Here is a 67,944-nt window from a genome sequence, read left to right on the forward strand (position 1 = left end):
AAGCTCTAGGCGGCCAGGACTGTGGCTCCCTCTAGCTCCCACACCCTGCTAGGCGCATAGTAGGTGCCCATTTCACACCTACTGTTGGAGATCAACGTCAGCAAGAGGGAGGAGGCTGAGGATCAGGTCGGGGCTTGCTGCGGGGCAGGGAGAGCCTGGTGATGTGCTCAGGGCTCCAGGGAAGGGGACAGAAGCATGGGTGGTTGGGCAGCCTTTATCTCACCCGCCTACTTCCCGCTCTGCACCTCCGAAGAGACAGGAATACGGTAAGTGCATAATCAACGTCTGTTCAATAGTGCAGGGGCTGATTTTCAATCTAGCCGTGTGGCTTGCTGCGTGGCTTAACCTGGCTGAGCCCGTTTCCTCACCTGTATATTAGCAATGCCAACACCTGCCACGTAGAGTTACAGAGAGGATTAAAGGGGAAGCAAACTGTCCATAATCATGTCAGCCCCAGGCCACCTTTGCTCCTCGGCGATTTTGCAAGGTGGGCGCTGTTACCCCGATTTTACAAGTGACGGGACGGAGGCTTGAGTGCTAGCACCTCGCCTTGAGTCCCAGGGAGGCCACTTCAGAGCTTCCCAACCCCTGTCCAACTTGGCCCAGTGGGGTGATGCTGGTACCACCTCTGGGAGATAGGGGACCAGAGGAGGAACAGCAGAGGGGGAGGGGGGACTCGCGAGTGGGGTTTTGGCCAGGTGAGGTCGAGGATCTGATCTCCTCTGCCCGAGAGTTGCCGCTGTGGCAGGGCCGCAGGTGGAGATGAGGCATGTCACCCAGTCCCAGGACTGGTGAAGTAAGGCTCTGGGAACAAGGCTGGGCTGAGTCTGGGACCACAGCGCTAGTAGGAGGTGGGCTCGCACCAAAGGGAGAAGATGTTAGAACCACCTGCCATGGTGAGGTGGGTCAGCAGCGAGCAGGGCCGGACTTCCGATGGGGGGGCGGGTGGGGCAGACCTGGACCCCAGGCAGGCCCCAAGGTCGGGGGCCTGAGGCTTGTCCTCCAGCCCCTGCTGCCCCCGGAGCCCACCTGTCTTCTCTGTCACACGCAGTCCAACCCTGACTCCCATGCAGGAGTCAGGCCCTCGGTTGCTATAACAACTGGATCCCAGCCGTAAAAATAGTAACTTGTTTTTTATTCAACTTCTATTGCTCTTGGAGGAAAAGAAAATCCATTTCTAGGCTTGTGTTTCCTTTCGGGGGTCTCCTCAGGGCCCTGCTGAGCCCATAGCCAAGAGCTGCTTGAAGGTCGACCGCAGGTGGGGGCCGGGAGGAAGCCAGTGGACCAGGACCTGGGGGAGGCCCAGGAACCTGGGGAGGCCCAGGAACCCAGGGGAGGCCCAGGAACCTGGGGAGGCCCAGGAACCCAGGGGAGGCCCAGGAGCTGGGGAGGCCCAGGAACCTGGGGAGGCCCAGGAACCCGGGGGAGGCCCAGGAGCTGGGGAGGCCCAGGAACCCGGGGGAGGCCCAGGAACCCGGGGGAGGCCCAGGAGCTGGGGGAGGCCCAGGCCACCTCTCTGTGTATCTCTGCTCGGCCTCTGGGGAGCTGTGGTTACCGGCGGACCCCCCGAGCCTGGCCTGGCCACCCCAGAAAGTGGGGGGCTCACACCTTTGAAAAGCCAGCAGGGCCCTTTTCCTGGAAGTTGGGGTTGAGGGCTTTGGAGGAGGTCTGGCTTGTGCCTGGGGACAGGTGTGTCCTGGTGCGGCTGACAGTGAGATTGGGGGCAGAGTTTGGGGGTCAGAGCAATGGCGATGGAGGTCAAGGTCAGGAAAGAAGCCATGATATGCAGGGCCCGGCCTTACCTGACTAAGTTTGACTTTGGGCTCCTGGAGATCTAAGAACTCATTAGAACAGGGGTTTTGTGGCGGGCAGTGAGCTCAGAGCCCGCAGAGCTGGGTTCTGGGGCAGGTCCTTCTCCTCAGGCTGTGCGACCTTGGGAGGGCGCCCTGGCCCCTCTCAGCCTCCCTTTCCCTCCTCTATATGAGGGGACAGGAGGTGCTATAGCCACCACAGCTGTGAGCCTCACCCTTCTTTTTTTTTTTTCCTCGTCCTTCTTTTTTTTTTTTTTTTTTGCGGTACGCGGGCCTCTCACTGCTGTGGCCTCTCCCATTGCGGAGCACAGGCTCCGGACGCGCAGGCTCAGCGGCCATGGCTCACAGGCCCAGCCGCTCCGTGGCATGTGGGATCTTCCCAGACCGGGGCACGAACCCGTGTCCCCTGCATCGGCAGGTGGACTCTCAACCACTGCGCCACCAGGGAAGCCCTCCTCGTCCTTCTTAACCATGACTCCTAGTAAGAAATAGATCTTCCATCGCAACCAGGACCCAGATGTATACAAACAGAAGTTTCTTGAACGTGACGTGTTCTCTTTGCATCTTTTCTACTTCACTTTGTTTTTAAATGCTGCTCACCATGCCCTAGGTTGACTCCACGATCTTCTGGTGTCGTGCTGTCCCGTGGAACTTTCCATGATGCTGGCAATGGTCTGATAAGGTAGCTCCTTGAAATACGGCTAGTAACCAGGCCACTGAATTTTCAATTTTATTTCGATTAACTCAACATAGACGTAAGTAGTTGCACGAGGCTGGTGGTTATTGTATTGGAAGTCACAGCCCTAGCAAGTCCAGAGAGCAATTCGAAACCCACGGCGCTAAGGGATCTTTCCAGCTTGACCCTCCCACCCCCTCCTCACCGGCTGGACTGGGACCCTGCCAGACCCTCTGGCCCACATGTCCATCCCTTGGCCTTCCACTCATGCCAACCTTGACCTCAAGCCCACCTGGCCAAAACCCGACTCATGATCTCCCCTACTCCTGTCACCACCCCCCTCCCTAGGTGGCACCAGTACCCACCCAGCATGGCCGGCCAGAAACCCAGGGGTCACTCCCCACTTCTAGTCCTCCATCAACAGGGTCCGGTGGATTTTTACCTCTTAAGCATCCCTGGATCGCTTCTCTTGACCATCCCACCCCCGGCCCTGCAGTGGCCTCTGAACGCATCTACCTGCAACCCTTCTGGTCCTCACCAATTCCAGGTGTGTGTGCCCACCGTGTGGGCATCTGGAGTGCAGAAATGAATTTGATGGAGTCCTTTTGTCTTTCTCCTTCATCTTGTTCTAGCTACCTTGGGGCAGAGGATGTGGGTGGGATTATTTTCTAACTGTGTAGTAGGATCTCAAATAAAGCTTGTTATAAAAAGTAGCAGGGAGCTGGGGCTTGGGAAGGGAAGGGAGGAGAGGGAAGGAGGGGGAGGTGTGTGCGTGGGAAGGAGGGACCTGACCTTCTACTTGGGGACCTGTCTTTCCACATCAAAGGCTGTCCTGCCTTCCAGCAGCCCCCAGGGTGTCACCTCTTCCAGTAGGTGGTTTCACATACCCCATAGCCCAGGCCAAGGTCCCCTAAAGGAGAAAGCTGAATTTTGTACAGATGCGGGGCAGCGTTTGGGGGCTGGGGTGGTGGTGGGCACATGCTGGGTAACTGGCGACCAAATGCCCAAATGCGTGTGCCCCTGTCTCAGGGTCGTGAGGGTCCCCAGAGTCACAGCCTCTGGGAATTAGGGGGTTCCCCAGAGACTGCGCCATCCTCTTGGGGCCGTCGCACCTCGCACGGACGCAAGGCGGGGGCGGAGGGGGGAGTGTGAGCTACAGGTAAGCTCTGGGGCCGGCCACGCGAGGGGCCGCAGGGCGGGCACGCGGACAGGGTCCGCCCCCCTTGGCGTCCCAGGCCCCGCCGCGGGGGACAGCGGGGCTCCGTCTAACAGGCAGTCTTCTCGCAGGAAAAACTACGGGACGAGGGGGCCCGGGGAGCAAGGAAGAAGGGGCTGCTTTCGGAAGCTCCCCTTAGGCCTCCACCCCTCCCCCAGGGTTCCCTTCCCGCAGCGAGGCTGGGAGGGGTCGGCCCCGCGCGGGGAGGGGGCCGGGGCTGCGGGGACTCAGGCGATTGGCCCGGAGCCCCCCCGCCCCGCCCGCCACCAGCTGCTGGGGATTTGGCGTTGGCGGCTCCGGGCTCCGCTCCAGCTCGGCTCCGCGCGCCCCCGGCCGCCCCCGCCCCGCGGCCGCTGACCTGCTGCTCCGGCGCCGCGGCCTCTTCAAGTTGCCGCGGTCGGAGCCCCGGGCTGGAGGCTGATGGAACCGCCGCGATGTTCGCTCCGCGGCTCCTGGATTTCCAGAAGACGAAGTACGCGAGGTGAGCGGGGGTGGGGAGCGCGGGCGGCGGGTCCGGCTTCCTGCGCCGCCAGCGCGCTCCCCCCGCCGCCCCGAGAATTCAGGGTGATAAATGGACCCTGTCCTCGGCCGGAAGAAGCCGGACACGAGACGTCGTGGTGTTTGTGAGTCTCCGCGCGCAGCTCTGCGCCCTGGACCCGGGAGGAGCGCGGTTTCCCCGCGCCTCCGACTTAGCGTGGTGCCCTGGGGCGAGTCGCTTCACCTCTCTGAACCTCAATTTCCAGGTCTCAAAGGCGGGGATAATGAGAGTCCCCACCCCTGGGGTCCCCGCGAGGATTAAGTGAGATGATCCCTTGAAAGCACTTTGCACGAGCTCAATCGCTATTCGGCGCTTTTGTTAATGATAAAAGGCGTTGGCCCGCACCACCCCAGCGAAACCCCGACCACCCCTGTCCCCCGTACCACCCCTGACCGCCCTCATAGCAAGCAGGAGGAATGGGTAAGGAAACTGAGGCACAGGACCAGGACCTATACATCTTGGCTTTTTCATAGTGGGAAGTCTGTGGTCCCACCTGAACCTCAGTTTCTTCTTCTAAAGTGATTTCAGATTGCCGAGTGGAAGCCAAGGTCTTGTCGCTTTGATTCCCAATTAAGGGGCTGGTGGGGAGGGGAGGGAATATTAAGTTCCTCTAAGATTTTGGCGGGGTGGGCTTGCCTGAAAGCTGGATGAAAACCCTTTTCTAGGATTGCTCCTTCGCCCCTAGGAGTCTTGCGGGAGGACCCACTGCTCTGGGTGTGCAGCCCTAGGCGTCGGCCTCCTGCCCCGGGGAGCCCGCCTTCACCTGCTCTTACCCTCCTGCCAGGCCTCCTGCCTCCGTGGGCGGAGTGGGCAGGTGGTGAGTTGAGCTGGGTTGGCATCCTTTTTGCTGTCACACCTACACAGTTCATTGTCTCCTGGCAATTGTTGAGGGTCCCTGGTCCCATTAAGTCTCCACAAGTTGCTGTCAGATGGAGCACAGCTTGACCCCAGAGGCCGGGCTGAGCTCGGCTTCAGGGCGGGAGAGTGGGGAGGCAGGACTGTGTCCTTTCCCTCTCAGTCTCATCTCTGTTTCCTCTGGTGGGGGGGGGCGTTGTGTCTCCTTCATGAAGTTGGGGAGTCCCGCTGGAGAGGGGTTGCTGGTGGGAAGGCCTGGAGGAACTCCTGTGGTGTTTCTCTTGGCGGGAAGGTGGGAGGGGCTGGCTGCACAAATCTGCAAGGTCTCCTCTGGTGTGGGAACTTGGGCTTTCAGAGGATTGTTCTCGAGGGTCCTGTGTGCTGGTGTGAGATGTAAGTTGGTGGAGTGTTCACTCGAAGGGAAGGGAGAAACCCGGGTCTGGAGACTTCAGATGCGGGGAAGGAGCTCTGTCCCACACCTGCTGTGTGACCTTGGGTAGGTGTCTCAACCTCTCTGGACCTCTACTGGTTAATCCGTTAGACAGGAGGGTTGGTCTAAATGATCTCTAGATTTTGACACTGGTGCTGCTCCCGCTGTAACTGGAATAGAGCTCTCCAGCTGGGCTGAGGGCTGGACCATGAACCATTTCTTTCATGCTTGGGCTGATGACGCTTCTACAGGTGATAAGCCCAGTGAGGAAATGGAATGCATTGATTAGAACTATTTCTGTTCCCTTCCTCCTTGTGCGGCCCTTACTACTGTTCAGTCCACATATTAGGTCCTTAATCAAGGCTTTGTGATTGAGTGAATTTAATAGTATGACCCAGACCTGTCCAATAGAAATAGCATACAAGCCACAGAGGTAGTTTTAAATTTTCTCATAGCCGTTCAGTTTAATGTGTGGCTAATTTCCCATCTCACTGTCATGAGACGGTGAAAAGAAACAGGTGAAATTAATTATGAGAATATATTTTAGTTAACACTTTATATCCAAAGGATATTCAATATGTAATCAATATAAAGAAATTATTCATAAGATATTTTACAGTTTATTTTCAACCACAAGTCTTCAAAATCTGGTGTGTTTTATACTTACAGCCCATCCCAATTTGAACTAGCTATATTTCAAGTGCTCAATAAACACATGTGGTCAGTGATTGTCATATTGAACAGGACAGGAATGTCCTCCAGGGTGAGAGATGGGTGTTTGTCTTAGTTCTTTCAGGCTGCCATAACAAAGTACCGTAGACTGGGTGCCTTATAAACAGCAGAAAAGTATTTCTCACAGTTCTAGAGGCTGGAGGTCTGAGATCAGGGTGCCAGCAAGGTTGGGTTCTGGTGAGGGCCCTCTTCCAGGTTACAGACTGCCGACTTCTTGTATCCTCATAGGTCAGAAAGAGACGGAGCTAGCTCTTTGGCTTCTTCGTATAAGGGCAGTAATTCCATTCATGAGGGCTTCACCCTTATGACCTAATTATGCCCAAGGGTTCTACCTCCAAATGTCATCACACTGAGGGTTAGATTTCAACATACGAATTTTTTTTGTGGAGGGGGGACACAAACATTCCGCTCTTAACACTGCTCCTGTGTGACGTTGCAAAAGATGCTTTCCGTCTCTGAGCCTCTGTTTCTCAGTGGGTGGTTGTACCAACTGATCTTTAAGGTTCTAATCTCGAGTCCTTGAATGGTTTATCTACATCCAGAAACATACTTATCATCAAGCTCTAGGAATTAAAGACTGTAGTGTTGGTTCAGGGCTAGGCAAATTGACCAATGGAACAGAACAGAGAGGCCAGAAACAGATTCATGTATATAAAGGCATTTGACTTTTGACAAAGGTTGCCTTGCTGATCAACCAAGTTAAGGATGGTCTATTGAATAAATGGTACTGAGACAATAATCTAGATGGAAACAATGAAACTAGAGTCCTACCTCACACCATACAGAAAAAGCATTTCTAGATGGATTAAAGATTTGCAAGTGAAATTTTAAAAAAAAATTGAAAACTTTTTGAAAATATGAAACAATATCTTTTGGCTATCATGCTAGGTAAAGATTTCTGAAGGCACAAAAAGTTCAAACTATAAAAGATTGATAAACTCAACTACATTAAAAATTATGAATATTTACCAAACAATGCCAGGAAGACAGGAGAAGACAAGCCACGAACTTGAAGGACATATTTGCATTTGCAACATATTTAACCAACAAGTAATTAATATCCAGAATCGGGAACTCCCTGGAGGTCCAGTGGTTAGGACTCAGCGCTTTGACTGCGGGGGGCACGGGTTCAGTCCCTAGTCGGGGGGCTAAGATCCCAAAAGCTGCACGGCACAGCCAAAAAAAAAATTAAGTAAATAATAATATCCAGAATCTATAAAGAACCACAGTAAGGAAAAGACAGCCCAATAGAAAATGTAAAAAGAGAGTCATTGCAGGAAGGGAGGACACAGATGAGCCATAAGCATGTGAACAGCTGCTCGCTGGCATTGGTGATCGAGGAAATGCGAAATAAGAGTCCATGGGACGCCATTCTTGTATTCAATATATAAGAAGTCTGACAATACTATTATAACTACTTCGGAAAACAGAAATTACCATGTAAACTTGGACACGGCCACTCTCTTCTGGGTGTCTGCGCTAGAGAAATTCTGCACATGTGTGCCGGGGAAGGTGGCCCAGGATCTTCTCAGCAGCACTGTTCAAGGTAAGCAAGAGCTGGAATCAGCCCAGAGGTCCACGTTGATGGAACAGTATGTATCCATGCAATGGAGCAGTAATGCTGCAAGGAAAACAAGTCCAGTCCCAGGCAACGTATGGATGAATCTCACAGACGTGTTTGAACAGTAGCAAAACACAGAAGAAAGCATGACTCCAATCATGTAACACTCAAATCCCAGGAAACTGTGTGGTTTAGGAATGCAGAGAAAAAGTACGTGAAAAGTGAGATGACGATGATTCCAAAATCAGGTTAGTGGCTACCTGTAAGGGAGGGAGGGAAAGATACACAGGGGGCTTGTGGGTCCTTGTAATTCTTAAGTTGAGAAGAAAAATAAACTGGGTTCTGCGTGTCCTAGAAGGCAGCGAGGTCTCACGTTTCCTGGTTGAGCCCCACATGGCGCCACCTCACTGCAAGGAAGCTGGGAAGTGTAGTCCACCTGTCTGTCTGTGCCCCCTGCTGCTTCCATGTCCAGAACGGCACCTGAGCAGTTACCAATCAAACTCCGTCGCGTGATGCTGGCTGTGTGACTTAGGGTGAGCGAATTAACCTCTGAAGACACAGGTACCCTCTTTCGCTTAATGCAATGTGACCTTAAACGTGGGCCACTGTAAAATAACATTATGGTTATAAATGTAACACATGCTCCTTGGAGAAAAGTTTTTAAATTATGGGAAGTAGGTATAAAGATGAAAGCAGCAGACCTTTGATCCCATGGTCTGGAGATCATCACTGTTAAATGTGTTGACTTTTCTTGCAGGCTTTTTCTGTAGATACTCTATAGCTAGCGTTGTATTCTAATTTTTGAAAGTTGACCTGCCGTAATCCCGTCTCCCTTTTCTTCCATAATTGCTTTGCAACCTCAGCTTAAGGGGGGCTTTTGCTTAATATTCCGTCTCGTCATCACACCCTGCTTTATTTTATTATTTCCCACTTTTGGACACTCAAGTTGCTTTCTGGATTCCGCTTCTGTGCACAACGCTGCAGGAGCACCTCTGCAGCACATACCTGATCCATTGTCAGTTCTGGGTGTTGGCCTGGTGCCGAGGCTCACCGACGGCCCAGACTATAATGACTTGGTTGGGGACCTGCCCACCCCACCCCGCCCCGCCCCGCCACACACAGCACAGTTCCTGCTATGGTGTTGGGAGTTGCTCCTAAGGCCAAAGATCAGGTCCCTTGGGTTTCTCTGGTGGCGCAAGTGGTTGAGAGTCCGCCTGCCGATGCAGGGGGCACGGGTTCGTGCCCCGGGCCGGGAGGATCCCACATGCCGCGGAGCGGCTGGGCCCGTGAGCCATGGCCGCTGAGCCTGCGCGTCCGGAGCCTGTGCTCCGCAACGGGAGGGGCCACAGCAGTGAGAGGCCCGCGTACCGCAAAAAAAAAAAAAGATCGGGTCCCACTCCTTCCGTGGCGGGGTCCTTGGGAAACATAGAAGGAGCCAGGAGCCTGTGCTGTGATTCCATCCTCCTCTTTGTCGTCTTCTCTTGTGCAGGGGACTTTTCCCCTGAGCCTTGCTTTCCTCCTTGTAAGTGAGGTTAACAGGTGGGGTGGTGGCAGTGGCCCTGGGAGGCCTTCTGTAGGTTTAGTCCCCGTCCTTCTATCTGAGGTCGCTTCACAGCCACTTAGGACCAGTCCTGCACCAGCCGGGACTCTGAAATTCTGAAGGTCGCGGGTTTTGTAAACGTTTGTGCTTCTCGAGGTGATTAAGATGAGGTATGTGAAGCATCTGGCGAGGTCCTTGGTCTACAGCTGGTGCTCCAGAGCGGTGGCTGTTTATGTCGTTGTTATTGTTATCCAGTCTGTCTCTTTCCAGAGAGGACTCGAGGCGGTTTGTAACAAGCAAGTTTCTCAAGATCCATGGGGCTGTCGGAGAAACCCTTCCGTCTTGGCAGAGCTTTCTCCGACGTCAGCAGGTGTCTGCATGGCTGGAGAAGGGGTGGGAGGCGCTTCTGCCTTGCTGGGCTACCTGGGGCACGGCCGGCCCAGGGCTTCATGGAGGAGGGGGAGATAGATGACCCACACTTCCTGTACATCATCTCCTCTGATCCTTGGCCGTCCTGGGAGTAGCTGCAGTTTCTAGTCCTGTTTGGTTCTCCCGAGGCCGTAGAGCAGTTGGTAGGATTCACACCTGGGTTTGTCTGGGCCCTGCTTGTCTGCATCCCCCCCCCCCCCCCCCCCCCCCCCCCCCCCCCCGCCCCCCCGCCCGCCCCCCCCCCCCCCCGGGGTTGCCCGGCCCCCCTTTCCCCCCCCCCCCCCCCCCCCCCCCGCCACGACCCTGGGGAATAATTATCGTCATCACCCGCAGCTGCAGGGTACGTGTCTCACACGCTGAGTCTCTACTCCCCACTGGACGCGGGGATTAGAATTCCGAGCCCTCCCTGCTGCCTGCACCCTTGCCGGGACTGGAAGGGCTCTGAGAACACATTGTGCGCCGGCCTCCTTTGTTCTTTCACTGACGGCCCCGCCCCAAACGCAGTCGGGCCAGAGCAATGTCCCCGCGGAAGCCCACCTGCCGTATGTCTGGTTATTTCAAGTAAGAAACCAAGCTAATGAGCTTCTCAACAAAATGGGTTCTGTCCTCCTTACGACAACGATACTTCTGTGGTGACAACATTGAGCCCTCTGTAAGACGGTGGCCGTCATCTGATTGAAGACTGGCTGGCATCAGAGACAGCTGAAGGGGCTTCCCTGGCGGTCCAGTGGTTAAGCCTCCACGCTTCTGCTGCGGGGGCCACGGGTTCGATTCCTGGTCGGGGAGCTAAGATCCCACATGCCGAGTGGCGAGGCCAGAAAAATAAATAAATAAATGGAAAGGTAGCTGTGAGTGTAGTTCATTTTTACACGCGTCTTTGGCATTCGTTGCTGGGCAACCTTGCTTGGATGAGTAATAAAGACATAGTTTATTAATTATTATGTATGTCATATGATTTATTTGATTGATTTCATTGCAGCAAAATCATTATTGATAGTCAAAATTTTCACTTATATTTGGGTTCTGTTAACAGTAATAATCTAAAGGTGTTCTGTCTGGGACTATAGCCCTTGCCACCTGTGACAATTTAAAAGTAAATCTTGGACCTTCCCTGGAGGTCCAGTGGTTAAGACTCCGTGCTCCCAATGCAGGGGGCATGGGTTTGATCCCTGGACGGGGAACTAAGGGCCCATATGCCATGCGGCCAAAAAAAAAAAGAAAAGGTAAATCTAAATTTATTAAAATAAAATTAAAAAGCTAGTTCCTCAGTCACACCAGCCACATTTCAAGTTCTCTATAGTCACATGTGGCCAGCGCTGCTGTATGGGACAACACAGGCATTTAACGTTTCCATCATTGCAGAAGTTTCTCTGGAAGAGCACTAGCCTAAAGGATTCAAATGAAAAATGTAATTAAAAAAACCCCACAAAGGTAAATTAAAGCAAATGTCAGAAACTGAAAAAAGTTAAATGATGTTTAATTCTAAAATATTCGAAACTTCTATTAAGTTGAAAAGGCAAAATACAAATTAAGATGAATAAGTAACATTTTAAAGTCAAACAGTATTTAAGTAAAGCTGGAATATTTGATTTTTTTTGAAAATGTGATTGAAACCTATCATATGGAAATGAAACTGCTCACATCTGGAGTTCAGTGTCCACCTCGTTGCCAACATAAAGAATAGGTAGGAAAAAAAAAAAAGAATAGGTAGAGAGCAGGCTTATGACTGCCAAGGGGTTGGGGGGAGGGAGAGGGGTGGGCTGAGAGTTCGGGGTTGGTAGATGCAAACTATCAACATTTAGAATGGGTGAACAGCAAGGTCCTACTGTATAGCACAGGGAGCTATATCCAGTGTCCTGGGCTAAACGATAATGGAAACGGATATTAAAAAAAGAATGTCTGTATGTGTAAAACTGAGTCACTTCGCTGTACAGCAGAGACTGGCACACGTTCTAAGTCAACTATACTGTACTTCAATTAAAAAGAAAAGAATAGGAGTTATGTCTAATGCAAGTTACCTCTAGTCCTGCACATATACAAGTTCAGGAGTGATATGAATTCATTAATGTTTCACATGTTTCTCAGCTGCCATGTGCCCGTACTGGGAATTCCAAGGCAATTCATGAGTGTCTTTGAAACCTGGAAATGAAACAGGAAGAGAAACAAATGGATGCTTGAGGTTTCTGGGCTGTGACTCTTTCTTGGGCATCAGCCTATGGCGTTCATGCTGTCTTCAGAGTAAGGCTTTCGCGGATGAATGGCAGTCGTCTCTCCGTACCCGCGGGGGCGGGGAGCGGGGATCAGGGAGCCGATTTAGTTCCAGGACTCCCGCGAATGCTGGCATGTCCGCGGATGCTCAGATCTCTTGCGGGTGTTCCTCCGTATTCGCGGGTTCTGCATCCGTGGATTCAACCATCCACGGATTCAATCAGCCGCGGATCACGTAGTAGTTTCCATCCCCGGCTGGTTGAATCTCTGGGATGTGTAACCCACGGATGGGGAGCGTGACTGTGGTTTGTCTTCTCTCTTACCCAAGCCTGCCTGCTGCTCACATCTTTCTGGCTGCCAATGCCAGCAGTGGCATCACCCACAAACCTTCACAGCATTTGGATGCAGTCAGTTTTTTAAAAATTATGGTAAAATATACCTAATGTAAAATTTACAATTTTGACCAGTTTTCAGTGTACACTTCGGCGGCATTAAGTACATTCACCTTGCTGTGCAGCCATCACCACCATCCATCTCCAGGAGTTTTTCATCTTCACAAACCGAGACTCTGTCCCCGTTAAACACTAACTCCCCCGTCCCCCTCCTCCAGCCCTTGACCCACACCCTTCTACTTTCTGTCCCTATGGATATGATTACTCTAGGGACCTCGTATGAGTGGAATCCTACAATACTTGTCCTTTTTACGTCTGGCTCCTTTCACTCAGCATAAGGTTCATCCATGTTGGAGCAAGTGTCAGAATTTTCTTCCTCTTTTAAAAAAAATTAATTTTATTGAAGTATTGTTGATTTACAATGTTGTGTTAATTTCTGCTGTACAGCAAAGTGATTCAGTTATACATATATATATATACATTCTTTTTCATATTCTTTTCCGTTATAGTTTATCACAGGACATTGAATATAGTTCCATGAGCTATACAGTAGGACCTTGTTGTTTATCCATTCTATATGTAATAGTTTGCATCTGCTAATCTCAAACTCCCAATCCATCCCTCCCCCACCCACTCTCCCCCTTGGCAACCACAAGTCTGTTCTTTATGTCTGTGAGTCTGCTTCTGTTTTGTAGATACGTTCACTTGTGTCATATTTTAGATTCCACATATGAGTGATATCATATGGTAAATGATAGGGTCTTTCTCTTTCTTTTCTCTTCACTTAGTATGATAATCTGTAGGTCCATCCATGTTGCTGCAAATGGCGTTATTTCATTCTTTTTAATGGCTGAGTAATATTCCATTGTATATATGTGCCATATCTTTATCCATTCATCTGTCGATGGACATTTATGTTGCTTCCATGTCTTGGCTATTGTAAATAGTGCTGCTGTGAACATAGGGGTGCGGGTATCTCTTTGAATTATAGTTTTGTCCAGATATGCCAAGGGGTGGGACTGCTGGATCACATGGTAACTGTATTTTTACTTTTTTTGAGGAACCTCCATACTGTTTTCCACAACTTAAATTCCCATCCACAGTGTAGGAGGGTTCTCTTTTTTCCGTGTCCTCTCCAGCGTCTGTTATTTGTAGACTTTTTAATGGTGGCCATTCTGACCGGTGTGAGGTGATACCTCATTGTAGTACCTTCCTTTTTAAGGCTGAATGATGTTCCATTGTATGGATTTGCACCCACCTTTTGTTCCAAGGACACAGGACAGGAGATGTGAAGCAGTACTTGCCTGGTCCTGCCCATGTTATTCACAAAGTGAACGTCCAGGGTGACAGCTCACCCTGCCAGCGATGAGTGCTGGATCCCCCGTGACCAAGGTGCTCAAAGTCTCCCTAAAAAATTAGTCTGAGATTGTGAGAGCAGGACCTCTAAACCCTGATCCACACATACTCCACAGATCCATAGCATTGGCATCAGCTAGCACTTGTTAGAAATGCAGAAACTTGGGCTCCACCCCAGACCTATGGAATCAGAATCTTTATTTTCATAAGATCCTTCAGTGATTCATGTGTGCATGAAAGTTGGAGAAGTAATGGATCTAAAGGGATAGGCTTAGGGACAGAGTCCCTCTTGTTTAAGGGTAGTACTGCCTGAACATTAATAGGATTATTAGGGTAGGATACATAGCACACCTACTGTCAGCCTTCCTTTGTACCCAGGGCAGACATCACTAATCGATCATGGGATTCAAAATCATTCTTCCCGTTGAGCAGAGGGAGCCTCTGATGCCTCAACCCGGGACTCCTGGCCAACAGAGAAGCAAATCAAGAACACGGCCAGGTAGGTGCAATAAGAAGTGTGGATCGAGATTTGGGCAGACTAATTCCCAGTGTCTCAGACTGCTTCTCTGCCACAATTTTTTCTTGTTAATTGCCACCACAATAATGACATCCACCATTTCCTGAGCATTTTGTATGTTCCAGGCTTTGCTCTAGATGCTGTGTGCATTGATTCTAATCCATTCTGTACCCTGCCAGGTAAGTGTTATTGGCCCCATGGTACAGATGAGGCTGACAGGGAGGCTGGTCTGATGGCAGGTGAGAGGGACAGCCAGCTCTAAACTCAGATCTGTCTGACCTCCAGTCTGAGTTTTTGCCGATTCCTCCCTGCAGGGAACCCAGCCCTCCCTGCAAGGATCCCCGTGCTGTCAGAGCTCCCAGGCTGAGGTCCAGACCTCTTCACACCCCTCCCTGGCAGCCCCGGGGATCCGTAGCCAGATGAGTGGAAGGGCCACTGGAGTTGACCACGGAGTGCTGGCTCAGCTCACAGAAAGTGTGAGTGTGGACAGTGCTCACCGTGACTAAGTGAAGTCGTTTCTTAAACAGCAGGGCACCTGAGCTTGTTACAGAGTTTAGTGCGTTTAGGGATCCAAGGGAGCCGGAGCCGGAGGCCAGGTGCCCCCATAGATGCCTCAGTGACTCTCTGGGTTTTTACCCCATTCTCCGTGTTCACCATCTCCTTTCCTCACCCTTGTCTCTGTTGGTTTTCTTTGCCTCCTAGTTTCTGCCTTCTCATAACCTCAGTTCCTTCACCTCTGTTGCTTGCTGTCTCCATCCTGCCCCACATTTGAATTGCTCCCTTGGCTGTCTCCCCACGAACCTGGGGCAGTGGAGAGAGCCGGTGTGTCCTCTCCACGTTACCTGGGAGTGGATGGCACATGGTAAATAAAGTAGGTCCCCTACAGAAGAATGAGTCCCGTCCCGAGAGTGTGTTTGTAAGTCCAATTTGTTCATAAGTCCAACAAAGTTAGCTTAGGTACCCAACTAACAATCGGCTACATAGTACCGTACTGTAATAGGTTTATAAGACTTTTCACACAAATAGTACATAAAAAATAAACACAAAAAATAAAGAAAACTTTTAAAAATATTTATTTATTTGGTTGTGCTGGGTCTTAGTTGCAGCAGGCGGGCTCCTTAGTTGTGGCATGGAGACTCTTAGTTGCGGCATGCGTGTGGGACCTAGTTTCCTGAGCAGGGATCGAACCCAGGCCTGCTGCATTGGGAGCACGGAGTCTTATCCACTGCGCCACCAGCAAAGTCCCAAGAGAACATTTTAAATCTTACAGTCCAGTACCTTGAAAATGACAATAGTACAGCACAACAGCTGGCATCCAGGGGCTGGCATCGAGTGAACAGGCAAGAAGAGTTACTGACTGGAGTGGGGAGAGGAGGTGGGAGATGGTAGAGCTGAAGGGTCATCAGCAGTAGGAGATGGAAGGCAAGCTGCAATGTCACTCTCGCCTGACGTTGATGACACAGGTTCTGGTTCCTTGCTGGATTCAATTCTATCTACCCCCTTGAAAAAACGATCCAGTGATGTCTGGGTAGTAGCACATTCGCATCTTTGGAAGTTCGCAACTTGAAGGTTCGTATGTAGGGGACTTATGTACTTGAGAACTGGAAAGTAGAATTTCACCACGGGTGACTTCTGTTGTCGGACCACCTGGGTCTGCCTCGGGGCCCCTCCCCTTAATGGCTGCATGATCTCGGGCATGTTACATGGCCTCTCTGTGCCTTGGCTTCCTCTTCTGAAAGACGGGAAATAATAGTAGTACTAATCTCACAGGGTTGATTGAGTCTCTGAGCTTCCGTTTCCTCATCTGTAAAAGGGACAAAATAATTAACCCTCATTAGAGAGTTGGAGAACTAAATGCCGAGCATGGCAAGTGCTTGGCCCAGAGCCCAGCATGGACTGAGTGTTCTGATGGTGTACCGTTCGTCTTGGTCCCATCGCTCACCCACTGGGCACCCTTGGGCTGGTCACTTAGCTTCCCTGGGACTCAGGTCCTCCATTGCTGCAGGAGGGGTGGCCCAGGTGCATACACGTGTCAGGGTGTGGGGTGTGTCCCTCTGGCCGCAGAATGGACAGTGAATAACTCTGAATGAAGCAGAGTCATTAGGGTTACACTAAGAGAAAGACTCGTCTTGGGACCAGGTCCCTGCACCTTCAGTCCTGCTTTTCAGGGAAGCAGGAGCTGCAAGATGGTGAAGGTCAGACCTGCGGGGTGTGGTCTGCCCTTGAGCTCCCATCTTCCACCCGATGATGAAGTTCCCCCTCCTCCCCAAATGTCCAGCTGAAGGAGTCACCAAGGGCACAAGGGCATCTGGGCTGGGGTTGTCTGGAAGTCGCCGCGACCCTGCCATGTGGGCGGATCTCACCAACCAGAAGGCGGAAGTACTGGAGGCCAAGAGGGGGCTTGAAGGGAGCAGGAGCCCTGGGGGTTGTGTGGCCCCGATTTTAATAATTACCGCTTGGGTGGAGGTCTGTAGTTGGAGGTGGGGCAGGAGAGGGAGGGGAGGGAGCTTGGGTCTGTAGTGTGGTGTTGGGCCACGGTGAGGCCATTCAGGAACAAGTTCCCCGCCCTTGCCGTGGACACCTGGCTGCACCGCATGGAAATCTGTTTCATTTGTTCGTTGATTAAGCAGTAATGGCCGCATGCTGTGGTGTGCTGGGCGCTGTCCCGGGTGCTGGGGATACAGGGCTGACCCTGTCCTCGTGGAGCTCACATTCTGGTGTGAGAAACAGGCAACAGACAGATAACTGTATGATAGAATTTCAGGTGGTGACGTGGCCAGGAGAGGGTGTGAGGGGCAGGGTCGGGTGACACGGGGATAATGATGCTTCCCTCATAGGATGGTTTGGAGGAAATGCATGTAAACTGGCACACAGTGGGTGCCGATTAAATGACAGATTGGTGCAGCGGGATTGGGGTGCTAGCAGCTGTGCTGGGCTCCCAGGGGAGCTGTCCTTTCAGCACCAGCAGCTCTCAGTTTATTGCCCTATGCCTGGACTGCAAACCTAAGCTGACAGATGTGCAGGGAGACTTAGGAAGTGACAATTGTCCAGAGACCCCACGCCAGCAGCAGTGCAGGCACGCACCTTCAGATTCATCCAGACACAGCGCACCCCTCCAGGTTTTTCCTAAGTCCCCGTCTCAAGCAGGGGAGAGTCTGGCAGGCCCCGTGTCATTGATCGCCCTTCCCCAGCCAGACTGCAAGCTGCTTGGAGCAGGCGTGGGCTGGGGGCTGTTCAGACACCCTGTGTCCCCTGAGGGGCCAGCGTGGTCTGGCATGTGGTGGGCATGCCTGACTTGTCCACTGGTTGGGCACCCACAGTTGGTTAGGTGGTTCACTGATTCATTCAGAAACCTTGGTGAGGGACTTCCCTGGTGGTGCAGTGGTTAAGAATCCACCTGCAAATACAGGGGAAACAGGTTCGAGTCCTGGTCCGGGAATATCCCACTTGCTGTGGAGCAACTAAGCCCGTGTGACACAACTACTGAGCCTGCGATCTAGAGCCCGCGAGCCACAGCTACTGAGCCCGCCTGCCACAACTACTGAAGCCCGCGTGCCTAGAGCCCGTGCTTTGCAACAAGAGAAGCCACCGCAATGAGAAGGCTGCACACTGCAACGAAGAGTAGCCCCTGCTCGCCGCAGCTAGAGAAGGCCCGTGTGCAGCAACGGAAGACCCAATGCAGCCAAAAATGAAGAAATAAATAAATTAATAAATTAAAAAACCAACAACAACCTTGTTGAGAGCCAGGGCTGGGGTACCAAAATGAGTCCTATGCAAAGCTTGCCCCCTCCCCTCCAGAAGTTCATAGTTTAGGGGAGGACTCGGTCTGCTAATAATATGTGAACAAGTGCATAATTGAGATATTGATAAATATGCTGGAAATGTCGGTATGGTTTCTGCTTGAATGCCTGGGTAAGAAAGGGTTTGAGGGTGACTTTGAGACTTTCAGTTATAAGTAACGAAGCCTCAGTTTGAACTGGCTTAAAGCAAAGAGAGAGAAGGAGAAAGAGGAGGAAGGGGCAGTGGGGGAGTGAAAAGAAGGGAAAAAAGGTCGGTACTCAGAAGTGAAAAGTATGTGGGTTCAGGTACAGCTGGATCCAGGGTCTCAAAGACGACCAGGCTGCCTCTCTCCACCTCTGGGCTCTGTTTCCTCTGGTGGCTCCATTCTCTGGACCGCCCACAGTGCTTACGAATGGAGAGTTTCCTGCGGAATCCTTCGGGATCACCATAGCCCTGGAGTTGAGTGTTCTTGTCCTGGTTTGGATCTCATGCCCATTCTCGGACCTGTTGCTGAGGTCGGGGGAAAGACTGTGCCAGATCTAGGTCACAACCTCTCTTTTGGAGCTTGGAGACGAGGAGTCAGGCATGACTTGGGGTCGAGGTGGGGTGCAGGTCCACCTGAGCCTGATGGAGTGAGAGTGGGGAAGGGACGGCCCCAGACGAAAGTGGGGCATTGACTGCGTGAGGGATAGATGCTAGATAGGCAGAAGCCACCCGTACCCTCCGTAGGGCAGGAGAGGCTGCAGAGAGGTTGGGGCATTTGGGTGGACCCTTCAGAATGAATAGGAGTTCTCCAGGGAAGCAGAGGAGGTGATGGAGGGGGAGGCCATTCCTGGAAGAGGGCAGAGCATGGAGGGGGAGGTTCAGGGACACCAGGGGAGAGTTGGTGAGGCTGGCCCTCAGGCCATGTGGTGGGGAGGTCGCCAGCTCTGGTCCCCAAGGGCCCTGGGGTGCGCCCAGCAGCTGGCCTTTCTCCAGCGGGCTCTGTGGCACCGTTGAGGCTGATTCATGCTGAGAGTATCATGACTTGGGTTCCAGAAGGGGAAGAATTCAAGGGAGGGAGGCTACTTCAGAGACTGCTGTGGCGATGAAAGTGGGGAGCTTCCTGGGATTCCCAAGGGACTGGGCTGCCGGAGCTTACTGGGGAGGGCTGCTCATCTCATTTCCTGGCTACGGGCGGGTTGCTCGCCCATATGCCCCTTTACCCCAAAGCCTTGAGTGCGTATTTCCTCAGTCCCAGGGTACTCTCTTATGGAATGAGGTTAAAAAATGAAATCTAACCTTAAAAAGGAAGGGCATTCTTTCCTTTTAACATTTATTTATTTATTTTATTTTTGGCTGCATTGGGTCTTTGTTGCTGCGCACGGGCTTTCTCTAGTGCTGAGCGGGGGCTACTCTTCGTTGCGGTGCGCGGGCTTCTCATTGCGGTGGCTTCTCTTGTTGCGGAGCACGGGCTCTAGGTGCACGGGCTTCAGTAGTTGTGGCACGTGGGCTCAGTAGTTGTGGCACGCCAGCTCAGTAACTGTGGCGCACGGGCTTAGTTGCTCCGCGGCATGTGGGATCTTCCCGGACCAGGGCTTGAACCCGTGTCCCCTGCATGGGCAGGCAGATTCTTAACCGCTGCGCCACCAGGGAGGTCCCAGGAAGGGCATTCTGATACAGGCTGTAACATGAATGAACCTTGAGGACATTATGCTAGTGAGCATAATAAACAAAATGCTATTACTGCCTTCTGCTAATAAGCTAACAAACAAAAAGACAAATCTCGTGTGATTCCATTTACATGAGGTCCCTGGAGTCAATTTCATGGAGACGGAAAGTAGAAGGCTGGGTGGCAGGGGCTGGGGGAGGGGGCTGGGGAGTCAGAGTTTAATGGGGACAGAGCCTCAGTTGGGGAAGATGGAAAGGTTCTGGAGATGGAACGTGGTGATGTTTGCATAGCAGTATGAATGTGCTTAATGCCACGAAAGGACACCCTTAAAAATGGTTAAAATGGTAAATTTTATGTTATGAGTATTTTACCACAATTAGAAAATTTATGAAAAATAAAAGCTAGTTGAAAATGGTGGACTTGGGACTTCCCTGGTGGCACAGTGGTTAAGAATCTGCCTGCCAATGCAGGAGACATGGGTTTGAGCCCTGGTCCGGGAAGATCCCACATGCCACAGAGCAACTAAGCCCGTGCGCCACAACTACTGAGCCTGCGCTCTAGAGCCTGCGAGCCACAACTACTGAGCCCACGTGCCACAACTACTGTAGCCCGTGCGCCTAGAGCCCGTGCTCTGCAACAAGAGAAGCCACAGCAATGAGAGGCCTGCGCACCGCAATAAAGAGTAGACCCTGCTCTCGGCAGCTAGAGAAAGCCCGCGCACAGCAGCGAAGACCCAAGCAGCCAGAAATAGATAAATAAATAAATAAATAAATTAAAAAAAAAAGAAAATGGTGACATAAGCAGGTCATTTATTAAGTGTAAGAGGAAACAAAAATATAAAGGAACATTAGCATTGATGCAGTCTTATTTAATAAGTGTCCTGCAGACTTTACCGGTTGTCGTATCACTGTTTCAGTGGCCGCTTGCCAGCAGCAGGATGACCGTCCTGTCACTGTGGTGTTTTAACCTTGACCCTTGGTTCAGTTGGTATCCACCACATTGCTCTCTGTAAAGTTACCATTCCTTTTGGTGATGAAAAGCATTGCAGGAAGGGAAGTGTTTTGAGATCATGCAAATATTGCATTCCTCCTATTATGAAAACTTCCATTCAAAAAGTAGAGAGACTAGTATAATGTAATAACCCCATAGCCTAACAATGACTAACAATTTCTAATTAACATTTATGACCGTTTTGCCACACTTGCTTCATCTCTTTGCTTTTTCTCTGCCGACAGTTGAAGACAAATCCCAGATGATGTGTCAGTCCACGTCTCTAACTGGTGAGGATTAATTCTTCCGTAACCACCAGACCCCATCACACCTGACGACATGGGCAAAACTTCCTAGCGCTGTCGAGCACTTGCTATGGGGCTGGCGTGGCTGAGGAGCTGAATTGTACATTTTATTTAGTTTTAGTGAGTTTCCATTGACTTAGCCGCATATGGCCGGTGACTGCCAGGGTACCCTGCACAGCTGCAGAGCCTTATCACACCCAGGATGACGAGCTTGGCAAGAGAGAGGCAAGAAACTTCGCACTGCATCTCCCCAGGAGGCAGGAGACATCTGACTGTCCCATTTCTGGTGATGCTGAGGTTGATCTTGGGGCCAAGAAAGCGATGCTGGGTTCCCCAGATTTGACCACCCTGTTGCTCAGCAGCCTCTCACCAGCCTTCTCCGCATCCGTTGGTTACCCTTGTCTGAATCAATCATTAGTGGTTACAGTTTTGTGATTTTCAGGAGCCGCTCTTAAGGAAAAAGATCGTCACCCCAAGCACCTCTGCACTTGGTGTACCAAAGTGGTGGGATCTTCATTATTATCTAAGACAAAACCAGGGGGTTCATTTCTTACAAAGACAGGCCTTGGGGTAAGAAATGGATCAGTCCCTGTTCGTAGTGGAGATATTCTTAGGATGTGCGGATGGTATTTCAGGGTTGTGTGCACAATGTATGTGCGTGTGGGTGCGTGTGAGTGCACCTGTGTGCATTTTGCTCCAGAAACGTGTGCGTCTCTGGGGGAATCTGTTTCTACCTGAAGGCAGCTGCCTTGCGGCCTGCTCACGGGAATCCTGGTCACGGGAGATGGAGTTGGGCTGGGAACCAGCTTTGGGGGATCCCAGGGCCCGCTGCTTTGGAATTGGGCTCAAACCTGCCCTGTGATGGCACCCTGGATGCTTGGCCACGGGCAGGGCTGGGCTGTGCCAGGCTGTGTGTGGCGCTGTGTCGGCGGGGATGGGACGTTCCACGAGCCCTCGAGCGGCCCCTCCTTTCACGGGGAATAGTACTGGCGTGGAGAGAATGATTTCCCGTGAGAGGATCCGCCATCCCAGAGTGCCCTGTCGTGCCGGCGGGCGGAGGGAACGGCTCATCTGTTGGCAGGTGGTCTCCCTTGTCTCTGGAGTTAGAGCTGCTTTGGGCTCCGTACAGCGAGCCAAGGGCTGAAGGTCCCTTGGGAGTGGTGGGGGTGGGTAGGGGGAGGTATTTGCTGAGTTTCTTAAAGTTCCTCCTGGTGGATTCGGGTTCGGGGCGTGTCTCCTAGAAGGCGTGTTCCGGGTGTGGCCCCTGCGGGATGAGGAAGGTGGTTGTAACCCCATCCTGGCCTCAGGGAGGGGAAAGCTGCAGATCCCCTAAATCCCCCTGGTTTAGGGGGTCGTGGGTGGACGGGGCAGTGGCCTGTCCCTTTCAGAGGCGGTGGAAGCCGGCAGGTGTGAGTGAGCCTTGCAAACTGTGAAGTGCTGTGCACATAAGCCTCCTGGGGTCAGCAGCGGCCTCAGCTGGGACTGGGATCGTTCAGAAGCAATATTGTTTCTTGCCCAGAGCACTTGTGGCTGGTACCTTCGGGGTTTTACTTTTAGCTGCCGAGAATCTGCCTTCGTGTGGGTTTCCCCAGAATCAGACCCGTGGACGAGGATGCAGGGACAAGGGGTGTATCTGGGAGCTGACCCCAAGATACGGCAATAGGGGAGTGCGGAAGCGAGCACAGGGCAGGGCACGCAGCCGCTAAAGGGTTTGTAAGAAGCGGGTTGCACTGTGGGCACTCGGAGCTTAATTAGTTCTGCTTGGGAGACGCAGGGGGACGTGGCTTGGAGTCGTCTCTGCTGAGGGCAGGGGAGCGGGGGCATCCGTCAGCTCCCCCCTGAGTCTCTGGTGGAGGCTGATGTCTCGGAGCGCTAGCTCCCAGGCTCCTGCAGCTGCAGCACAAATCCCCCGGTCAGAGCTCTCGGGCTTGGGGTCTGCATGCCGGGGAGGGGGATGGGCATTCACAGCATTGAGGCAGTGGGTCGACCACCAGGCTTGCATCAGCCCCTGGTTACAAGGACTGTGGAGATGGAGGCCCACCATGGGCTTCTGGTTCGGAAGGTCTGGGTTCCCATGGCATCTCCTCATCTTGTTATCTTCTGGGAGCTTCCGGTGAGGCAGGCAGGATGGGGTGGCCCCTGCTTCAGAGGCATGAACCCTCATTATGCCAGAGGGGAAGAGATTCCCCAGGGAGCCCTGGGGAGGGTGCAGGGCTAGGGGTGTCTGGCCCCAGCTGTGTTGGGTCAGTACTACCAGGCACGCACCCCCAGGGGGCGCCATTCACGTGGAATGCCACGGGTTCTCTGCTCCTGACCTGCCAGAGACCCTGGCCCTTTCCCCCCCTTCCTCGGCTTCCCCTCCTGTCTCCCCACTGGGATTTTGATCTCACCACAATTCTGAGCTGGCCCCAGCCCATGGACTGTTTCTCCCCGACTCTGTTTCCCAAAGATGGAGCCAAGATGCTGTCTGCCGTCCAGGAGGAGCTGTGAATTCATGAATGGACACAAAGAAGTAGCCCGGGACAAAGCTGGAGAAAGGGAGAGGCTCAGAGGGCCCGGGGCCAGCTCTGCCCTGGGCTGCCCTTGCTTCTGTGGGACGGACAGACCCCTGCTTTGTCTCCTGGACAAATCTCTTTAGTCCTCTGTCCTGGGGATTCAGGGCTGCCACTACCAGGCACTGGCCCAGCCCGGAAGGGGCGGCCGCAGCGGTTTTCCTGAGCCTGGGCTCATTTGGGAGAGCGGGCCTGCTTCTCTCTGGGGGCTGTGCACCCCAGCCTGGCCCAGGCCAGAAGGGGAGGGAGAAATTGCAGAAGCTCTGAGCCTGGGCCTGACTGCTCCAGACTGCAAGCCGGGGAGCAGGACGGCAGGGGAGCATCTGGGGTGCGCTCGGCTTGGAGGGAGGCCCAGGTGGTGGGGACAGGGCAGGTGGTCAGCAAGCTTAGGCCCTGCCCGGGGCTGCCCATAGAGGCCCCAGGGGGTGATGTAGGAAGCACACCTTTTACAGACCCCTCCCAGACCTGGCTGGTAGGGGCCTGGGGCCACTGCATCTTTTAACCTTTTATCGGAGTGTAATTACAGGAAAGTGTGTGCCTTTCCATTACAGCTGGAAAACTGAACACGCCCCTGGCACCAGCACCCACAGTAAATCACTCAGTGTCGCAAGTTGCCAGGAACCCCGTCACACCCCCTGGTCACTGCCTCCCCGCTTCCAAGGGTAGCCGCTGTCCTGGCTCTTATCCTCAAAGACTCCTGGTGCCGGTTCTTGAAGTTTATATAAATGGAGTCAGAGAGCCTGTCCTGTTTGGCACCATGACTGCGATGCACCCTTGTCTCTGAGTGCAGGGCGTTCGCTGCTTCTCTCTGCAGTCTGGTTCCATGTGGGACCCTCTGCAGTGTGTTTCCATCCTGCCCTGGACGGGCAGTTGGGTGGTTACCGGAACTCCCTTCGGGAACAGCCTCTTCCCTCTCGCAACTCGAATGCTGTAGGTTGGCAAACGTTTGGTCTTGAATATTGATTTCAGACATAGACCTGCATGTTTAAAACATTTTGTTTTATTAGATTTTAACAAAATTATTGAAGTAGTAAATGAACATTGTAGCCAATCAAGCAGCATAGAAATAGAAAGAAAAGAAATAATATTTCCCCCCTTCTCCCCAGGCTCCCCAGTGGGGTTTCCATTCATTCCTCCTGCTTTTCTAAAGCAGCAAACTGGCCCTGCCCCTGGAATCGTGTGACCTTGAGTGGCCAAGGTCCTGGCTGGATTAACCCATGTCTCTGGAGTCTGTCTATTCCAAAAATTCTGAAGGTTTGAAAAGACTGGAACTGTTCCCAACTTGTTACCTCGAGTCTAAACAACTTAGTAAATGCTCGGAGATGATTGATTATAAGGTTGTTTGCCGGGCATCACCTGTTGTGTGCAGGCTCTGCATTGGGTCCAGGAAGATGAAGCGGAATCAGGGCCAGTCCCCTGGTTTTCAGTGTCGGGGCCGAGGCAGACCCAGAGCACCCAAATATGTATAATTGTGCTACAGTAGGGGTTGCACAGGCAGCTGTGGGAGTCCAAAGGGGAGAGCCACTCTCTCTGCCTAGGAATGCTCCAGGAAGAGAAAAGAGGGAAGGAGATTCCAAACAGGCAACTTAAGCAGTGGCGTTGAGGTGAGAGAAAGCAGTTTACAACCCAGTCTGGATGGGGTGTGAAGGTAGGGATCAAGGAAGAATTTTCAGGGGAAGGGCCTTTTGACCTGGACTCTGAAGGCTGAATAGGAGTTTACCACGTGGAGAAGAGGGAAAGGGGCTTTTAAGTAGAAGGAACAATGTGTAGAAGGCCCAGAGGCATGATGACTGTGGGCCACAGGGAGAGCTTTCCTGGGGTGAGGAGAAACTGAGGGAGTGAGTCAGGGATAGGAAACAAAGGAAGCAGATCCCCCTGGAACACAGGGTCTTTTAGCCCATGCAGAAGCTGCCTGGCATTTCTGTTCTTGGCCTTGGCACAGGCGTTTATGCTCTGGGTCTGCCAGGGCTTTGCCTTGGTCATTGGGATCTGGAAGGCTTGGTGTGGACTGTCCAGCATGGGAGGGATTGACAAAGCCAGGGTTCAGGGGGACTGGGGTCACGGATAACTTGTGGCCAGGGCTGCTCTGACCACTGGCCAATGAGGTGTGGGTTTCAGGAGCTGGGAAAGGGCTCTGTCCCTTCTCTTCCTTCGCCTCCAGCTCCACAGCCAGTCCCCAATCTTGGAGAGGATGGTCAGATACTTTACACTGTAACGTGAAAGACTGATGGCAGAACCTTTCCTATCAGAACCATGGACAGGGCTGAAAGGGGAGGTGAGTGGACGGTCTCAACAAGGAGTCAGAAGGTCTGGGTTGCCATCTTAGCTGCACCACTTCTAACTTGTGGCTTCACTTCTCTGAATCCCTGTATAAAATGACAAGCATCATCTCGGCTCTGCTCAGTTTACAGCGTCCTTGTGAGGCTCCGAGAGGAGGAGGGAGTCAAAGCATTTGGGTAACTCTTACACCAGGGATGGCTGCCTCTCGCCTGCCTGGTACCCGTGGCAGACATTGCTAATTCATCATCTAGATTCGTTCGCAGAATCCTTTTAGCACAGCACTCCAGGCAGCCTCTTATCAGTGGACCAGAATTGCCATGTGAGTTGAAGCCCGTTTGCTGCCCTTGCTGAGCCCGGTGTTCATTTTGTGGTCCTGGGGTCCAGGAACATTCCCGTTGTGTAGCACCTGGCACCATCTGGGGAGGCCCATCATCCCCTCCCTGCTGGGCTCTTCCCCACAGCCCACTGCTTCTCAGGCTTGCCTGTTCACTGGAATCACGTGGGAAATTTAAAAAATACCAATTCCTGGACACCACTCCCCACACCGTGATTCTGTTTTAATTGTCAGGGATGTGGCCTGGGCATTGGGATTTTTCAGATCTCCCTGGTGATTCTTTTAAATTTTATAAATTTATTTATTTATTCATTTTTGGCTGCATTGGGTCTTCGTTGCTGCATGCGGGTTTTCTCTAGTTGCAGTGCGCGGGGGCTACTCTTCGCTGCAGTGCACGGGCTTCTCATTGTGGTGGCTCCTCTTGTCGTGGAGCACGGGCGCTAGGTGCACTGGCTTCAGTAGTTGTGGCTCGTGGGCTCTAGAGCTCAGGCTCCTTAGCTGTGGCGCATGGGCTTAGTTTCTCCGCGGCATGTGAGATCTTCCCCAACCAGGGCTCGAACCCGTGTCCCCCGCATTGGCAGGCGGATTGTTAACCACTGCGCCACCAGGGAAGTCCCTCCCCGGTGATTATGTGCAGTAACGTTTGCTCTGGCCCCTTTCTCCACCCTGCTAGGTGCTGATGTCGCTGTTGTCCTGGGCAGTGCAGGATTCTGGGGCGGGCGTAACGATGGCACAACCTGAGACTCAGCTCGTGTCACTTTTTGCTGACATGTTAACAGAGGGTCTTCGTGTGCACATAGCTTTGCCTGTGGCCTGAATTTTTCTTTTTCTTTTTTTGTAAACTCTTTGAACCGTTTTTAAGTGTACAAAGCAGTGGGATTAAGCACATTCACATTGTTGTGTGACCATCACCACTATCATCTCCAGAACTTTTTCTTTTTCCCAAACTAAAGCTCTGTCCCCATCAAACACTAACACCCCTCCCCCTCCCCCAGCCCCTGGCAGCTGCCCTGCTACTTCCTGTCTCTATGAATCTGACTCCTCCAAGGACCTCGTACAAGTGGAATCCTACAGTGTTTGTCTTTCTGTGACTGGCTTATTTCACTCAGCATCATGTCCTCAAGGTTCATCCATGTCATAGTATGTGTCAGAACTGCATTTCTTTTTAAGGCTGAGTCATATTCCATTGTGTGGACGAACCACATTGTGTTTATCTGCTCAGCTGTCAACGGACACTTGGGTGACTTCCACCTTTTGGCTGCTGCTCTGAAAATGGGTGTGCAAGTATCTCTTCAAATCTCTGCTTTCAGTTCTTCTTCTTTTTTTTTTTTTTTGTGGTACGTGGGCCTCTCACTGCTGTGGCCTCTCCCGTTGCGGAGCACAGGCTCCGGACGCGCAGGCTCAGCGGCCATGGCTCACGGGCCCAGCCTCTCCGCAGCACGTGGGATCCTCCCGGACCGGGGCACGATCCTGCGTCCCCTGCATCGGCAGGTGGACTCTCAACCACTGCGCCACCAGGGAAGCCCTGTTTGTTTCTTTTTAAATAATAGCCACCCTAATGGGTGTGAAGTGATGAGGCCTGATTTTTAAAGCAAAGCTTCTTCTTTCCTTACTTAGACACGTCATAGCATCTTTTCCAGAGGTGATGGAGGAGGCAGAGAATGATCAACATGTACAAGTGCCTACTGTGCGTGGGGCACTTGGCACATCATGTCTTCTTCTTTGCGAGGCAGGTGTTATTACCTCCCTGGAGCCCAGGTCTCAAGCTTGGACAATCCTGGGCTGAAATCCTGGCTCCATCCTTTCCTAGCTGTCATGTGTTAGGCAGGTGATTTGGTTTTTCAGGACCTCAGTTTTTTCAGCTGTCAAATGGGTTCAATAATAAGATGGAGGATTTATAGTAACAGAATCATCAATTTCGGTCATGTATCAACATGTGCTGAGCGCTGTGCACAGATTAACCCATTTCATCCTTTTAGAATCCCCCTGGGTGGAGGCTGATAACATCCCCATTGCTCAGATAAGAAAACTGAGGCTCGAAAAGCTTGAGTAACTTGTCCCTGGACACGCGGCTGGTAAGGAGTGGAGCTGGGATTGAAGGAGTGTAGACTGGGAGGGTCTTGAAGTTCGTGCCAGAAAAAGCCGAGAAGGGACTTTTAAAGGTGATTCTGGTGTGGACTCAGCCAAAGAGGAGAGTGGTAGAGAAAGCTTTCACCTTCTTGGAGAATTCGTAACAATCGGTAACAGAATGTTAGCAGAAATATGGACCCTAAAGGCCAGTGTGGTGTGATCTCACGTGGAAGTGAGGAGCATGTTACTGGACAATGGAGAGAATATCCTTGGTATAGAGCAGCCGAGAACTTGCCCGAGTTGTGTTCATGTTCCGGGGAAGGTAAGACTTGCACGTGGTGGGATTGGATGATGCGCTGAGAAGGTTGCCTAAGCCCGGTGTTGATGCAGCGGCTTGGTCCTCCCGGCTGCTTATAGTGAGATGCGGGAGGAGAGAAATGAATCGAAGAAGGAATTATTAAGCAAAAAGGAACCGGAATGTAAAGATTTGGAGAATTCTCAGCCTATCTATAGTGTAAAAACGAGCACGTGTTCAGAAGGGAGCATCACGGGTGAGGCCCACAGACCATTCATAAGGAGATTAGCGCTGATGTGGACCATGGGCCGAGTCAGCCTCCCTCTGAAGCCGGGACCAAAGGGATGGAGGAGGGCTGCACACATGTGCTGTTTCCCTGGAAAAGGGAAGGATGATGACGAATGCAGTTTCTAGATCTCAGGGCGGGGCTGGCTGCTCCTGGTTCAAAGGGTGGGGCCCTGCCCAGTGTCTCAGAGGTGGGGTGACCTGCCGAGCTGTGGAGGTTATGCTGTCACCCCAGGGGGCCTGGAGGGCAGGGCATCGGATCAAAGAGGACTATTCTTGAGCCTTAAGATCTCAAGGAGCTTGCCTTGCTACGTTTTGGACTTCATTGGGACCCATCACCCCTTCTGTCTTTTTGGTATATTTTCTTTTTTTTTTTTTTTGGAATGGGAATGTCTGTATGTTTGTCCTGTGCCTGTCCCACCATTGTATTTTGGAAGCACATAATTTATTTGGTTTCCCAGGCTCACAGCTGGAGAGGAATTTTGCCTCAGAATAAATTGTACCTTGAGTCTCACGCATGTCTGATTTAGATGATGTTTAGATGGGACTTTGAATTTTGGACTTTAGAGGTAATACTGGGTTGAGCTGAGACTTTGGGGCTTGTTGGGATGGAATGAATGCATTTTACATTCAAGAAGTACATAAGTTTGAGGGACCAGTGGTGGCGTGCTATGGACAGAATGTTTGTGTTTCCCTAAAATCCGTATGTTGAAGTCCCAACCCCCAATGTGGTGGTATTTGGAAGTGGGGCCTTTGGGAAGTAATTAGGGTTAGATCAGGTCATGAGGGTGGGACCCTCATGATGGGATTATTGCCCTTACAGGAAGAGGAAGAGACATCAGAGCTATCTTTCCACTTTGTGAGGACACAGCAACAAGGCTGCCGTCTGCACCAGACACTGAATCTGCTGGCACCTTGATCTTGGACTTCTGAGCCTCCAGAACTCTTAGAAATAAATGTATCTTATTTAAGCCACCCAATCTATGGCATTTTGTTATAGCACCCCAAATGACTGACACCTCCACTCATCTCGCCAATCTTCCATCCTCCACCCATCCTTCCATCCACCGCAACGTCCCCCACCCCGATCCATCCATCCATCCATCCATCCATCCATCCTTCCTTCCTTGCTTCCTTCTATCCATCCATCCAGACATCCAGACATCTATCCAACTATCCACTTATTTGTCTAGAAAGCTATTTGCCTGCCTTCTCTCTACTTACCTACCCCACCTACCCATCCATCTAGTGGCACCATCAATAAATTGGAAGCATATTGGAAAGTATGGCTGTTGTCCTGTGGCCAATGGGAGAGCCGATGAAAAAGCTTAATTGATCATGAAAAGTAGAAAATAAAGTCATATTATTTTCTGCTTTTCATGATCCGTTAAGAAAGTTCAAATTGTGGGATCTGTAAAACCGAGGTACATCAATGATGTCTTCAGGGAGTTATGGGCATAAGTTTGAAGTTCCCCTGCTGCCAGAAAGCTCGACAGTCCTACTGTACTTGGGTGATGGTAGGAAGACAGCCTACCTCCAGATGTTTTCCTCCGGCGACTTCCTTTATTCTGGGCATCCGTGTGCCAAGTTAAAGGTCAGCGTTCCCAGGGAAGGAGGGGAGAATGGGTGCTGGGAGATGACTGTCCCCCTGCCCCTTCTGGAAAGCTGGAACCTTGGGATATAGGAACTGGTGTTGCTTTGTGACCCCCTGCCCCTTCTGCAGCTCCCACTCCAGCCTCGTGGGTTCCCTCCCAGGCTCGAAACACGCCTCCTCCTTCCAGCCACCAAGCTTTTCCTGATGCCCTTCCGGCTTCCAGAAGTTTCCTCTGCGGTCTTCAGTGCCTCTGACCATCATGTCTCTGGGACGCCCCGCACCCCTTCCTTCTTGCCTTTTCTGGCGACAGTCATGTGCGATTAAACCTTTATATTGTAAAAGCATTAGCATAATGACAGGAAAAGAATTCCACCCCCAACATTTTATTTTGAAAAATTTCAAACTAACATAGAAAGGCTGCGAGAAAAGTTCAGTGAACATCTAGGTGCCAGTCATTCACTGAGTCACCAGATGTTAACATTTTGCAGTGTTGGCTTTGCTGCTTTCTCTTCTTTTTGAACCTTTTGAAGATAAGTTGCAGACATCTGGACACTTCATCCTTAAACACGGCAGTGGGTATTTCCTAAAGCAAAGACGTTCTCCCGTGTAACCGCAGTATGCTTACTTCTCCCAGAAATTCAGCCCTTGATACGGTACTGTGATCTGATAGGCAGTCCACCTTTATCTCCCGTCAACTCCCTTAAAAGAATTTTTAAGAAGAAGAAGTATGTCATCAAAAATGAATTCTACTAAAAAAAAAAAAAGAATCCTACTGCCTCACCACAAATCTGTATTTCATTTATGTGTGTTTTCTTCCATCCACAACATAGTTTGACCTTATTATAATCATAACGAATTACAGATTCTCTCTTTCTCACTTCGTATTATATGGCAAACATTTCCCATGTCATTATACAGTTTTTCTTCTTTTTTCTTTCAGTTTTCTTTTTTTCCCATTTTTCTTCATGATACAGTTTTAAAGACTTATTTTCAGTTATGCAAGGAAAATTTGAATATAATCTCATAAAAAGTCAAACAATACAGGTCAAATTATCTTCTACCTCATCCTGGAAATTAAAATATGAGGGAAGTCCTCTGTGACCAGCACCCCCAAATCCACCCATCTCTCCTTTATCTTTCAGGCCTCTTTTTCTGCATTTATCTCTCACCTGTTAAACATTCAGGTTAATTCCTGTTACTAGTTTCTGTCCAGGTCTGTGTAACTTTTAGTCACAGGCCAGTTTAGCATCTTGGGTTTTTAATGAACCTACCTCAGCGCTTCTCAGCCTGGGAATTTTATTTATTTTTAAATATTTATTTATTTGGCCGCTCCGGGTCGTAGTTTCGGCACACGGGATCTCTGTTGTGGCATGCGGACTCTCAGCTGCGGCATGCGGGATCTGGTTCCCTGACCAGGGATGGAACCTGGGCCCCCTGCATTGGGAGCTCGGAGCCTTAGCCACTGGACCACCAGGGAAGTCCCACCCTGGGAGCTTTAGAAATATCCATGCCTGGGTTCCAGCCCCAGAGATTGCAGCCTCTCTGGTCTGGGGTATAGCCTGGGCATTGGCATATTTAAAAGCTTCCCAGGTGATTCGTTTTCTTAGCTTTTAAAAACATCGAGGTAAAATTGACACGACATAAAATGAACCGTTTAAAAGTGAACAATTCAGTGGCATGCAGTACATTCGCAGTGCTGTACAACCAACATCTCCATCACCCCAAAAGGAACCCCTGTACCCATTAAACAGTTTCTCCCCCTGCCCCCAGCCCTTGGTAACCACTGACCTGCTGTCTGTCTCTATGGATTTGCCTGGCTGGATATTTCATATAAATGGGGCCACGCAATGTGGAACCTTCTGTGTCTGGCTTCTTCCACTGAGCATCGTGTGTTTGAGGTTTACCCTCATTGTAGCAGGTATGATGGCTGAATAATATCCTGTTGTGTGGCTGGACTGCGTTTTGTTTATCCACCCATCCATTTCCCGGATGATTCTTAATGTGTGGCCAAGACTGAGAAACGCTGGTCTGACCTCTTCTCTTCAGATTGGAATAATAGTAACTACTTTGCGAGGATGTTGTGGGCTTTAATGGGGCGCTCTTTGTGAAGTGCCAGGATGGGTCCAGTAAGGAAACGGTGCCTGGCTCCGTAGGGGAGCTCCCCAGGGAGAGGGGGAAAGAACACTTATTCTCCCAGCACTGCTGTATGTCAGACATCCCCGTATGGGCTCTTGAACCGTCTCATTTCATGGTACCTGCAGGCTAGGTACTATTATCTCCTTTAACACACAAGGAAGTTGCAGCCCAGAGACGTTAAGACATTTCCCCTATGTCACACAGCAGCTAAGTGATCATACAGGGACTTTCCACCCAGCTGTGCCTGGCTCCGAAGCCCTGCCCTCTCCAGTTCAGGGTGGAAGGCAACCTTCTGTCCTTGTCTCCCTGCCAGCTCAGTTTGGGAGCCCTCCATGTGGAGTTGCCCTCCCCACCCCCATCAAATGCAGTGGCCACGTGGTTATCTAAGTGGCAAGGGTTGGCCACAGAATGGGGATTCTGTTCTCCAGAAGGCAGGCCAAAGGCCCATTTCCCTCTTTTCGTTGAACCAGCGGCAGCTTGCTAGAAATGTCGACTCTTTGAAATTTCCCACAATCTTGAAGGCTGCCTAGCTGACTGCCAGCGCTGTTCCAGACAGTCTAAACGTTATCTCTGAATTTCAGCTGTTCAAAATGACTCCCTTGTCCCTCTGCTGGGCAATGGATAAACAAGTCATTACACATCCTTACGATGGAATAGTTCTCAATGATAAAAAGGAAGGAACCATTGACCCAGGCAACAGCGTGGATGAATCTCACCTGCCTTAAGCTGAGTGAGAAAAGCCAAACTCAAAAGGCTGTGCTGGGGCGGGGGGGGGGGGGGGGGGGGGGGAAGCCTGGAAGGGTTGAGATGACAGCCAAGAATAGTAATGTTAGGCGGGTTCATCATTTTCTTCTCACAGAAAACAAGAGCTAATTACTAAGTCCCTGTTCGGCATTCAAAGCACAGTTTCTTTTCACCTAAGAATACACTTGATTTTATGCAATCAATTCTCTTTAGACATTAAAAAAAAAGGTCTGTAGAGCTTCTATATGATCCCGTTTATATGATGTTCTGGAAAAGGGCAAAGCTATGGGGACAGAGAACAGAGCAGTGGTTACTGGGCTGCGGGGAGGGTTAGGGCACCAGGGGGCAGGAGGGCAAATGGGGGGGGCGGTGATGGACCTTTTATTTATCTTGATTATGGTGGCAATTATACAACTCTCTCCATTTGTCAAAACTCATAAAAATGTGTAGCAAAAGGGGAAATTTTACTGAATATAAATTAAAAGGAAAATTAAAAACGTAAACAGTGAATTAATTGTCCTCTTCAAACGCCTGCCTAGAGGTTTAGGAAGAAAGAAATTAGGCTACAAGGAGTGAAAGAAAAAGTTCTCCTTTCTTGAGGGCTGTGGGAACTCTGTTTCTTGGGCGTTTGCCCCTGGCCCTGGGGCCCTGGCCCCCGACCCCTGTCTCTCTCTCTCTCTCTCTAATAGCTGCAGGGCTGGGTGACAGACAAGGAAAGTTTTGTGGAACCCAGAAATAAATAAATAACTGCCCATCCAGGTCGCCACGGCAACCATGACATCACCCTCAGATCCGAGGGGCTGGCACCGCGGGTGGCTTGTTGCTGTTTGTTAAAGGAGCAGGGGAGAGGGCAGCCCAGTAACAGGTGGAGGAGACTTGGTTTCCCGCTGGGAAGAAAGGCGTCCATTGCACCCCCTTCACGGTTGGCCTCAGACCCCCACCCCCCCAGCCCTAGTGGAGGGAGCGTAAATTAGCACCGCCTCTTTGGGGGGCTTTTGGGCAGAATCTATCAAAGCTAACACTGTGTGTACCTGTGTCAGTGTCTCCGGGGTTGTGGTAACAAACGAACACACACTTAGCGGCTTAAAATAACGGAAATCTGGTCTCTCTCCATTCTGGAGGCCGGAAGTCCGAAGTCAAGATGTCTGCGGGGTTGGTTCCTTCTGGAGACTTGAGGGAGAGTCTGCTCCAGGCCTCCCTCCCAGCTCCTGGTGGCTGCCAGCATCCGTGGCGTGAAGCTGCATCACTCCAGTCTCTGCCTTTTGTTTTCATTCTGTGTCTCTCCTCTTCTTATAAGGACACCTGTCATATTGGATTAGGGGCTAACCCCCCCCCCCTCCAGTATGACCTCATCTTAACTAATTACATCTGCAACAACTCTTTTCAAATAGGTCCCACATTCTCAGGTCCTCGGGGTTAGGACTTCAGCATAGGAATTTTGGGAGGACACAATTCAACCCATAACCCTATTTTTGTTGTTACTGTATTTGCTTTATTGGCATAGATCCAGCATACAGAAGGTACTCAAGAAATGCTACATGGACAGCCCCTAGCACGGACACAGCATACAGTGGGCACTTAATAAATGCTCTGTGCACTGTACTGCATTGTGCCCTTTGTTCTGAACCATACACCCATTTCTCATTTGTGTGGGTCTTTATAGTAATAATTGGGTTCCTGGGGTGTGGGGGAACTTTTTTTTGTGTTTTAGTGGAGTTTAACCCCACCTGGTGGATGATTCTTGGCAAAGTCCAAGGTGAACTGTCCACTTACCTGATTCTGAGCCAGCGTGGTCCTGCCTGCTGCCCGAGAGCCAGGTGTTTGCAGATCTCATCTCCCCCACCGCCAGCCTGACCTGAAGACCCCTGCAGAGAGTTTGGTCAGCCAGGTGTGGCCATGTCCCATCCCACCTGGGTGATGTCACTTCCTAACTCTGCCCTGGAGCTTCCCCTCCGTAAACCCGGCATGGTGGTGGCTCTGTGGCTCCATGGTAGCCTGCAGGTACCAGGAGCTCCCGTGAGGATCAGGTGAGAGAATGGGGCGGAGGCAGTGGATGGGGCTTGGAAGATTCCAAGACACCAGAGCATCAGGAATGCTTATTGTTGGGACTTCCCTGGTGGTCCAGTGGTTAGGACTCCATGCTTCCACTGCAAGGGGCATGGGTTCGATCCCTGGTCCAGGAACAAAGATCCCTCAGGCTGCACGGTGCAACCAAAAAAGAAAAAAGAAGAAAAAAAGGAATGTTCATTGTCAAGATAGAGTCACCTGTCCATTCCACGTGTGGATCTACGCCCAGCGGGAATGAATGCATATGTTCACTACAGTGAATGCTCGTAGCAGAGTTACCATAACATCTCCAAGCTGGAACGTCCGCCTCCAGTAGATGGGATAAATAACTTGTGGTTCACTCACTGGGTGGAATACTCTACTGCAACGAAAACAGCCAATTACTGAGGCTGGCAAAAGTCATGCTGAGCCCAAGGAGCTGGACCCAGAGGGTGTGTGCTGTGTGATCCCACTGATGGGAAGTTCAAGAATAGGCAAAACTAGTCTATGGTGGCAGTGTCAGAGGGGGGTGTCCTTGGGGGGCAGTACCCCTGGGAAGGGGTATAAAGGTGAAATGGAGCAGGACGCTATGGTCCTTGCCGCCCCCCCGCCATGTCCTCAGCCTGCCTTTTGTCTGTGGAAAAAATTTAGCCAAAGAATAAGTTTAATCAGAGAAGTGAGAAAATGCAGTAACAGAGGAACACAGTCAAAGGAGACCAAATAATAATAGTTCAGTCATTAAGCAAAGTCAAGGACCTTTAGTTCCTCCTCAAGGGCTAGAGATAATATTCTGAGCCATATCCTGTGAGCTGTCTTATAGGTACTGAAACCCCACCAGGCGGAAGACATTAACTACGTGATGACCAGGCTGTAGCCATGACATAAGCTGCCACAATTCCAAGAATTGGCCCAAAGAAATGGAAACAAACTGACCCTGGAACCGAAGATTAACTGTACCTAAAACAATCGAGATGACGCTGGTCGGACCACTGATGACCAGTTTCAAGACGACTGTCAGAGCTGACTGTGCTGTTCCTGCATGTAGCCCCCTCCCTCTGTCTGTAAAAGCTCTTTCCCCTGATTGTCGGCGGGGGGTGGAGTCGGCCTTTGGACAGGCGTCCACCCTCCTCGCCGATTGCCGGCCTCCAAAATAAAGCAACCTTTCCTTTCCTACCAACACTTGTCTCTCGAGAACTGGCTTTTGAGCGGCGAGCGGCCGGACCTGGGTTCAGTAACAAAGGCGCTTTCTAGGGTGTGCAGAAGAGGCTCTGGTGGTCACGTGGGCATGTGCCTACGTCGAAGTCCATCCAGCCGTACCTTGGGGAGCTCTATTGTGTGTCTGTTATGCTTACAGAAAATTACAAGTAAGAAATGAAGAGGATGCTGCAACCCGATATTTATTTATTTATTTTGGCTGTGGCGCGCAGCTTGCGGGATCTTAGCTCCCGGACCAGGGATCGAACCCAGACCACAGCAGTGAAAGCACCGAGTCTTAACCGCTGGGCCGCCAGGGAAGTCCCTGCAACCCGATATTCAGCAAACACCACTTTGGGGATTAAGCACAAAATGTTGGATAGTGCAAAAAAAGTGTAATGGAAAGAGAGAGGGAGGGAGGAAGGGAGGGAGAGAGGGGAGCGTGAGGGGGGGGGGGAGAGGAGGAGGGAAAGGGGACGGGAGGGGAGGGGGACCCTCTTCCCACCAGCAGGGGCCGAGGTCCTAAGGCCTCCTGGGAATTCTGTGACCCGGGCCGCTCCCGGCTTCCCAGCCAAGCTTCCAGGAATTGTGTGTCTCCCTCCAGGTTCATGAACCACCGAGTCCCTGCCCACAGGAGGTACCAGCCCACGGAGTATGAGCATGCCGCCAACTGCGCCACCCATGCTGTGAGTCTTGGGGGGATGAGAGCTGGAGAGGGGGGCTGCGGACGCAGCCTCTTTGCCCTTGGAGAGATTGTGTTTCCGTTCCATGGCAATGTCCCTGTTCTCAAGTCTTCCATGGCCTGTTCTCAAGTCTTCCATGGCCCTTGGAAGAGCGTGTGGGATCTCGAGGGAAGGTCATTTGGGGAAATTGGAGGCGCTGAGCGTGCCTCTCTTTTACTTTAAGAACCTTCAGTGGCTCCCTAGTACCTTGTACAGCATCCAGGCTCGGTAGCAAGCTCCCAGATAGGTCTTAGCCTTTGTGTTATGTTGGCCCACCTTCCACTGCCACGATCTTGTCCCCAGGCTCCAGCGCCCTGAGCCACCTGCTGTTTCTGAAATAGAAGGCATGACCCCGTGCCTTTGCACATGCTGTTCCCTCTGCCTGGAATACTTGCCGTCTCCCCCCACCCCAGCCTTGTGTAAGAAATCCTTCTCTGGGCAGTGGTCCTTAACCCTTTGGTGCGTGGGCCCCTTTGAGGATTTAATGAAGCTCTAGACCTACTCTGTCCAGCTTGGTAGCCACTGGCCTCATACAACTGAAATGCAGCTTGTCTGAATTGACATGTGCTGTGAGTATAAAATACACACCAGCTTTTAAAGACTTAGCATGGAAAGAAAAGAATGTAAGGTATCTTCTTAGTACTTTTCATATTAATTACACATTGAAATGAAATTTTGGATATATTGGACTAAGCAAAATATTAAAATTAATTTCACCTATAAATAATTTCCTTTTCAAAATGTGGTGACTACAAAATCTAAAATTACCTGGGCCACCCACGTTATAGTTCTGTTGGCTGGGGCTGCTGTAGAATCTCTCTCCAGAAAAAGTGCTCCTAACACACGAAATTGGGCAAACCCTTGCAGGGACCCTGTACCCCCAGTGCTTCGGCGAGTTCTGAGACTTCTCAGAGGGAACGATGGATAAACCAGGCTTCGAAGAGTAGACATGATAGGGAGGGATGCCTTCTTCACAGAGAACCACAGGTGCAACAGCACAGAGGCATGAAGCAGTGTGCCCTGACCGGGAGGCTGGGGTATCAGTGGACCCAGGGGGTGGGGGGCAGTGGCCAGAGATGCTTCTTGAAGAGAGGAGATCTTGGCTTCCTGTTTTACCACGATATTCTGTAGAGTTATGCTGTCCAGTATGGTAGCCTCTGGTCTCGTGTAGCTGTTGGAATTGAAATTGAAACCAATTAAAATGAAAACTTCAAGTCCTCAGTGGTACGAGTCACATTTCAAGTGCTCAGTAGCTGCGTGTGCCTAGTGGCTCCCATACTGGACAGTGCAAATCTAGAATGTTTCCACCATTGTAGGAAGTTCTGTTGGGCAGTCCAGAGTCTATGATGGAGGCTTCCCTCCATCATAGAATTTCTGTTGGACAGTGAAGGTCTGGAACCTTCCCACCATCATGGGAAGTCCTGTTGGACAGTGCAGGTCTGGAGAAAAGGCTCGGGTTGCTCAGGGGCTCTGTATTTGCCTGGACCCCACTCCAAAGGCTGGCCCTGCAGCACCTCTCTCCATCCTGCTTCCAGCTCTGGATCATTCCCAGCATCCTTGGCAGCTCCAACCTCTACTTCCTGTCGGACGATGACTGGGAGACCATCTCTGCCTGGATCTACGGCCTCGGCCTCTGTGGGCTCTTCGTGGTGTCCACCGTGTTCCACACGATCTCCTGGAAGAAGAGCCACCTCAGGTGCCTGCTGCCTAGCCCATGGGAGGGGGCGAGTTCCTGGAGGGGTGACCAGGGCTGGGACCCACGGTGGGCTGAGGGGTGAGGCAGGATGCCTCGGGCCACGCTTGGCTGAGCCAGGAGGGGCCCTGGATGGAAGGCCTTGTGCCGTCTTTGCCTCGGGCCGGCGGGGTTGACTCCCACGTGGGCGGACCACCTCACCCTCATTTGCCTCGTTTGCTCACTTCTGCGAGTCCGGAAGAAGAAGCCCCTCGCTCCCAGGGTCATTGTGAGGGACCTGCATAATCGTCATGATAATCGCCCCCTTCTGGGCGCCCCCTAGGTTCCAGGCATTCTGCAGATGTCCCTCTGCATCTTTCCAATAATTCTGCAATGTAGGCATTAGAATCCTGGATTTTAATTTTGATTTGTTTTTAATTTTTTAAAAATTGTGATAAATACACAGGACATAAAATTTACCATCCTAACCATTTTAAGTGTACAGTTCAGTAGTGTTAACTGCACCCACATTGCTGTGCAGCCATCACCAGCGTCATCTCCAGAACTTTTTCATCTTCGAACATTGAAACTCTGTCGCCATTAAACGCTAACTCCCCATCCCCCTTCCCCCGCCCCTGGCACCCACCCTTCTACTTTCTGCCTCTATGAATTTGACTGCTCTGTGTACCCCATGTAAGTGGAATCGTATAATATTTATCCTTTCGTGAGCCCAGTGTCCTCAGGGTTCTTCCGTGTTGTAGCAGGTGTCAGAATCACCTTCCTTTTCGAGGCTGAATCATATTCCACTGTATGGATGGACCACACATTGTTTATCGCTTCATCTGTTGGTGGACCCTTGAGACGCTTCTGCCTTTTGTGACTGGCTTCTTTCACTGACCGTGATGTCCTGGGCTCACCACGTTGCAGCTTGTAGAATCCCTGTCTTGTGGATGACGACACTGAATCTGGAACGTGACTTGCACAAGGTCACCTAGTTGTGTCCAAGCCAGTGTTGATTCTGGGTTTCCAGGGCCCCCATAAAGTGAGGGGACGCTCTGGTCCATTGTAGCAGCTGCAGTGACCACTGGTCCCCATGTCCAATGCCCCCTCTTGCCCCCAGAAGCCCTGTGACTCTGCTGTATCCCAGCCCCTCCTGTCCCCATTCTTTCCTCTCTGTGGCTCCTGGTTGCTGTAATGAATTACAACACACTGGGGGGCTTGAAACAACAGGAACTTAGCCTCTCATAGTTAGGAGGCCAGAAACCCGAGATCAGGGCATCAGGAGGGCCATGTCTCTACGAGAGGACCCTTCCCTGCCTCTTCCAGCTTCTGGTGGTTCCCATGGTTCCTTGGCTTGCGGCAGCATCACTCCAATCTCTGCCTCTGTCTTCACAGGCCTTCCTCCCCGTGTGCCTCTGTGTCCAAATCTCCCTCTCCTTTTTCTTCTAAAGACAGCGGTCATTGGGTTTGGGGCCCACTTTCCAGTGGTGTGACGGTGCTGCCCTTTAGTGTCCTCATCTGTGACGTGGTGGATGAAAAGTATGGTCCCTGCCTCCTAGGTGGGATTAAAGAGTTAACGCTCGTAAAGAGCTTAGAACGGTGCTCTGGTTATAGAACGTGCTCTGTACGTATCAGCTGCTGTTGTTCTTTTTATTTCTAGGAAGACTTGCAGTTAGCCCAGCATCAGATAGAAACACGGCCAAATGTAATGAAGGCTGCAGTCGCTAGATAGAATCACAGTCTGTACTAGTTATCCGCTGCTGCGTAACAAATTACCCTGAATCATAGTAGAGGCTTCAAATAACAGTAAACCCTGATTCTTTCTCAAAGCTTCAGAGAGGCAGGAATTTGGGAGCTTAGATGTGTGTTTCTGGTTCAAGGTTGCTGATGTAGTCGTGATGCTGCCCGGGGCTGCCGTCACCTGAAGGCTGGACCTGGGCTGGAGAAGTCACTTCCAAGGTGTCTCCCTCCCAGGCCTGACATGTCGGTGCTGGATGCTTGGGGGTGCTCAGTCCTTCCCACGTGGACCTCCCCTCGGCCACATGGCTCGTCCCCTCCCAAAGTTAGTGATTCAAGAGAACAAGGCAGAGGCTGTGATATCTTTTATGATCTAGCCTTAGAAACCACACACCATCATTTCTGCAACCTCCTGTTGGTTCCGTATGTTTGCCATATTTGTTGTGGGAGGGGCCGCACACAGGTGTGAGGACCAGAAAGTGGGGCTCCTCAGGTACCATTTTGGAGGCTGGCTACCACGCTGGTCAGAGGTATTGATGACTGTAATTTGCTCTTCAAGGGGAGGTCATAAGGGAAACAGTAACGTTTATGAGCACTTCCTGTTATGCGCTGTGCTGAGTCCTGACCCTCTTCGTCCTCACAGCGAGCCCGATAGGTGGCCAGTGTCCTCCCTGTTTTACAGCTGAGGGAGCTGAGACCAGGGAGGGGAAGTAACTTGCTCAAGGCCCTAGTCCCTCTGTGGTAGGGTTGGGATTCGAACCCAGGTCTTATGGCTTCAGAGCCTGGACCTGAACCAGAATGCCAGAACCCAGAGGGTCTTCAGGGGGCACCTAGGTTTGTTGGTTTTGCACTTATTTTTCTTTAATGAAAGGAGAATAGAATAGAATTAATAAACATTTAATTTTCCATATTTTCTTCTGCTTGCTAGACTTCTGTTGAGTATGTTTTGTTTTTTGCGGTACGCGGGCCTCTCACTGTTGTGGCCTCTCCCGTTGCGGAGCACAGGCTCCGGACGCGCAGGCTCAGCGGCCATGGCTCACGGGCCCAGCCGCTGCGCGGCACGTGGGATCTTCCCGGACCGGGGCACAAACCCGTGTCCCCTGCATCGGCAGGCGGACTCTCAACCACTGCGCCACCAGGGAAGCCCTGAGTATGCATTTTTAAGTTCATTTTTATTTTTATTTTATTTTTTAATTGAAGTATAGTTAATTTACAATGTTGTGTTAGTTAACAGGTACACAGCAAAGTGATTCAGTTATACATACATATATATGTATATGTGTTTGTATATATATATATTCTTTTTCAGATTCTTTTCCAATATAGGTTATTACAAAATATTGAGTATAGCTCCCTGTGCTATACAGTAGGTCCTTGAATTTCTTTCGTTGTTTAATTGAAGTATAGTTGATGTACAGTATTATATAAGTTACAGGTATACAACATGGTGATTCACAATTTTTTTAAGGGTTATATTCCATTTATAGTTACTACAAAATACTGGCTATATTCCCTGGATTGTACGATACATCCTTGTAGCTTATTTTATTTTATTATTTATTCATTTAGTGTTTTGGCCATGCTTCACGGCTTGTGGAACCTTAGTTCCCCGACCAGGGATCGAACCCAGGCCACCACAATGAAAGTGCTGAGTCCTAACCACTGGACCGCCAGGGAATCCCCCTTGTAGCCTATTTTATATGTAATGGTTTGTGCCTCTTCATCCCCTCCCCCATGTTGCTCCTCCCCCTTTCCCTCTCCACACTGGTAACCACTAGTTTGTCCTCTGTATCTGTGAGTCTGTGTCTCACACTTTTTTTTTTAAGCTGCTGAATTCTTTATCATTTGAAATCTTTCAAAAAGCCCAGTATATAAAACAGAATGTAGACTTTCTCTGATTAAAATATGGGAGGATGCTGTCAGGGGGAGGAGGGTCCTCGGTGGTACCCCCAAGGTGTCTCCATTCAACTCCTAGGGTGACAGGGAGCCTGGTTGGAAAACCACTGCTCTGGTCACTCACAGATGGGGACACCGAGGCCCAAGGGGTCATGGTGGACGGAGGTGCGTCAGCCCCGAGCCCAGGCTTCCCCAAAGCCCGTTGGTCCAGGGCAGGGCCCGTAACCCGCCTTCTCTGCCACAGGACGGTGGAGCATTGTCTGCACATGTCCGACCGCATGGTCATCTATTTCTTCATCGCGGCTTCCTACGCGCCCTGGTGAGTGTCTCTGCGGGTCCCTGGGAGGGCTGGCGTCCTCTCTTTCCTTTGTTTGAATTTCTTCGTGTTTGGCTGGGTGATGTGTTGGCACAAAAGCGTGTAGGTAAAAAGACACCCACCACCCATTCTCCTTCCTAGAAGCAACCACTTAGTACCAGTTTCCTGTGTATCCTTCCGGACTGCTTTTGTGTAGGAAAGAGCAAACGTGTATGTATGAGTACATGTACAGACACACATTTGCATATATGCATATGTATATATGCAAATACACGCACACATGCCTATATTTTATATGCTTATATTTATACTTATACTTTCCTACTTTAATACAAAAGGAAGGATACTGTACAAACTGCAGTTTGCTTTCATTCTCTTAGTTGTGGACTTGGGGACATCTTTCCGTATTTGTACCTTGAAGATTTCCCCACTCCTTTTTCTTTCTTTCTTTCTTTTTTTTTACAGCAGTATAATGTTCCCCGGCCACCCCTATTGATGACTATTTATGACGTAGGCACTCCCCCTTCCTTTGCTATAACAAACAGGGCTGCAGTGAAAGTCCTTGCTGTTGTACCACTCAGCACAGGTGCTTGGTTCTGTTGGCTCGAATCAGGTGGAATTGTTGAGGCAACCTTTTCTGATCTACAGAAACAGCAGGTTCATATGGCCAAGCCTGATCTTTGTGGGGTAAATTTGAGGATTGGACGGCTGGGGGGCAGGAGTGGGCCTTACTCATTTGGCTGACTGTTGCCAAGTCACCCTCCACAGATTGTACCAGTTTAAACTCCCCCAGCAAGGGACTTCCCTGGTGGCGCAGTGGTTAAGAATCCGCCTGCCAATGCAGGGGACACGGGTTCCAACCCTGGTCCGGGAAGATCCCACATGCTGCAGAGCCACTAAGTCTGTGAGCCACAACTACTGAACCTGCGCTCTAGAGCCTGCGAGCCACAACTACTGATCCCATGTGCCACAACTACTGAAGCCCCCTCACCTAGAGCCCGTGCTCCGCAACAAAGAGAAGCCACCGCAATGAGACGCCCGTGCGCTGCAACGAGGAATAGCTCCTGCTTGCTGCAACTAGAGAAAGCCCGCGCACAGCAGCAAAGACCCAACGCAGCCAAAAATAAATAAATAAATTAATTAATTAAAAAAGGAAAAACAAAAAAATAAACTCCCCCAGCAAGTGCCTCAGGGTTTTCGAAAGTTCTGGAATAAAGAAACACTCAGGTCACACGCGAAAAGCCGGGAAGCCTGCAGAGCCCCTGTGAGGGGAGAAGGGCCGTTCCAGTCACACTTGTTGAATGTGTCTGGGTGACCGGGCAGTGCTGGGGGTCAGGACGCTAAGGTTCTGGCTGGCAGAGGGGCTCTGTGACAGGACAGTGACAACACGGTGACACGGGCTTGTGCGAATGCAGCCGTGGAGCTCAGAGGAGGCACCACCCTGCAGAGGCGGCCTCAGGAGGGCTTCCTGGAGGAGGTGTGCTGCTCTGAGAATCTGCACGTTGGCCTCTGAGGAGTGGGAGCCACAGAGGTTTGTTCCATTTTTGCCTGGGGAATTCCCATTTTTGGCTGTCATAAACGGAGCGTTCTTTTTTATCATCTCAACTAATCACCGGGTTTTGTCGGTGTGCATAAATATGACTGCTTTTTTTTGTTTGTTTGTTTTTTGCGGTACGCGGGCCTCTCACTGTTGTGGCCTCTCCCGTTGCGGAGCACAGGCTCTGGACGCGCAGGCTCAGCGGCCACGGCCCACGGGCGCAGCCGCTCCGCGGCATGTGGGATCTTCCCGGACCGGGGCACGAACCCGTGTCCCCTGCATCGGCAGGCGGACTCTCAACCACTGCGCCACCAGGGAAGCCCGACGACTGCTTTTGAAACGTGCCCGGGGGATATGCACAGTGAGTTCCCACACGCTGCAGCCAGCACCCAGGTGGAGAAACAGAACATCTCCAGCCCCTCCCCAGTCCGCTGCCCCCCACAGTCCTGACATCTACCATCATAGGGTCGTTTTGCCTGATTTCTTACCTCATGTTAATGGGATCGTCGTTCCTTCGGATCTTGCTTCTTTCGGGCAACATGGGGTGAGCGTCGTGGAGTCCTGGTCGCAGGAGTCAGCGTCCAGTCTGCTTGCTGGACGGGCTCTGGGCGAGTAATCAGGCCTCTACCTCCTGTGACCGGCACTTGAGGATGATTATTTCTCCACGGTCCTCGGGCCGTTGTAGCGCGGGTGTGGTGGTGAACAGGGTACAGACGGGAGCTGCGGGTCTACACTGAGGAGTGGTTGGGGGTTTGAAACAGGATATTGATGTAGTTTTCTTTTTTGGACTTAAAGGTGATGCCTTGGGAGCAGGGAGGTGTGAGGAGGCTGATGCAAGGACCTGGGAGAGAGATTGTGATGGCTGGGGCCCTGGTAGCGGCCTTGGAGTCGAGAGGACGGATAGATGGATGGGTGGGTGGATGGATGGATGGAAAAGACATTTACAGGAAACTGAGTGGACTGAGTGACTGAAGGTGGGGGAGAGGGGATGTAGAGCGGGGGATGCCCGGGTTTCCAGCATCAGCTTTCCCCAGGAAATCAGCGACTCTCGGGAGTGTTAGGAAATCAGCCCTGCTGCCGTCAGCCTGGAGACGTCGTCAGAGGCAGCCCCATGCCCAGCTGGGCTTTGCGGGAGGAGGGGACGTGCTTCTGTCCTGCCGACCAGGATGCTTCTGGTTGTCGGATGCCAGGTGGGCAGGCGTATGGAGGCTCCGAGAAGCAGTGTTGGTCCTGGGTGAGGGGCTGCTGCTGGAGTGGGTAGGTGGGAGCCATGGGAGAAGCTGAGAGCAGGGGGGAGAAGCCAGAAGCCGTGGTTGGGCACTCAGTCCACAAGGCCGCCTCCTGATAGCCCCATGTCACCCCCAGGCACCACCTGTAGTTGTTGGGAGCCAGGTGATCTCAGGTTTCTTTTTGGATGTTGCCAATTAGAGTAAAGCTAGGTTTTGTGCTCAGCTGCCGTAACTATCCTTGATGTAGATTTCTAGAATAGCCCTCTGACTGTCCCCCGCTTGGCTGATTCAGTGCCTGGATTTCTACTCTTTATCCTTGGCTGTGACCACTTGGGCACCGGCTCTGTGCCCATCCCGTGCTGGTGTCTGAAGATACGGCTGTGAGCAAAGACACAGACTCTCTCTCCTTATGGGATTTACAGTCTCACGGAGGATGCAGACGTTGACTGTCCCAAGGATACTGACACAAGGAATGAACCACAACTGTGCCGTGAAGGAGGGGTACAGGTGCCGAGGTGGGGAGATGTGCCCTGGCTTGCGGGCTTTGTAGGAGGAAGAGTCGGCAGAACTTGGCGGTTGCTTGGATGTGGGGTTGAGAGAGAGAGAATCAGAGGACACAGACGTCATTCACGTGATTCACGAGGCCAGCAGGACCATGTCACGAAGGATGGAAAAAACTGGCAGGATCAAGTGTGACACAGAATCTTCCTTCCCCAGTGCTTCGGAAAACAAACACAGTAGAGTTATAAATATTGAGGTGGGCAAAAGAAAAATCACCATCTTCTGGAACCAGAGTCCCTCTCTGCAGGAATCTGGAGCGTTTCCGTGCAGTTTAGTTGTGCAGACGGCTGCACAGGCTGAAGGCAGTCGGCGTGCTGGACAGGAATGCATGTGTGTGGGGCGGGGCACAGGCCTGCCCTGTCCGGGGCCCCCGGCTGTGTGCCTAAGCTAACAGCTGGAGAAAACACACAGAGGCCAAAGGCTGGAGGAGGCTGGGACCCACAGATGCCTGGCCCTGGAGACACCACCTGTGCCAAGCAGTGGAGAGAAAAGCCCACTTTCTGGGAGCCTGGGAGAGAGTCACAGGAATCCAGAAGGAAAGAAGGAATTCCTTCTGCAAAGTCTCTCCGTCACCCTCTACTGACAGACTTGATGCTGTGCCAGTTGCAAAGGAAGAAATTCATGAGGCCCAGCTCAGTTAAAAACCCAGCCAGCAAAAAGGGTGAATGTAGAGCTGAGAGTCCATGCATTAGCAACCAGCCTGGAGGGATACTCACCTTATATTCCTGTCCCCTTTTGGTGGCCAGTTTGAGTGGTTTTCAGGTGTTTCCTACAGGGACTGTTGCTGGGATGAATGTCCTTTTCTGTGCCTCTGTGTGCTCGCAAAACAGCGTTCCTCTGGCCAGCCCCTGAACGTGGAGTGCCTGGGCCACGGGCTACGTGCCCTTCAGAGTCCGATACATTCTCCAAACAGGCTTTACTTGTTTATATGCCCACTGGCTTGAGATGCCCTTTTCTTTCAGTGCTTGGACATTATCAGTTGTGCTAATTTTGCTCTAATAATTGCCTATTGTTTCAGTTTCCCTTTCTGTCTCTCCACGTGTCCTCCCGTGAGAGGCCACATCCCACACATGGAGCCATGGGGACAGGGGTTCTCTGGGGTCGGTGTTCCTGTGACGGGCTGGCTGTGGAGGGCTAGATCCCAGTGCCCGCCTCAGGCTGTGCCCTTGGCTCTCCCTCCCAGGCTGAACCTTCGCGAGCTGGGCCCCTGGGCCTCGCACATGCGATGGCTGGTCTGGATCATGGCCTCTGTGGGCACCATCTATGTCTTCTTCTTCCATGAGCGGTAAGCCAGGGCTTGGGGGAGCGGCCTCAGGTGGGGGGGTGCCTCCATCAGGGCCTCCTCCCTGCCCCCAGTGAGACAAGACCCCAGGATAACCCCAGAAGCATGAGGGCTCAGCTGTGCCTGGCATCCCTGTGTTCAGGTCCATTGATGGCCACCAGGTCCACAGCCCATAGGGTCAATCTGAAGAGTTAAAAAAAAAGGCATTGTAGGTTCCTAGACCCACTGAATGATGTCAGGTATTACCTGCCTTCCCGAAGCTGTGTTAGCGGATAAGGGGGAGAGGCTCTCAGGGCTGCCCACTTCCTTCCATCCTGCTGAGTGACAGCTGGGAGTGATTAATTGTGGGAAAGAAGCAGAGCTAGAGAAGCCAAAGGGAATAACAGACTCCTGGAATCTCCAGGGACAGCAAACAGGTGTCAGCTGGTGCAGCCACTCGGATGGAGAGTGGCTGCTTGGGCCTTGTGCGGAAAGGTGCGGGGATCGAATAGTAATGTCTTCCCTGGGTTGAGCATGGGAAGCACCCATAGGCATGCTACACCCAGCATTTGCAATCCTCAAATGTCATTTCATGGATGTGGAAACCAAGTCTCGAGAGGGAAAGAGACCCTCCCATGGCCACCCAACTCTGCCAGCACCTGCTGGGTGTAGCTGGATGAAATCTGGGCCCAGGAGTGCTGGGCAGAGGGCGGAGTCCCTTTCTCTCATGCTTCCGGCCAGGGTGTCCTCTCCTAACCCGAGCGGGGAGCTATCCCTTGTGGGGTGGCTGTCCTGAGGCCAAGATGGCTTGTCTTCCTGGCAGGTACAAGCTCGTGGAGCTGCTCTGCTACATCGTCATGGGCTTCTTCCCCGCCCTGGTCATCCTTTCCATGGTAAGTTGCCCCCACCCGGCGTGGGGCCTCCTGTCTGGCTGGAGGGGACTCACAGTGACTCTGGAGATTGTCAGGTTGAACCTTCTCCTCTGGCAGACGAGGGAACTGAGGCCCGGGGTCAGTGTGACTTGCGGGCTGAGGCAGGAGAACGTGCAGGTCACCCCAGGGCTCGGCTCCCCGGTTCTACGGCACCTCCTCTCTCTGCTTCACCTCCAATGAGTTCGTTAGTCCCTCGGGTCTCCAGTTCCCGCCTATTTAGGGATCAAGTAAGAAAAACCCATGGACAGTGATTAGAATGGTGCCCGGAGCAGAGTAAGTACCCGATCGCTAAACTAAATCTATAATAATAACATAGGTGGCCACGGAGGCAGAGCCAAGTCTCAGACTTCTGACACCCCCTCTGATGCTTCCACACCCTAAACTGCTTCTTGACACGTGAAGGTTGACCTCTTTACTGTGCGTCCTGAGCCCTTGTGACGTGCAGGAAGCTTGCTCACAGGACCTTACTTCCCCGCCCCAGGCGTCCTTGGAGATGGATGTGACCACCTCCGTTTTATGAACAAGGATGCTCAGGTTCTGAGAGAGAAGGTGACTGGCCCAAGGACATGCAGCCCTCAAGGGGCTGAGCTGGGATGTGGCCCCATAACCTCCCACCCCGAGTATCGGGATCTTTGGGCTGCACCACCTCGCCCTGTGAGCAGGAGAGCCTTGCAGGGAGAGGCCTCAGGGCCCCAGCCATGGAAGAGCAGCAGCTTGTGTGGCCGTGGGTGGATCCCCTTTCCTCTCTGAGCCTCAGTTGTCCCTTCTGTCAAATGGGCACGGTCAACTCAGCCTGCTGGTACCTCCCTAGGCCAGGTAACAGTTCCTTACTTTTAAATGATTACTGTTGGCAGATGTTAAAAATGTATGTAGTCGAGAAGCCACTAGATTGTGAACTTTAAAAGGGTGAATTTTATGGTGTGTCAATTATAGCTAATAAAACTATTTCAAAAGAAGAAAGGACGTATGTCCTATAGATCTTGCTGGAGGAATTTGTGTTTAAATAGATATTTCTTTTTTTTCCCCAAAATTAAAATTGACTGTTATCTGTTTGAAATGACCAATAAATAACTTATCCTATAAATTTAAATGACATTATATTATATATATTTGAGGCATTGATCTTTGTCTAAATTAATCTCTTATCTATGAGTAGCGGTTTATTTTAAAGTTGAAAATATTTTGAAGTGAAAATTTTCTGAGTGTGTTAGTATCCATACATAGCTCTTAAAGAAAATGTATGTAGTCAAATCTAGCACGTTTTTTTTTTTTTTTTTTTAATTTTATGGCTTTACCTTAAGTGTTATGGTTAGGAAGGTCTTCCCTTTCCCAAGTTTATATAAGTATTTACCTATATTTTCTCCTGTTTCTTTTACGGTTTAACTTTTTTAAACTCTGTATTCCCACCGCCGTTTCTTATGTATATGGTGATTCCTCCCCAAGTGATTAGGCAGTTATTTACCTACCATTTAAAAATGTTCCTTTTATCATATGTTAGCTTCATATACGTATACGTGGGTCTGTTTCACAAGTTGGCCTATTCTTATACTAGTACCAAACCATGTTACTTATTTTAGCTCTTGTTGCATCTTAATACTTGGCAGTGAAATCTCTCCCCATTAGTTTTCCTACTCAACATTTTCCCTGTGATTTGTATTTATTTTTACAGATTACCTTCCCCCCGCCAAGTTCACTTGTTTAAATATGTATGTTTAAGTTGTATCTATTAATTATATAATATCCATCAAATTATGTATTACATAATTTAAATACATATATACATATATTGTAAGTGTATATTTAAATACATACTCACTGCAAAAAATAAGTCCTGTCTGAAAATGTATGAAAGAGCTGAAATCCCCCTCTCACCCCCTCCCCAATGTGATGCCCCAGCTGCAGCCACCATTAATGGTTCGTTGTGTATCTTTTACATTTTTTTTTTTTTTTTGGCTGCACCACTTGGCTTGCGGGATGTTAGTTCCCTGACCAGAGACTGAACCCTGGCAGTGAAAGCGCTGAGTCCTAACCACTGGACCGCCAGAGAATTCCCTCCATTTTTTATCTATAGGCAAGTCTATGTGGATATGCGGACGTATTGACTTGTTTGTTTTTCTTTTACAAAAATGGGATCACACTGTTCTACAACATGCTTTTCTCACTTGGCATGTTGTCGTGGGTGTGTGTCCATGCCTGTCACATAGTCACCCTGCCTCGTGAGATTGCTGTGAAGATGGCATTAGTTACCTCACGTAAGGCCCCCTGCGCTGTGTACAAGGCCTGGCACATAGTAAGCGCTGGGAAGTGTTACTGTAATATGTCCTTAATACTCAGGTATCACCTCTTGAGAACTGGGTGCGTGACTATACATATGTTCAATGAAAATACTACCCAGCTGTTCCAAAGACTGGCGTGGATCTCCACGTGGGGATGTAGTCTGATCTCCACAAGACTCTGTCGTGGAACTGATGTCTCAGGACGGCAGGGATGGTGCGAGCCCCCTTTTCTAAAATGATTAGTTCCCCTGCACACGTACATGTATATGAAGTGCAGACCGTAGGTATATCGTGTGTGTCTAGACAATTCTGGAAGGATACCGGCAGACACCGTTACTGGTGGTAAGCAGTGATACCTGCGGGAAGTGGGCTCAGGGAGAGGGGGCAGTGGGCTCTTCTTACTCCCCGTTCCCTCCGTCCCTCCTGTTCTTTGAGCCCCCATAACCAACAAAAACCCAGGTGTTAATAGTGCGCACCTCAGAGGGCTGGGACTGCTGCTTTTTTCTTGCTGCACTTCATTTTTCTCTAAAATTTTTCGCCATGAGTATGTATTACTTTAAAAAAGTGTGATAAAATATGCATAGGATTTATGATTTTAACCATTTTTAAGTGTACAATTCAGGGGCATGAAGTACCTTCACCTTGCTGTGCATCCATCACCATGATCCATCCACAGAACTTTCTCATCGTCCCAAACTGGAACTCTGTCCCCGTTACACACTAACTCCCCTCCCCCACCCTCAGCCCCCAGGAGCCACCCTTCTACTTTTTGACTATGATTTTGACTCCTCCGGGGACCTCCCGTAAATGGAATCCTACAGTATCTGTCCTTTTGTGACTGGCTGATTGCACTTTGCATAACATCCTTGAGGTCCATCCATGTTGTATCATGTGTCAGAGTTTCCTTCCTTTTTAAGGCTGAATAATATTCCATTGTATAACGTAACGTGAATAACACTTTGTTATCCATTCTTCTCTTGATGGACACTTGGGTTACTTCCACCTTTTGGCTACTGTGAATAATGCTGCTGTGAACTTGGATGTACAAGTACCTGTTTGAGTCTCTGCTTTCACTTCTTTGGGGATACACCCAGATAGATTGCTTTTTAGAAAAAGATAACAAAGCTAGAAAACATTCTTTGAGATTTTGATAGAAATGTGTTACGCTGGAGAATGAATGTGGGGAGAACTGATGACGTCGCTGTGTTGAGATGCCCCACCTGGGGCTCTGGGCTGCCTCACCATCCACACGTCTTCTCGCCTTGGGTGGTGGGGGAATGGCTGGGTGATTCTGGTCTTGCTGGCTGCTCATCTGACCTGTGCTCACCCTTGTCCTTGCCGACAGCCCAACACCGAGGGCATCTGGGAGCTGGTGACCGGAGGGGTCTTCTACTGCTTGGGCACGGTGTTCTTCAAGAGTGACGGGAGGATCCCCTTTGCCCACGCCATCTGGCATCTCTTTGTGGCATTTGGTGCTGGTACCCACTACTATGCCATCTGGAGGTACCTGTATCTGCCCAGCACCCTGCAGGCCAAGGTGTCCAAATGAGGTGGCTCAGCCTGCACAGGACATTTAGGCTTTTGGAGCAGAGCATCACAGGGAGTGCTTCTGTGAACTTGAGCCCAGCGCCCAGGCCCCCCGTCTTTCCTCCTTTGGGTAGAGCTTTTTGATGGGTCCAAGGTTACTTCTGGTGACAGCCAGACCACCCCTTGGGTCCTAGGTGAGAAAGAAAGCATTTAGTCATTTTTACGGAGGAGAAATTAACCCTGTAATGTGTTCCTATTCTAGACAAATGTTTCCTAATACAACATCGTCAGAAAAGGGGGCAGACGTGGTCCTGGCCAATTGAGGAATGATGGGCCAATACGAGCTTCCTATAAGGTCCTGAGAAATCTATCAGGGAGTCTAGTGGGTTAGTTATACCTGGGTGGCCAGGGCCTCCTTCTTTGCTACCAAAGTCCTGGCTGGGGAATTGTCCCCTGCTCAGGGAAAGTCACCCAGCTTGTAGATCAGGGATGGTGAATATCCACGACCGTGGCAGACATCACCAATCAACTGCAGCGTGGCGTGGTATCAGGATCCTTCCCAAGACTGCTCTGGGAAGCCACTACCAATCGACTTGGCACTCATGATGGCACCTCTTTGCCTTGCTTGCCCCGTGTGCTCTGCCCTGGGGTCATGGCCAGACCAGTTCAGTGTCTCCATGTCAGGGAGCAGCTTATCCCCTAGAGGGGTCGGTTTGGGCCCGTGGGGGGAGACCGAGTGTACCCAGAGCAGCCCCTGTCGTTCTACTGCACCGTAGCTGGTTCTCAGTGCAGAGGAATGGGTGGTTGGGGATGGGAAAGCTGTCACTTGGCCATTTCTTCTCATGCCGAAAAATCCAGAGAAATTATGAGAGCCATTCATTGGGGGTGGGGTGGGAATGGGGAGGGGCAGGCAGACCCCAAGAACTTGTGTACTTGCTCCCGGTTTAGGGTTTGTGGTTCAGATTCTTACCGGGTGCCAATCAGCGGCCCTTGGAGTCTCCTCCGATGAGCCCTAGAGAGAAGGCCTCGGCTGATTTGATAGGGATCTGGGCAGAGTGACTGGGTTACCCCAGCCTCTGAATCCCCCGGTAGCCCAAAGAAAAGGCTTCCAGGGGCCTATCCTCGGCCCCCTCCCAGGGCTGGGCCAGCGATCTGTACCCGGTACAGGGACATTTACTGGGAGGGATCCAGGCCTAGATCCAGGGTCTGACCTGGAATCTCAGACTCTCTGGGTCAAGATCTGTCTCATTCTACAGGCTTCATTCTATGACTCCCAACCAGAGTCAAGTGGGCAAAGACAAGATGCCTTATGCTTAGTTCTCGTACATTCCAGGGTATTTCAGGACTCCGGCATCTGGAATCCCATATCCAAGCCGGTATTAAATCGTCCGACACATTCCTCAGGCAGGCAGGTTCTGAGCTGGGAGATGCCTTGGGGATGTTCTGTCCTCTTGCCTCTGTGTGTGTGTGTGTGTGTGTGTGTGTGTGTGTGTGTGTGTGTGTGTGTGTGTGTGTGTGTGTGTGTGTGTCTACACTGACACTCCCAGACCCTGCAAGCTGCCTCTGTTCTGCACACCTGCCCTGTGGAGTCCACCAAGTACTTCTCATCATTTGGGGTCAGGGTTGGAGTTGGGGGGGGGGAGGGGAAGCTTTGCGGGGGAAGGGCAGGCTGGAGGGCAAGGCTTGCCCCTGGTTGGGGGCAGGGACACTGTGACCTGACCTCTGCCTGAGCCTGAGGTGGGGAGGGGTCATGTGGGTTCTGGGATACTGTTTAGGAAAGCTCCCAAAGCATGGCACCATGGCAGGCCAAGATGACAGTCCCGTCATCAAGGGGTTGATGGGGACCAAAGCCCTGTGACAGGGCCAATGCTGGGTGCTTGGGACACTGACCCGGGCTCTCTTTACTGGCCCCCCAGCCCCCGCTGAACTCCTCTGATACCTGCATCTCATTGTTCCTCCTCCTGGGTGTTGGGTCTTACATTTTCCCCTAGACAGCCTGCCCTGTTATCTCCCACACCTTTTGGGGTGCCGGTTCCTCTGATGGGGACTCTGTTCACCCGCCATTCACCCAACTCACTCCTACACATCCTTCAAAGCCCTACTCGGGCATCAGCACTGAAGAACTTCCGACCTTCCTCTGACTTAGGGGCTCCCTCCTCTGCTTCCCCAAAGCCCCTGGGCTCACCTGCCCACACTCGGAGCCCTGTCCTTTGTCACCCTGGTACTTGCACCTGCCACCCAACCCAGGAGCTCCTGGAGGGAGGGACTGCATCTTGCTAGACTTGGGACCAATTGCAGCATCGCCCCCTTGCTGAGGGCTTGGGCCGATTCCTTAACCTCTCTGGGCCTCAGTGTCCTCTGCTGTAAGATGGGTGTGATAAGGCTACACCTTGCAGGGTTGCTTGAAGATTCAGCAAGTTAATGACTGTAAAACATCAGGCCTGGTGTCCTAATTAGCTCCCTTGGTTGGAAGGCAACCCCTGATAATGATAATGAGGGGACAGAGCCTGTGCTGCCCAAAGGAATGAATCACTAATGGTGGAATTTCTGACTGTGGACAGGCTGGTGAGGACACTGGAGGGTATTCTGGGTATTCTGTGCAGCCTTGACCACGCTCCCCCACCCCCATTCCAATTCAGGACCTGCTGCCCATGAACTGTCTCTCTTCCCCAGCATCATTCTGAGAGTGAATTTCCCAGGATTCGATTTAATCCAAGCCTAGACCCTGGACCTCCTCCAGATATATCACGAACATTGCAGGAAAGGAAAAGATGTTCCTTAGGCCGGTCTCTTCTTAGGTAAGGCCCTGTCCCAGGAGCATTCTAGGATGTGCCCTGGGCATGTGGAGTGGAGAGGTCACGACACTGGAAATTCAGATGCCCGCCAGCTCCCTCTTCCCTGAAGCTGTCATGTGCCAGGACGACCCAGCATGGCGGCTGTTTTGCCCCAAGGAGCCAGGGGAGCAGTTGGCAGCGGACTGGCCTGTTTGACATTCCGGGCACTTTGGCAAGTGCTCCTGAGCTGGGCACTGCCGGGGTGCAGTGAGGGGTGGGACCTGATGCGGAGGCTGGAGGTGAAGCGGGTGGGGCAGAGGCTCACATTTCAACAGCACACGTCCCATGGCACCCCGTGCTGGCGGCCAGGCCTGCAGTTGACCACCTGCTTAGTTAATCCGTTGGCCATGGTCAGGACAAACCAGAGCAGGCACGCTTGCTGGTGGAGGCCTGGTCCCCAGCCGGCAGGGTTTCCCTGAAAGGCCCAGAGCAGGACTTGCTCAGGGCTGTCCCTAGGGCCACCAGCCCCTCAGGCCAGGGAGGGGTTGAAATCAATATCATAGACCAGAGCTGCCTTTCTGTCTTGTTTGGAAATTGAACGTATGCTGGGAACAGGGCTGAGCATCCTCCTTTCCATCAGCCTCGGGCTCAGGCTGGGAAAGGATCCTAGGAAAGCCCTGGCGGGGATGACTTAGAAGGCGGCAGTCCTGGGCTTCAGCTCACCCAGCTCTTTTCCATACCTGTCTGCCAAAGCCAAAGTGCTCTTAATGTTTTCCTGCAGCTCTGCCTGAGCCCCGGCATTGGGGCCCGGGCCTCCATGGGGAACACGGGGAGGGGCTGCTCAGGCAGCCCACAGACCCACATTGGCTTCAGGCACCACGGGTGCTCCGAGGGGCAGGTGGAGCTCAGAGGCTGGGAGATGGGTCTAGTGACCTGGTCAGAAAGGCACCTGTCAAATTTGCTGCCGTGTACTGTGTAACCAGATGCTGAGATGTAGGCTCTGGGAATAGCATCGCGGGGTCTGTGGGGTCCGGAAGGTGCCTGTGGAAACCCCAGCAGCCACTTCCACATGTGCACACCTGCTCAGGTGTACTCACGGGAGGAGCAGGAAGCTGAGGGAGGCGGGGGCTTACCTGCAGGGCGCTCCTCCCGGGGACTGGTCTCTGTGCCAGTGGCTTTAAAGATGCTCTCTCCACTGACGGACATGCACCCTCACTCCCACCCCGTGAGGCGAGGATTACTGGCTGGTTTTACAAAGCAGGAAACCAAAGCACAGGGAGGTTTGGCGACTTTCCCAAGGGCACCCAGCTTCGAACCGGCAGAGCGAAGCTTTGAAGCCAGGACTCTCTAAACCCCAACCGTCACGTCCCTTGAGCAGATCTCCTGCTTCCAAGGAAACCCACTACCCCCAAGTCTTTCCTCCAGGGAGGAAAGCCACGCTCAAAATTTTTAACAATAATTAAAAACAAACAAAAAAACCCCACACCCTGGCCTGCAGCCAATTTCCATGGTGTAAATACCAACCCCCCTTCCCCCACAATGGCCCGGTTCACCCTACCGGAGTACAATCCTGAAGATGCATCGGGAAGAAATGCGTACAAGCCAGGCCCAGCACACCGCTGCCCCCTGCTTCCCAGTGGTGTTCCTCTCGGAGGCTGGCCAGGGATGCAGCTCGGAAGGATCCTGGGGTCAGGCCTGTCACCGAGACACACAGAAATTTTGTCTCAGGAATCTGGAGTCAGTCCAGCCCTACACTGGCCTGCGTGCAAGGCCCCTGGCCAGTCCTCATTCTCTGTGCCTCAGTTTCCTCATCTGTAAAATGGAGCTTGCGATTGGTGTATGGAACCGCTCTGTCCTGTTAACTGCAGGGCCAAGGCCACGTCTTTGCTGGAAGAAGTCAGAGCAGCTGTTCTCAGCCCTAGGGTTTGGCCAGAAAACCACCCAGGGAGATGCTAAACTGCAGACCCCAGATCCCCACCCACTCCCCGGAATGCTGAGCCAGCGGGTCATGGTGGAAGGGCAGTTGGAACTCTGGAGTCTGAACTTCCAGCAAACTCCCGGGTGGTTTGGACACTGGCTTCAGAAGCCCTGCTCTGGAGCTCATCTTCTCTGAGGCGCGGCCCTGCTTGTTACTGGTGAGGTTCTCCAGGGGACAGAACTCGTGTCCCGGGGCTGGGGACCTAACCAGTGCTCTTGCTTTTCGCTGTCTCTTTTTCATGTGGTTTCACGTTAACCCTCCCAGCAGCCTGCGTTTATACACAAGGCCATTCCTTAAACTGGGCCCTGTCACTGATTTTTCCTAGCTCAGTCCCAAGTCCTGTGTGATTTCCATGGTCCTTATCGTCACTCTGAGAGGTAGGTATGAGCCCATTTTACTGATTTGGAGACTGTGGCTCAGAGAGGCTAAGTAACTTGTGAAGGGAAAGTAGAAATAAAGAATCCCGAATGGACAGAGAAATAAGAGACATCGTCAACAGCAATGCTGTCCAGTATGGTAGCTGTTAAATGCAGGTGGCTCTTTAAGTCAATTAAAATGAAATAAAACAAAGAATTCCGTGCCTCAGTCACACTACCCACATCATAAGTACTCAACAGCCCCACGGGGCCAGTGGCTACCTTTTTGGACAGCCTCGCCACAGATCATTTCCATCACGGCAGAAAGTTCTATTGGATAATGCTGGTAGATCAGTGGCTCTCAAACTGTTTGGTCTTGGAACCCCTTTGAACTCTTAAAAACCACTGAGGACACCAAAGAACTTTTGTTTATGGGCTCTATCTATGAACATTCATCATACAGGATGAGAAATTAAACCCGACAGTATTCTAAAATGCCTATTAATTCATAAACTCATCACACGTTAACATAAGTAACATTTTTCTATTAAAGATGACGGTATTGTTTCCAAACACCAGAAGATTTAGGGGGGAAGAGTGGCATCATTTGTCTTTTTGCAAATCTCTTGAACGTCTGGCTTAACGGAGGGCACCCGAGTCTCCCGTCTGCTTTTGCATTTGGCTCTGTGGCTTCTGACATCACCCGTCCTGTAGCCTCTGAGAGCTCTGCGTGAGAGCGTGAGTGGGAAAGAGGCAAATAATGTTGTAGGGTCATGATGAAAACAGGCTGACTTTGGGAACCCCCTGGAAGGGTCTTGGGGGGCCCGTGGGCCCAGACTAAACGTGGTTAAGAACCAGGGCTGGATCCGGAGTTGTCCCCTTTGTTTTACATCTGGAGACGCTCTGTCAGCGGTACTTATCATAGACCAATGCTATCTAATTTTAGCCCATTTTAGCTGAACCTGGAGACGTGGGCAGGACAGAGAGGCAGGAGGGGTGTGAGCAGTGGTCTGGGGTGCCCTCTCGATGTTGAGGGCAGGCCCCGTGGCCGTCGACTGTTGGCAATGCCCAGTGCCCAGCAGAGCGTCCAGCGCTTAGTAGGTGCTCAGACACGTGCTTGGGAGGAACGGGCGACTTTGAGCTTGGTCTGGCTTGGTGCCCACCTCCTCCTCTCTGAGGCTGGGAAGGCTTTTGGCGAGGGAGCCTCCTGCAGTCTTGGTCCCTTTACATCTGGGGCCAGAAGAGGCAAGTTCACTACCAGGGTCCGCGGGGACACTGACCGCCCTGGCCTTTACTCTTGGTGTCTCTGCACATCGGAAGATACCTCGGAGCGCTCCCGGGAGGCTCTCGGGCTAGTTTTTCCAACTCCAGTTTGTAGCGAGCTTTGCCTCTGCCCTGAGTGGGTCTGCAGCCCCCAGGGTGAAGGAGACAGGACCCCGGTGAAACAGACAAGGTCTTCACATGTCAGGGTGGCCTTGAGAAGAGACCCTGAGACTCATTTGCGGGAATGAATATCCAAGTGATTTGGACGGGGGTTGTTTCCTTAAAGATGTTTTCATTATAAAAATATATGCTTACTGGAATTCCCTGGTGATGCAGTGGTTAAGAATCCACCTGCTAGTGCAGGGGACACGGGTTTAATCCCTGGTCCGGGAAGATCCCACATGCTGCGGAGCAGCTAAGCCCGTGAGCCACAACTACTGAAGCCCACGCGCCTAGAGCCCGTGCTCCGCAACAAAGAGAAGCCACTGAAATGGAAGCCTGCGCGCTGCGATGGAGTAGCCCCTGCTCGCCGCAACTAGAGAAAGCCCGCACGCAGCAACAAAGACCCAACGCAGGCAAAACTAAATACATTTAAAATAAAGTATCAATAAAAGCTTTGGAAAAAATATACACTTAATATAAAAATTTCAGAAAACGCTAGACAGGTAGAAATTATTTGGCAGTGTCTGCCTCAGGTAACCAACCACTCACCTGTTTCTTTCTGTTCTCTCCACTCAATGTGTACTTTTAAACTTTGGTGTTTTCTTCTCTTGCTATAGACACCTTTACACCCTACCTTTTTTCTTAACTTTCTGAGTATTTTTTCTTATTATTTCAAGCCCTTTATAAACATTATTTTAAAAGTCTACATTGAGCGGGTGTACCACAGTTTCTTTCTTTTTTGTTTTTTGGGGGGGGTACGCAGGCCTCTCACTGTTGTGGCCTCTCCCGTTGCGGAGCACAGGCTTCAGACGCGCAGGCTCAGTGGCCATGGCTCACGGGCCCAGCCGCTCCGCGGCACGTGGGGTCTTCCCGGACCGGGGCACAAACCCATGTCCCCTGCATCGGCAGGCGGACTCTCAACCACTGCTCCACCAGGGAAGCCCTCCACAATTTCTCTAATCATGCTTTTAATTCAGGTGATAAACATAGCTCTGTGATGAGGATCTTTCGACATAAAGTTTTCCCTCATGTTGAGCGTGTTTTCTTTAGGCCACACGAAGACGATAGGTAAAATTTGTTTCCTGCTCTCGGGCTGCCCAGTCCTGGCCGCCACCTTCCTGCTGTCATTGGGCTGATGATTTCCTACAATTGGCCACTGTCCCTGTCCCTGAGGGAGTCTGGGCATCCAGGAACCTCCTGCCTGGGTGCCGCCAGAGAGCTGGATTATCTGGGAGGTTAGGAAAAGTCAACCCTGGCGTGAGGTGTGAGCTGTGGAGGAGGGAGGGGGCGTGTGTCTGTCCTACAGGTGGTCTGGTTGGTGGCGCAGGAGGGAGATGCGTGCCGGTTGTGGAGGGGATGCTGCAGGGATGCAGACGCCACCCTGTTTGACACTGTCAACCGCCGGTGGGAGGTGAGAAGTCACAGAGGGCACCGGTGTGCTTTACATGCGTGTGGCGCCCTGGAGACCGAATGTTAGGTATTCAGGAACTTGGAAAAAGTCCTTAAAACCGTGGCTCGTGTGAGACTGGTCAGGGTGGGAATATTTACACCGTGGAAATCGGCAAAGGCTGCACACCAGAGCTTAACGTTTCTGGAAGCTGGTTTACCAGTGGGCTGCAGCCTTCACCCCATGTACGCTTTTCTGTGTTCCGTCCCCTCTTCATAATTAACAGGTCAGATACAATCACAGACGTGCTCATTCTCATCCGTGTTCTCATATATTTCTCCCTGCAAAACCTGGCAAGATGAAATTACTGTTTGCATATTACACGGGGAGACTGAGACCGCTCAGAGAGGCTACGTGATTTGCCCAGGGTGGTCCAGTGGGGCAGGGCCTGGGATCCAGGTCGTGGTCCTTGGGTGTTGCATCTTCCTCCTCCCATGGTGCTGGGCTGTCTTGCTCCCGAGGGCTGAGCTCTGGGGCAGCAGGTGAAGGCATCTTCTTAATGTCCTTCTGGGGCCTCGTTGCCACCAGGTTTCAAGAGGAATCTGCCTACTTCTGTGCAGGTGTAGATCCTGCTGCTTGTTAAGGCCTTTCTTGAGGGGGGAACAGGAGCTCTGATTGTCTTTCCTACTGACTTTTATATGCCTATTGTGTCTACAGTGTTGAGATTGGCATTTGTGGCATGACTTTTAAAAACTGTCCTGCTGGTATTGGACCCTTTCTGTGGTTGTGAGATTTTGCCATTTTTGTATTAACATGATATTTGATAAACATTTGTATTAAGAAGAATAACCCCGCTGGTGAATGTGATTGTCTCCAGTGGAGTAGAAAGCACTTAAATAAATAAAAATTCAAGATGCCTCACGCTTGCCCAGTTGTCTTCTTAAAAATAACATTGGTCGAATCTTTTTATAAAAGCAGCCACTGTTCGTTGTAGAAAACTTGGAATATTTAGAAAAGTATAAAGGAAAAACCCTGTATTAGCTGTCTATTGCTGTATAATAAATTATCCTAAAATATAGTCTTAAAACAACAAATAATCATCAATGCCCTCTCATGGCTTCTGTCAGTTGGGAATTCAGAATCTAGGCTTCAGCTGGAGAGGAGACTCATCCGAAGGTGTATCCGCTCACATGGTGGTTGATGCTGGGAGCCAACTACAGCCCTCGCTGGGGAGCTTGGCCAAACACCCTGCTTTAAAACGTAGATTTTATTATTATTCAGGTATAGTGAGGCCAAAAGATCAGGAGATGACTGCCACTGAAAAGACAGTTTGTTACTCACAGATTCCCAAGAGAAGGGGGTCTGTGATACCAGGCAGGGCCACACAGGGAAGCAGCAGGGTGGGTCAGGAGGCAGAGGGAGCGGGGGGGTGGGGTGGGGTGGGGTGGGGGGGGGGAGTGGGCCAGAGCCTTTATTGTGGTTTTCCTGGGAAGCAATGGGAGAGGCAGTATAAGCGGTCTTGGTATTGGCTAGTTTGAATCATTTCAGTGGGCTCTGGGGTGTAGGCGCTGTCCCTATTGGTGTGGTACTTTCACTGGGGTGAGGAGGACAGGGAATACTAGCCTAGAGTATAAAAGTCCAATAGAGAAGGTGGGGAGGTGTGGTCTCCAGGTGGGTTGATTTGCATATGCAAGGTGTGCTCACAGGTGAATTGTTTACTAGCTCTAGGGATGGTTTACTATCTCCACTCTGCAAGGGGCAGTCTCCCCATGGTCCAAAAGGCCCCATATGTCAAAACATCAGAAGAAAAGACATACTTAATACACACCCACAAGCGTCTTCCTCACGTGGCCTGGGCTTCCTTACAACATTGTGGCTGGGTCCCAAGAACGAGGCAGGCAGGAGACATAATGTCTTTTATGACCTAGCTTTGGAAGTTTGCATCGTCCATGCTGCCATGTTCTGTTGTTGGACACAACCAAAAAGATCCTGCCAAGACCGAGGGGAGGGAAGGCAGACCTCCTGCCCACCACCTGGTTCAGGAGGGTCCTGAGTAAGAAGACTGTGTGGGATGGGGTATGTACTGCTGTGGGTGTGTTGACGTGGCTATCTTTGGAAATTGCAATCTGCCACAAGCTCCATGGCCCAGAAATAATCACTGTGAAAACTCCCTACTATCCTGCTTGCCCACATTTTTGAATGTGCTATATTACAAGGGAGGAATAATCTGTTGGTAATGAAACTTTGTGATCTTGGACAAGTCCCTTAGCCTCTCCTGGCTTCTGTTCCACATCAGTGCAGACGGTGGATTAAATCAGGGGCTCTCACACATTTCTTTCCTTGGGTACTAGAAAAATATGTCCAGCTGAACCAAGCTCTTTCGCCCCCAATTTGAAAAATGGCCACTTGTTCTCAAGTCTCAGTTAAAAATAGAAGTTAATATGTAGTATTTTCTCCATCTTAATTATTTTTTGCAAACATACATCATAAGCCAAATGGTACCTTCTAAAAAAATGCTTCCAGGTAACAAATCAAGTAAACAATAAAAAAATTAATTTTCATGGAAATGTCAGACCCAGCCAAGGGTCTGACACTTCGTTCTTTAACAGTATGTTTTCTTGAGGCCATATTTGTTCATATTTGTGATTTTGTGTTTATCACATGGTCATGTTTTTGGCTAATAAAATTAATCCTGATTCCTACATGGCTTGAAATATAACTTTTCAACATACTCCCAGTCCCAAGAGCACTAGAAACTAGAACTGAATAGTTTCCTAATACTGGGGTAGATGATTTCTTAAATCCCACCCAGCCTAAGATTTTTAACAGTTAATTAAATGTGACTCAAGCTTCTTTACAACAGACCTGGCATTAAAAGGTAAAGTAACTTGGGCTTCCCTGGTGGCGCAGTGGTTGAGAGTCCGCCTGCCGATGCAGGGGACACGGGTTCGTGCCCCGGTCCGGGAAGATCCCTACGTGCCGCGGTGCGGCTGGGCCCGTGAGCCATGGCCGCAGAGCCTGCGCGTCCGGAACCTGTGCTCCGCAACGGGAGAGGCCTCAACAGTGAGGGGCCCGCGTATCGCAAAAAAAAAAAAAAGGTAAAGTAACTTGACATCGTGATCTATTTTAATGGTGTGGTCCTGGCACCCTATATATTACTCTGTAGCTCTGGCACCCCCTACTGAGCTAGGCTGGGACCCTCTGCTGAAGGGCTGGCACCTGGACAAGGGTCTCCTCAAGCAACAGAATACAAAGAAACTAAAAGGGACTAAAAATAACTGCAGGCATGCGCAAACGGGGCAAATTAGGAACAGTGAGATACAAAAAGGCCACAAACCAACTGCCACTTCTGAGGTGCCTGGAGCAAAAGCAGGGCATGTTCCCTGCACCACCAAGGGGGTGGGCAGACCCCCTAAGCCGCCCCTTCGGCCGCCCCTCTGCCCCTCCCTCAACCGATACTTGCTTTCACTCCCTTGTGCGGCAGCCTGGCCTGAACTCCTCGTCTGGCCTCTTGTCAATTTCTGTTGATTAAAGAGCCCAAGGACCCGGGTGGGTAACGATACAACTCTGAAGTCCTGGCATCCCATACGTTACCAGTGCCGGGAGGTACTCACTGTCAAGTGGAAATTGTTCAGCAGAGGATGTGGGACGAAAAGTAACACTTGCAGAGCTTTTGCCAGATGAGCCTACGGGGAATGACCAGGCCCGAAACACTGCCATTCTGGGTAGTGGTGCCGACATCACTGAGAATGAAACCTGAGCGTTAAAGCACTAGTTTCCAGCCCCTTCTAGGGATGCGGATGCAACAGTCTCTGAAAGAAAGGCTGGGATCTAACGTCCTCCCTGTGCCTGCTGCCTCCTTCCCTTCCTCTCTCCTGGCCTCTGAGAGCCCAGTCTCTCTGCCCCTGGACCGGCCATCCCGTGGGAACCTGCCCTTTGACCTTAACCAGATGCTTTTCCTTTGGGCTCATTTGGTTTTTTCCTAGATTGAGTCCCAGGACTCTGCCGCCCTCTGGTGGCCACAGAGGGCAGCTCAACACTCCATTTTTGTCCCATGGATTTCCAAAGATATTTAACCTCACAGTTCAAAAACTTGTTTTGCTCACCCGCCAGTGGGGCAGGTGCAGGAATACAAAGATGAATAAAATTCAGTACTTGCCCTTGAGAAGCTTCCAGTTGAGGGAGGGGGTGAGAGGTTGAGATAGGTGGAAATCTATTCATTCCTTTGTTTATTCTTATAACAAATATTTATGGAGCCCCTATTTGGTGCCAAGTGTAGCAGTAGAGAGATGAGGCACCTGCCTTTACAGAACTCAAATCCCAGTGTGTGTTAAATACACAGAAAAACAGTGATAAAGGCCTGTGAATTAACCGAGACAGGTTATGAGACAGATAATGACCACAGGGGTGACCACCATGAGAATGGTCAGGAGATAATAGTGGAGATGGGTTTTAATGAGAGGAAAATGGCACCACGCCAACACAACGGGACAAGCATTTGGGGAAGAGGACACAGCAAGGGGAAAGGTTTCAGAGGAGGGAACGAGCTTAGTGTGTTCGAAAACAGAAGTTTGTCGTGCTGGGGCTCCGTGGTGGAGGGAGAGAGCAGGTGGAGTGGTCCGCAGGGGCCAGCTGGAGTAAGGGTAGTGATTAGAGGACTGGCCAAGCAGGAACAACATCTGATTTGCATTTAAGGAACATGGTTTGATAAAGTGTGGACTTGGTTAATAAAAAGGTAAAAAATAAAAGTCTGTGGGAGCACAGAGGAGGGACATGTAGCCAAGTCTGGGGGTCAGGGAGGCCTTTCTGGATAAGGGGTGTTCATTTATCTATTGCTGCATAACAAATTGCCCCAAAACTTAGTGGTGCAAATCAGTAATAAACATTTATCATCTCACATAGTTTCTGAGGGTTGGGAATGGGGAAGCAGCTTTGCTGGGTGGTCCTGGCTGAGGGTCCCTCATTAGATGCAGTCAGGATGTTGGTCAGGGTTGCAGCCCTCTGAAGGTTTTGCTGGGGCTGGGGGACCTGCATCCAGGATGGCTCACGCCGACGGCAAGTTGGTGATATCTGTTTGCGGGAGGCGTTGGTTTTCTCACCACGTGGACTTCTCTAGGGCTGCTTGAGTGTCCTCCCAACATGGCGGCTGGCTCCCTCCAGAGGGGATGGTCCAAGAAGGGCAGAAGCCAAGTCTTTTTTTAAAAATTAATTAATTTTTATTTTTGGCTGCATTAGGTCTTCGTTGCTGCTGTGCGGGCTTTCTCTAGTCACAGCGAGCGGGGGCTACTCTTTGTTGTGCTGCATGGGCTTCTCATTGCGGTGGCTTCTCTTGTTGCGGAGCATGGGCTCTAGGTGCACGGGCTTCAGTAGTTTTGGCATGCAGGCTCAGTAGTTGTGGCTCGCGGGCTCTAGAGCGCAGGCTCAGTAGTTGTGGCGCACAGGCTTAGTGGCTCCACGGTGTGTGGGATCTTCCCGGACCACGCCTCGAACCCGTGTCCCCTGCCTTGGCAGGCAGATTCTTAACCATTGCACCACCAGGGAAGCCCAGCCAAGTCTTTTATAATGACACTGTCATTTTGGCAACGTCTTACTGTTTACACCTGTTCAACCTGGGCGGGGACTACACCCAGGTGTGAAAACTAGAAGGTGTGAATCACTGTGGGCCACTTTGGAGGGGAGCAACTACATAAGTAACACCTAACCTGAGTCTTAAAGGATGAGTAGAAATTAGCCAGGTGATGAAGATTGGTGTTAGGGGCTGAATTATGTTTCCTTAAAATCCGTACATTGAAGCTCTAACCCCCAGCACCTCCGAATGTGACTGTATTTGGAGATGGGGCCTTCAAAGAAGTGATTAAGTTAAAATGAGGTCATTAGGGTGGGCCCTAATCCAGTCTGACTGGTGTCCTTATAAGAGGAGATTAGGACACAGACACACACATAGGAAAGGCTGTGTGAGGACGCAGGGAGAAGCTGACCGTCTACAAGCCAAGGAGAGAGGCCTCAGAAGAAATCAACCCTGCCGGCGTCTTGATCTCGGACTTCTAGCCTCCAGAACCGTGAGAAAATAAATTTCCACCGTTTAAGCCCCCAGTCTGTGCTATTTTGTTATGGCAGCCTTGGAAAAGGCAGAGGGGTGGCCTGAGCAAAGATAGAGATGTGTGAAACAGCGTAGTAATAGCAAATAGTTGGCACCATTAGATCCTGAAGAGCGGGGGCCCGTGAATTTTTCTGTAAAGGGCCAGATACTAAATACTTTAGGCTTTGGGGGCTGTAAAGTCTCTGTTGCATGAAAGCAGTTTTAGACAATACGCAAACAAAGGGGTGTGGCTGTGTTCCAATAAAACTTTATTTACAGAAACAGCAGCTCAGATTTGGCCCACAGGTGGGAGTTTGCCAACCCCTGCTGAAGAGGGTTGCTGGGAGGGGTGGGCTTTGCGACAGGATCATGGTGAGGAATGCCTTAGGAGGAAAACACAGGTTTAAACCCAGGCTCTCCTTCCAGCTCTGATATTTGCCTCTTTGGGGTCAGAGTGGGGTAGGTTGTACATGTTTATGGGGAGTCCTGAAAGGTTTTTTTTTTTTTTTTTTTCGGTACGCGGGCCTCTCACTGTTGTGGCCTCTCCCGTTGCGGAGCACAGGCTCCGGACACACAGGCTCAGCGGCCATGGCTCACGGGCCCAGCCGCTCCGCGGCATGTGGGGTCCTCCCGGACCGGGGCACGAACCCATGTCCCCTGCATCGGCAGGCGGACTCTCAACCACTGCGCCACCAGGGAAGCCCTGAAAGGATGTTTTTTAATCACACAGTCCGAGGCTCAATTCTTGGCTCTACCTCTAGCTCTTTGACCTCTCTGGGTGTAACAACATCTGCCTCACAAGAGTTGACGGGGGCTTTAGATGAGATGACCAACGTAAAGCCCCTGGCATAGAGTCTGGCATACAGTAGGTGGTCAATAAATGTCTGTTCCCTCCTCCCCACTTTCCCCTTCGCAAATTTGGGGTCATTACCATATAACTTTATACCCCAATCGCTGTCAACAAAAAGATTTACTCTCAGGGTCAGAATTCAAGAATTCATCTTTTTATCCGAGGCCACGTGAATCCCCCAGGTCTAGACCATGAGCAGACAAAGGGAGCTGTCTGTGAGAAGCCTTTCTCTAAGGCGAAACCCCAGCCCGACGACCGGTGCCAAAGTGAGCTCTAAGGACACGAACTTCTTTTAAAACAAGTTACCCGAGGAGGGCCGTTGGGCCAGAGCCCCGGAGGTGACCTGGCCCCGTTTTGCATCGTTTTAAGCAGAAGAGTGCCATGATCTGATTTGTCATTTAAGACTCTGGCTGCTGGGTGGGGGACAGATTGTAAGGGAGATGGAGCCTGCCACCCTTGTCCTCTTTCTGTGTTTTGGATGTTCATATATGTCACAGCTCTGTACCGCCCCCTTCTCATCAGCGCTTGCCTTACCCTGCTTCCTCTTTTCCTTGGCCTTGTCCGCCTAGGGACTAGAAGGTGGGGACAAAACAATTTGCCAGTCCCCGCCCCCAGCCTGAGGCTGGCACGTGGCCCCGGAGCTTAGCACTGGCCCCGCCCCCTGCATAGGCCCCGCCCCTTGAGCTGAAGCTTAGCGGTGCGCCGCACAGCCCCGCCTCTCCGCAGCCAACCCCGCCCTTCCCTGCCTTCAAGGCCACGCTCACACCCATTAATTGGTCTGCTGGTGGTGCAGGCGCTCAGCCCTACCCCTCATCAGCTCCGCCCCCTCTAGGCCCCGCCCCTCCCAAGCCTTGTGTACGTCCGTTGGGTGGCCGCAGGAGGAGCCAGGGCCCAGCCCTTTTCGTATCGCCC

General features: G+C 51.3%; 1 protein-coding gene across 2 annotated transcripts; it reads left to right on the plus strand.

The window, feature by feature from the left end:
• The first annotated feature begins 4,055 nt into the window (after positions 1-4,055).
• On the plus strand, positions 4,056-52,861 carry MMD2 (monocyte to macrophage differentiation associated 2). Of its 2 annotated transcripts, none has more exons than XM_029221449.1 (7): positions 4,056-4,184; positions 37,122-37,203; positions 38,775-38,935; positions 42,789-42,863; positions 47,371-47,472; positions 48,272-48,341; positions 52,002-52,861. In XM_029221449.1, the coding sequence occupies exons 1-7, from the start codon at positions 4,138-4,140 to the stop codon at positions 52,203-52,205; spliced, it is 741 nt and encodes a 246-aa protein (XP_029077282.1). In that variant the 5' UTR covers positions 4,056-4,137; the 3' UTR covers positions 52,206-52,861. The 2 variants fall into 2 exon arrangements, with proteins under 2 accessions (XP_029077282.1, XP_029077281.1); XM_029221448.1 differs by lacking the exon at positions 52,002-52,861 and adding an exon at positions 14,177-14,243 and having other exon boundaries at positions 4,124-4,184; positions 48,272-48,560.
• Positions 52,862-67,944: the final 15,083 nt, after the last annotated feature.

This window comes from Monodon monoceros, unplaced genomic scaffold (genome assembly GCF_005190385.1).
Source record: "Monodon monoceros isolate NGI ecotype Baffin Bay Population unplaced genomic scaffold, NGI_Narwhal_1 Super_Scaffold_13, whole genome shotgun sequence".
NCBI lineage: Eukaryota > Metazoa > Chordata > Mammalia > Artiodactyla > Monodontidae > Monodon > Monodon monoceros.

What these genes read in the sequence shown, in the direction of transcription:
- MMD2 (XM_029221448.1), top strand. Translation starts at nt 4,124, where the DNA reads ATGGAACCGCCGCGATGTTCGCTCCGCGGCTCCTGGATTTCCAGAAGA. An exon ending in CAAATCAAGAACACGGCCAG is followed by an intron (nt 14,244 to 37,121) that starts GTAGGTGCAATA and finishes GTCTCCCTCCAG; the next exon opens with GTTCATGAACCACCGAGTCC. An exon ending in GCGGCTTCCTACGCGCCCTG is followed by an intron (nt 42,864 to 47,370) that starts GTGAGTGTCTCT and finishes TCTCCCTCCCAG; the next exon opens with GCTGAACCTTCGCGAGCTGG.